We start from the raw sequence: 67,166 nt of genomic DNA, 5'->3' as shown, positions 1-67,166 counted from the left end.
ATATATATATATATATATGCAAGTTGCTCCTCAACAAGAATGATAGAAAACGAATATAAGAAAACGGTGCCATTTCTAATCATATACTTATGAAATTGAGAATGGTTAATCATACCAGGTAAACTTTTCCGTACGAACCGCTGCCAATTACCCGGTCCTGAGAGAAATTATCTGTCATAATTTCCAGTGAATGGAGTGGCACACGGCTTGGCCCATCAGCCATGTTATTGGTTCACCTGGATGTAAAAGCAGAAGAAGCAGGAGCATGTTTACACAGATATAATAAACGTTAGCTCAGATTTCTAAGCAATCTAACTTGTCGGCTCTTTCTTGGTTCTCCGACAGCAATCCAATCGAGCTTTGTACAACGCAGATCTACAGTCGAGCTTTGCACAAAGCAATTACAGCACGACTGCCATACACGCACAAGAGATCGGCGAGGATAAGTAGTAGAGTCAACGGAGAGCACTAACCTGCAGCTGCAGAGGAGGACTTGCAGCGGGGAAATATGAGAGGAGCGCTCAACAAAATGCAAGTGGAAGGAAGGAAGGAAGGGAAACGAGGCGTCTCTTCTCCGATCCATACCTGTATATCTGTATAATTTGCAAGTGTGGACGAACATGCGATGCGTGTGTTGACCCGTGCGGTAGGTAAAGACTCCGCGGTTCCACTTGCATAGCCCGCTCGTGGTTCGTGGAAGGAAGGCTCCGCGCCATGTAGCTGTACCGATTCGTTGCTCCGTCCCAATCAATCGGCGAGACGCCTGGTTTTCCTTCTCTCGCCCCGTCTCTGACTTCTCGCACTGCCGGTCGCCACTGCCTACTCCGCGGCCATGGGGAAGGGAGGCCGGCATGCTGCTGTTGCTGTGTGTGCGCGCAGCAGTTGTTGCTTGGATGGGCACTCCCATCCCTGATGGCCTTCACTGCTGCAAAACCTCCTGGGAAGCTCACCAATGCACCACCTCCCTCCCAGTTCATCGTAATGTTTTGCACGCTAGGTGCTTGACAAATTGTCCAGGTGTGCTAATGGTCTTTTTATGGTTGTGCTGCAGGCTACATTTGAGACCGAGAGGGCGAGACCTTGGAGCTAGCTTCGTTTCCTATCCTATTTGCTAAAGGATTTGGTGGGTCCTTGTTCTTCAGTTTTTCCCCTCCATTCCTCTTGAATCTGTAAAGAATAAATATCTGTTGTTGGTAGTCTAGGTATCACGACTGTACACAATTTTTGGGTGCATCAAAGTACAAATTGACATGCTACTTTGAGGTTGATAGATGATACTATTAGCTTTGTACTCTAAGGCTCGACCCTCTCTCGCGCCGCCACCGTCGAGGTGGCCGAGGAGGGCCTCTCGATCAAAACGCTGCCAGTCTACCTCCTCCTTCCTCGCCGCTGCCAGAGATTGCGGCCGGGCGAAGCCCGACCGGCGGCGGCGGCGGCGGGGCTAGATCTTCCTCTCGCGTGACAGGGCGGAGCGGGCCGCTCTCGTCGGGTCAAGGCGCAGCACGGGTGCGGGGCACCGCGGCGCTGGGGCGCGCCGGAGCAGCTGCTGCATGGGGGCGTTGCGGCGTGAAGGGATGCATGGTAGGAGGGGCGTGCCTCGAGGCGGCGGCCGGATCTGGCCGGTAGGTGGCGCGGGGCGGAGGTTACTGTTCCCCTTCCGGTGGCAGTGGCTGAGGCAGTGGTGAAGCTCTGCCTCGTTCACGTGTCTCGCATGCCGCGGTGGCGGCTGGCAGATCGGATCTCCGAGCGGCAGGTGGTGGCGGCGGCCACGCTGTAGACGCTCAACCTCGGGTTTGGCTTCGGATTGCGGTGGTGGTGGTCATCTCCTCCGTCGGAGGTGGCCGGCCTGAGGCTGGGTGGCCGGATCTCGAGATCCGTCATCTAGTCCCGGTGACGAGTTGGGGAGACATAGTTGCCGGTGAAAACCGAGCCGAAGGCGGCGTTCGGCGTCGTACACTGATGAAGGCATCATCCTGTAACTACTATCGACCCACTCGTACTGCTCCGGGGAAAACCCTAAGAGCTGGTCTTCCAGATCGGACGATGGCGTCACTGCGGCATCACTGCGATGTCGTTTCTCTCTTAGAAGCATCGTTTGTGGAGCAACATTGGATGATAGAGGCAGGAGGTGGAGCGGCTTCATCTTGCACGGAGGTTCGGTGGAGATGTCAAGTCATGCCTAGCCGACAGCTGCTACGCTTTGTCATGCCTGTTCGGCAGGTGCTACGCATGACAGATCTTCCAGGGACTTCAAGCTGTGTCGGCTGGTGGTACTTTGCGGCATGGTGCTTCGGTGTACCGTTAGCGGCGGCGATGTGCTCAACAGTTTGCGCGTAGGGAGGTGGTGCCGTTGGGTGTCATGGTGGCGTCGACGGAGGACCGGACTGGCAAGGATGATGTGGATCTCTTTCCTGAAGATGGGTTAACGGTTTGATGATGATGGCGGCCTATAGAACGTGTGCATGCGGTGCACGCTTTAGGTTTGCTGCACTAGTTGTAGGTTCCGATACGTTATTGGATGGATCAGCGACGACACCGGTTTTAGATATGGGGAGTGAGAGCACTTCACATTATTAAGTTTGTAGGTGTGAGTAGTGGCTTCGGGTGGCTTGATGTATGTTCTGGTCAGATCTTTGTTGAATAATTAATAAAGATGGATGTATACATCGATTGATGCAGAGGCCGTTGTCTTAACCTCCTTTTCCAAAAAAGAATAGCTTTGTACTCTAATTATTTCTCACTTTATTGCGGGCAGTCAGCGCAAGTGACATTTTGTTACAGTTTCCCCTTTCTTGATGCCTTTGCAACATCATTCCAGATTGGAGAAATTCTTATTATGAAGTAAATCAATTGACTCCCTTTGAACTACTACTAAAACTGAAAACGCACAACTTCTAGTTGGCTTCAACAGAATAGCAGCCGATCCAACCATGACTAGCTGGAATTGGTTCACTTACCAAAAGAAAACAATGTTCTTCTTTGTCAATTGGGCCAAAGAGACAATCTTGGTTCGTCAGACAGATATCATAAGAATTTCCTAGTATTAATATGCATTTCTCATCATTGTGTTTAGCTTCTTGCACATACATCATTTGTAGGTCATCTTGATTTTTTTTCCAGTTGTTTAAATGTCACCTCTTTGTTCATTGTTGCTGTTGGATACCCAGGCCATTAGAAAAGAGTGATGCCAAGGAGGCACGAGGCATCAACTTAATCCAGGTAGAGCTGAGGATAGAACCCCTGGGTGACTAGCCTGGATGATGGCTACCATCGATGGTGCTAGCCAGCAAAGCTCCTGGGTGACTTCTCGATGTTGACCATTGCTAATGGAAAATGGTCCTTCATATATCTGCATTCAGGGTTAAACTAGATTCTCATCGGAATTGGATAACTCACCGCGCCTTGCATGACACAGCACTGTGGCTATGAAGAGGAGCATGTGTTGAAGAAGAACCATCGGGGTCAGCATGGAGAAGACGCCAGTCCCAAGTAGTCTCTGCGCCACCTCCAGGTGTACCAAATGCTCCTACTTCTCTTCCTGCATCCCTGCCTCTTTCTCCATGGTGGATTGTTCGCTAGGCGGACCCATGGGAGCACCACGACTCAGGCCAGTTGTTTACAAAGTGAAGATTTGTTCATGATGTGGTTATGCTATGTTGTTAGCGGATACAAATATTTTGTAAGATTTTAGTTTAGGAAATCGAGTGATATAGGTTCCTTATCCCCCTGTGTTACTCTGTCGTACTTTTGATGTCTTAGATCTTTATGCTTCGTACTGACTTGATGCGGGCTGGTTGTCCTGGGCATCCGTTGTGCCTTGCTTTGCTACAAATTGAATCTTTTGTGCTTTGTTGTAAACTTGCAGATCAATTATCCTGTGCATTGGCTATACCTTGCTTTTGGTATATCTTTATTGTTTGTGATCTATACTGAACTCATTTATCCTGGGCGGTTACTCTAATTTCCCTGGGATGTTTGAATGTACTAAACACTGTGTTATATTGTAGTTTTAGATGTTGGGTGACCTCGTTGAGCCAGGCAGCGTGCCAAGCCGCACTCTCGGTCTAGTTCAAACGAGTAAGAAAACAGTGGGTGCAACATTGACAAGTCTTATTTTGAAAACTATTTGGCTGTTCATGTGGGTATCTTATCTTCTACGAGGAGCATTCCTGTTGGAACCAAAGCCCTCTAGCTACCTCTCCTGTCACTCGAGCTGAGGTGGAAGAAGAAGGAGGAAGAACACGGTGGACACGGTGGTTTCCGGCGCCACGGTGGTATCTTATCTTCTACGCGGCGACGAGGACTTGCCGGGCCACGATGGCCTGCCCGGGCCCACTGGACCCGGACAGTCCTGTCACCACGCTGCAGCACGCCGACCAACGGAGTCCTCACCGCCCGAGACCGCCGCCACCACGCCACCACCAGGGAACGTCGCCGCCGAACGCCAAGTCACCGGCCCGCCCCAACCCAGATGGGGCCCAAATGGGCCCAGATCTGGGCTGGGCGGGGGCCGCCAGCCACAGTGCCACCACGCCGCCCCACCGCCAACGGCCGCACCACCGCATAGAGAGCCATTGGGCCCACGGCACCTCCACCAACCGTCCGAGCAGGGTAGTGCTGCGCGCGGGGAAAGGCAGGCCCGCCGCCGCCAGCTCACCGCGGCCGAGGACCGGCGCGCTCGCGGGCGGCGGCGGGAGGAGGCAGGGCGAGGGCGGCGAGCTGGAGAGGAGCCCCGAGGAAGCCCCCGGTCACCTTGCTCGGGAAGGCAATGCGGGGGTACGGGGAAGGGAGGAAAGGGGGGAAGTGGTAGGTGAGCGGGGGAGAGCGCGCGGCGACGGCGGGCACCGGCCGCTGTGGCGGCTCCGCGGGGGGGGGAGCCTACGGCAGCGCCGCAGGAACCCTAGGAGGGGGTCGCGGGAGCCGGTCGCGGGAGCGGGTCGCAGGCACATTGCATATATTTAAACATATCATACTCTCTCTCTCTCTCTCTCTCTCTCTCTCTCTCTCTTTAAGCACTGGTGCATAAGCACCCATCGCTGTACATGGCCTAAACAGCCTCTCGGTGTTCCTCAATTTAATTTATTGTTCTGGATGGTAATCATGTCGCTTGGTTTTGTCTAGTCTTGCATAAGACCTGACATCTATTTTTGTAAGCAACTGGTCCTATAACTGTAACGTTTTACTGACTCTGGGACCAGTGTTTTATGTTCAAGTACAATTGACCCGTATTGGCATGCTGCTGTTACGCCTGGTTGTATTGTGGTGAACATCAGATTGCATTTGTCCAGTAGATGCAGCTGTAGGATACCATGGGTTTCAACCATCTGTTGATAAATGACACGATACGGTCAAGTATAATATGGGTACCATTGTGGACAAACTCATAGTGTATTCAACATTACACCCCTTATTATGTATACATGCTGGTACTTTAAAACATCACATTGGACAATTCATTTTTATTTTGTGAGCTTCCGTTATTCATTGTTGAACTGAATGAATGTAGCGGATCCTTTTGTATTGGTGATCTGCTGATAAAGCGGGAGAAAGCTTGATTACTATGGAGCCCTGCAAATTAAAGTCTTGTGCTTCCATGTATTTCCCTCTTATTGGGGTTTCTCTCTTAAGGTTATGCCTCATGCATTCTTTATGTACTACTTGTAGCAATGTACTATGTAGTGGTAATCATAGAAATGAATTATACTCTGCTCTAGATTATTATCAATAGCCTAAGACAGAAATGCACTCTACACTAACAGAGTGACTGACAGAAGATGGATGGTTGCATATGTGCATTTCAGCAGCTAAAGGTATCTCGGATATATCTGGTGATTTGAATGGCGGAGAGGTCAGACAGAACGATGCCGCCCAAATATCTCTCGTCTAACTTTGTCGCTTAAAAATTGGATCATCGATCAGTATGTACTTGCAGTCTTGCTTGGAAGTTTTTATGACACCGTTGTAGAGTGAGCAATGGCTCCTCAGTTTTTGGATATATTAACTGAATGTCCTTGCAATTCTATGGAGCGATAGTGGTGGTAGCTTAGCGATGCTAACCCGAGCAACTTTGGATTGAAATCGAGGCAATTGTTTGCCATCAATCAAGCAACAACAGCAACACTGGGACTAGTGAGAATGCAAAACTGAAAGAAAACCATGTTCCTCAAATATTCCTGCACCAAGCCTATTCACTCCTGAACGAGCGCCACTCACTCCCGTCGACCTTAAATAATGCTCTGCTTTCACACCATTCACTCCAAAATATCTACAGAGAGGTGACAGGGGGTCCGCGTTTCGTACAAATTCCATGCGTTATGCGGGGAAAAGGATCCACAGGAAAGCGCAAAGTTCATAACAAATTAAAAATAAGAAACTCATGAAGAAATGTGCAAGGTTCATACCAATTTTAAAATCAGAAACTCATGAAGAAATGTAAATTTTGAGGGAACCCACGTTTCTCTGATCGGAACATACTGCAATGTACATAGGAAAAATATGTACTACTTCTACAATATGATAAAGAATGCTAATCACATAACTGAATAACACCACTGAGAACAATCTCTACACCAATTTTGCATTGGCATAACTCAAACACGCAATTCATGCTCCATCTCGTTCAAGCTTTATGTTCCTCCATTCCTCAATTACCTTGCAGGAGGCAGGACGTTCTTAGAAAATTCATCGATTTCCACGATTGCAACACCGGAGATATGTCCAATGGCAAGGCTACACTATGGTCAGAACTATGAACTGTGAAATAACGTTGTGAAGAAAAATCCCCATGCCGAATTAAAAAACCTTCCTACTATGCTATCCCACGCTTGAGTGGTTGTTAGGATATCTGCTATATGGAACAAGTTTACAAAATCAGTTTTCAGTTGTTGTTTTGTAAAACTCGTTTATGGAATACTATTTTTGGACTTAATAACTTCAAATAGGAGACATATGTATCAGACGCAAGATCGCAACCAAGCTTTGAGGCTACCACTACACTGCTGGGAAAGGGCTTATAGCTGAACCCCAGTGAGTGGCGGGCAGTGTAGGTCACCCGCCACATTTATTTTTTTAAATAAGCAATGACGAGTACCAAACAGTGCCCGCCAGAGCTAACAACGTAACTGTGGTGGACAAAATTCAACCCCCGCCACAGGTACAATCTCCCGGACGAGGATTGCTTGCGTAACTCAGCTGTGACGGGCCCTAGCTGCTGCCCGCCACAGGTAAATGACCAAGCAGTGGCAAGCAGTAACTAGCATCCGCCACTAGCTATCATCGTTTGAAACCCAATTTTAGCAGAACATAGCTGTGGCTGGTCCTCTACATCGCCCGCTAGTGGTAGGTTGAATAAATGTGGCGGGCCCTAATTGGTGCCCGCCACAAAAAATTCTCGCGCGAGGATGTTTTCCACGTCACTTAGCAGTGGTGGGCAATTCCTGCCGCCCGCCAGTGATAAAATCGTGTGTAATGTTTGCTTCCTAGTTCAGTGGCTTCCACTCCCTAGTTTCTTCCTCTTCCTGCTACTCCTCTCACCATTGATCATACACCACAGCTCTCAGTTCTTGATTTCTTCTGATCGATCTGACACGCTACATCGGAGAGACGAGGAGACACGTTTTAGGTGAGAATTCTTTTCTAAATTCAACATCGTGTGTATGTATGAGCATGCATGCGTACTTGATTGTTGGTGTGTGGTGCGGTGGACGTGTTCGGCGATTCAACATTCGGTTGATCGGATGCTTTTGTTGAAAATTTTCAGGGAATACAAATGAAAGTGCCAAATCACATCGAAATGTTGATTAATTTTTGTTTCGTCGGGTTGATGTCACTCAATATCTCCCATTTTTAGCAAAGGTCGTGCCGAATTTTCTAATTTTCCATATTCTTAGATCGAATAATAATTTATTATGTTATATATGTATATATGTTGCAGGTTTTGGCGTGGAATGTTGGAACATAGTTGGATGTACTCTATACCATGTGTGTCCAATGATAATTTTAATGTTTTGATAGAGTTCTTACATTTTGCGGAGGAATATGTAAAAAAAAGAGTTCCAAGAAAATATGTTGTCTGTGTGTTGTTTGCGAGAATGATGTTATGTACTCAAGTGAACCAGGAGAGTTGCATAAGAACTTGTTGCCTAGTTGTTTTATGCCCGGTTATACGACATGGGCAAGTCATGGTGAGGATGGGATGTCATGTGAAGGAACGGACAATGACGAGGAACAAGAATGAATGATGGATGGACGTGTCGAAACTGCAAGAAGAGATTGTTGTCATACTATGTGAGCTTGAGGTGTACTTCACACCCTCATTTTTTGACATCATGGTGCATCTGCTTGTCCACATTATCGGAAACATCATAGACCTAGAACCAGTATTCATCCACAACATGTTCCCCTTCTAAAGGTCAAATGGGATACTCAAACGATATGTTCATAACAGGTCACATCAAGACGGAAGCATCGTCCAGTGATTTCTATCTATAGAGGTTATTTTGTTTTGCATAGACTACCTTGAAGTCGACAAACCTTTGGGCATGCCCAAGAATAAGCACATTGGCCGGCTAAAGGGCGTAGGTCACAAGAAAAGGAGAAAGAATTTGCATGTGACCTTTGACGATCCCAACCGAGAGCCCGACTTCATAAGAGCTCACACTGTGGTGTTACAACACATTAAGTGTGTCAACCCATATGCTAGGAAGCACATGTTGCGGTTGAAAACTGAATACAGGAAACGCGGGATAAACCGCTCCGATGTGCAACTAACAACTGAGCACGACAAAAAGTTTGCAGGTTTGTTCAAGACATACGTGCGGGAAAATCCATTGTGAGAAGATGATGAAAGAGCTACTGAGCTGTTCTCCTTGGCATCGGGATCCGCATTGAATGTGACCACATACCAAGCCTATGACATCAACGGATACATATTCTATACGGAGGCCAGAGACAAGGTAAAAGGTGTGTACCAGAATTTAGGGGTGACACTACATGCATACACCGCTAATGAAAAGAAGGAACACTACAACAGAATCAAAGAGATTTGGGAACTAAGGTACGCGGATATGCCCCATGTTCCATGTTAGATGGGCGAACCAAGTACTTTAAGAAGACGATTATTTCACTACCATGGTTATACCACCACAAAATGAGTCCACGAACGTGCTTGCAATAAGATTGTCAATGCTTCTACATAAAAGACCCAATTAAGCCTAGCCGTGTGGTCTACTGAAGAGGAAAGAGGAGTATCGTCGGAATGGACGAAGTCAATGATGAGGAGGACTATGACCAATTAGACGACTACCCCGCGGAAGAACAACGAGGCATCAAACATGTACCGAGAAGAAAAAGATCAACATTGCCTAGTGATGACATTGCACCATGGTCAAGACTGAGTCAGAACAGGACAATAGTTCATACCAGGAAGAGGATAACCAAAATTCATGTGAAGACCGTCAGTAGAATCCATTAACAACTTAATTCTAATGTCTTTATATGAATGTTATTTTGTACTATATAGACATATATAATGTGTGGATCGGATCGATAATCACTGCGTAGAAGCATTGTGACATTCAAAAAAAGTTGCTGTGGCGGGCGTGCTAGGTGGACCGCCATGTCAGATATTTGGGGTGGTGGGTGCGGTAGTGGGCCCGCTGCGCCAGGCATTTGCGGCTGTCCCGCCCGCCATGTAGGTCCGATCCCAAAATTACCGGCCCCCCATCTACCTTACCTTAGACGCCTTTTGTTCAAACCATGCCCCCGCTCAAATCGCCCATCGCCACCGTGCGCCGCGAGCCGTTAGACCTCACCGACCATGCGTGCTCGCCTCTTGCGCCGCCACCACCGCGTGCTCACCTGCCGTGCTTGCATGGCTTTCGAGAGGGCGCCACCGCGGGGTCACCGTCATGTTCCCACTCTATCCCGACAATTTTGTTGACCACTAGATCTCCACCAGCACAGGAATGACAATTGTGATAATTATCCAAAACTAAGAGTGGCAAAAGTGAAATGTCAAAATCTGAACTGGCATAAGAAAAATTGGCAAAATCGAGAGTGGCAAAAACAAAATTTTCCCTTTTATCAAGGGTCATGCCAAAATTTCCACTCAATAATAACTCTTTGTCAATTTTGCAGTTCGATGAATGGATCCCCACGCCAGAGCATCATCCGAAAAGGAACTCAACTACAACAACCCTGATGTTGAGAGTAGCCCCTGACGTCGAGATGGGCGACGACCAACATGAAGAACCACCCACTGGGCGAGGCGAAACGAGCCACACCGATGGGGCTTCATCTAGCACCGCCTCCAGCAACAAGAGCAGTCATAAGGCTAGGGAACCGAACAAGCTTCATGAAGGTATCATTATAATAACGTAAGTTGGCCCAAAAGGAGATCCCATCGCCCCAGATGGCGCGGCCAAGACATATAGCAAAATGCTAGGTTGCATCTTGAGAAATAACGCCCCGATCGGTTGCATGGATTTCGGCGCAGAAAAGCGGAAGCTACACGAAGTGTTAGACCGGAGTTATAAATTTCCGTCTAGCTCTAAAAAAATGACCGATGAGTATGCCCCATCCAAAGCTAGCCGCATACATCAGCCTCCATTTTTTTTGGAGTCTACAAGCTCAAAATAGCTGAATATCCAGTTCCAGTTTAACTAAAGCAAATGCTTAAATGCAATAGTAGTTCTAATTAAACATCACTATCCAACAAAGTATTAAGATTGTAATAGCACATTTGTATTACTTGTCCTATTTAACTGCACAGGGTTGCTCAATCAAATCTTAGTTCAGTTGCATATGAGTTGCTCGATGTTGAATGTGTTGATACATTTGAACAAACTCATCAAATTTGGCTAGATTTTGCTCTGGCAGTACGATAGGATTACCCATGTTATCAAATTGAAGAGCTACGATAACATCCTCACCCTAATCCACCACGATTATGTTGTGCATGATTACACAACATGTCATCACCTCCCAAAAGGTCTCCGGATCTCATTGTTTAGTAGGTCCACGAACAACTGCACAACATACTTGTAGAACTGCAAATGCCCTCTCAATATCCTTTCCAGCTGCTTCTTGTCTTTGGCCAAAGTGAGACTTTGGCCAAGTGGATCAGAGATGGTCTTGACAAAGGTAACTCATGGAGCATAGATACTATCAACCAAATAGTATCCCATGTTGTATTCATATCCATTGACAGAGTGGCAAGGAGGAGATTCGCCTTTAGTCAGCCTAGCAAACAATGGTGATTGTTGCAGCACATTGATTCAACTATGAGACCCGGGCATACCAAAGAAAGCGTGCCAAATCCAAAGATTTTGTAAGTGCAACTACTTCAATAATGATGGTAAGCTTCTTAAAATGATCTTGAAATTTGCCTTGTAGAGCTTCAAGAGAGTTGTTCCATCTCCGATGCATGAAGTCAAGAGATCCAAACACACCTGGACACCATCTAGCTTTAGACATTGCCAAGGTCCTGTCTGTGTCTACGACAGTTGGTTCTCTCAGGTACTGAGGTCCAAACACTGAGACCACGACAGTAGGAAATCTTACCATGTCATCTCCGCATTGCTCTTACACATCTATAGGTATTCATCCCATGAATTAGCGGCAGTGCCATAAGCAAGCATCTATAGTGCAGTCGTGCACTTCTGGTAACTAGAGAACCATATCCTTCCCACGACATCCTTCTTTAAGATGAAGTAATCATCAAAGGGCCGGACGCCATAGAGCCGATCGAAGACATTATTCACATCCAAAAGAGCCAACCAAAAATATCGGCGAATAGGTATCGAGGGCAAGGTAGTGGTCCATCAGCATCAAATGGCCGCACGCCCTGTTGCGGTTGAGCACTTGATGACCCTTGGTCGATCCATATAATTTGACAACATGCTCTTCCGCACGCTTCGCGTCTGACCGCCTGCATCATCGGTGTCTCATCTGTGGAGTCGTCTTTTGTCGGACAAGCCATCCAACGACTCAACATAGTGCTCATATATGTACTTCATATCTAAACAGTTTTAAAGAAGAAGGGATAAAACAAATTAGCACATGCGTTTCAATGAACACTTGTCAGGCTTAGTACGTAGTACCGTAGGGTCAGATGGTACCTGTGCGGCGGATGGAGGGGAGGTGTGGAAAACCGGCATGAAGCCTGGGTGTAGTGTTGGAGGATACGGAGTCGTCCAGTTTAGGGAAGGGTGTGGCGGGCTGGTGGAACAGCAGAGGAAGCAAGTGAGAAAGTGGATGCAGAGAAAGATGGGAGGATGGGGATGTGGGATCTAGGAGGGGCTTTGTGTGGGCCAATGGTGTCAGAGTCCTACGTGGTTGCTGTCTAGACTCGTGTAAAGCCCCGTAGTTTGTTTCGTCTTTCTGGAAAAAAGTGCGTCCGAACAGGTCGGCGGACCGATGCGGACCCGCTTTGAATGGCTAAACACGTCCTAACGGCGTAGTCCGGACGGTTGCGGGCAGTTTGAGGGTCCGAAGATGCCCTTAGCACTTCTTTCCCTCAAGGGGCTTATTGAGCTTGGATGTTCACACATTTGGCTAGGAGTACTAGGATCATCCCCATGGACAAGATGGCTTTAGTTTGTTAGGACGTTATCTACTCCTGTGGCGATGCTATTCTCACGTAGGATTATCCCACTTTGTTCCCACTAAAAGGTTGAAAAGAAGATGTGTGGTACTCCATCCATTTTTATATACAAGGCCACTATGAAATATACATTTTGCATCTATATAAGGCCACCAACAGTAATCGAGGCTAAATTAATGGTAGTTTCTCATACTAACAACCTGTTTAATACTTGCATGCATGCAGTCATAATGACAGTCATCTACTTCCACCATTCAGTTTCTTTGCATGCATGCGAAGTATTAATGATCCCAGTAAATAAGAAAAAAAGTTGACTTATAAAGCATGCATTAAATTTTACATTGGTACCTGTAATCCGAGTTTGTGGCCTTGTATACAAAAATGAAGGGAGTAGTAAAATACAGGGCGTTTAAAAAACATCGTTACCTTCTTGTGCCCTTGATGTATGCAAAACATAAAACACTGCCAAGACCAAAATGAAGCGTTCTTTGGCACCTACAAAATTATGAATCCTACTATTAATTCCAACATGCATACATAATTTAGCCATGTATACTCTACATCATAAAACAAAACAAAAAACAAAAGAAGAGAGGGGAATGGTGGAGCCATGCTCGGATCCTCTGGTTTTATATAAGGATTTCAACTGAAAAGCAAGCTGGTAGTTAGAGTGTTACTTTTGCATTCCCTGCTTTCTGCCAGGTTGATTCGGATCCAAATTGAAACTTTCCTCATGCACATGTGATCAGAAGAGATTCGACAAGCACATTTATTTAGAGTATGGTTAATAGTATAGCCAGCAACCGGCTACATAAAGTTGCCATGTCATATATAGTCAACTTAATAGCCAAGTATAGTAGCTAGTTACTTAATAGTACTACTTTACTAGTACATGGCCCACCATACATTTTGGCAATAATTCTTGGAGCCGGTGTTGCAGCTGGTTTTTAATGTACAACCCGCTTCGCTTCTCGCTCCTCTTCTCTCTCATCTAACTCAGCAAGAATACAACATTTTAATCCTCACAACGTGTTGATTGTATCGTATTAGACTTGCTCTTACTATGGTCATCACTCGTGTTTCTTTAGTACTATGGCCATCACTTGTGTGTCTTTAGTACAGGGACCCGACAAAAAAACTATGCCTGAGGAGGCACGAAGTCACAATATATTGTAGCGGGTGCTGTAATACCTGTAGGTAGTGAGGTCGTGGAGAGAAACACCTGTGGCACCTGACGCGGTAGCCAACACTGGACGATCTGGGAGGTAATCCATCACACCAGCATTTTGTTCACTGTATCGGTTGAGCCCCTTGATTTCACGGATACATGTCTGTGTTTGCAAATCCCAGATCTGATATTAGAAAATGAAGGAGAGACGTTAATTTGAGATGTGCGGCATGCAACCACGCGATACATCTGATATCATATTTTTTTGTTGAATTAAGAAAATGATCTAGTATTTATACGCGTGCCGTCCCATGTTCTGATCCTGTAACAATGTAGTGCCGCTGATCACCACCCGTGGGATAGTAATCAACACATGCTTGTCCCTCTTCGCACTTGAGGCTGATGACATGAATGGGAAATAAAATTCTCCAGACCTGTGAATGAGAAATAAATAAATTATATTATACGGACAAACAACATTATAGGCCTCCCTTCAAAGAAAAAGAAAACATTATAGGCACGAGCACGAAAGAAAAAGGACTAATAATTAACCTTCATTGTGCCATCTTTGGAAACACTGGCAAACGTGTTGACATCATGCGGATTAAACATGACTTGGTTTACCCGGTCCGAGTGCCCAGTGAATATCCGAATGCAAACCCAGCTCTCCTTCCAGTTCCAAAGCTTAATCAGCTGGTCATCAGATGCTGATAACAGAAATGGTTCAGTCGGGTGAACGGTGAATGAGGTGACCGCACGACCGTGAGCTTTGAATTCCTTGACTCTCTTCATTGACATGCATTCATACACGTGGATGTACCCATGCCCATCACCCACCACGAACAATTGCTCCGTCGACTGTGCGATGAACCTAACGGAAGCGATGAACCCACCGTAGTCGGAGCTAAGCGCTCTGATGGCATGAGTCAAACCAGGGTAGAATCCATGCTCCCTAATTCTTGTCTGCATCGCACAAAATATCGATACAATTGAAACTCTTGAACATCTTACTTTTCAATGCGTAATATATGATGTGAGGGCCAGCCCATCAATGCATCCCAAGAAGAATACGGCTCCATCCTACGTATATACCTGGGTCTTGTAGTTCCAAATGACAAGCCATTTGTAATAGGCTGCCAAAATCCTGCATCACATGAGGAAACATGGTAGGGCAATAAGGAAAAATACAAAGGTGAACATGGTTCCACGCGCACCCACGTGAATAGTAAATTCAAAAATATACTAGGAAAACTGAAAAATATCTAAAATTTTCGGATAACAAACTCGGTCGACCATTCTACTCACGTGTGAATTTTCAGAAAAATATTGACACCAGTAGTATTCTTAGTGAAGAAACTACAATTGGGACCTTACTGTACATTAAATAGTGTTTCTTAATATAGCTTCTTTTTTTCATTTTTGCCCAGAATAATAACGATGTAATTGCTTTGTGAAACTTCAAACACGGGTATATCGGTTGACTAAGTATGTTAGAAAAAATATTCAGATTTTTTTAATTTTTCTAGTATTTTTGAATTTACTATTCATAAGGGGTGCGCGTGGAACCATGTTCACCAAATCCGCATCCAATAAGAAAAATACAAAGGTGAACATTGTTCCACGCGCAATAGCTGGATGACACGTTATGCACTTATTTTTTTTATTTACAGTTCTCATGACCGATCATTGTTCTAGTTGTCCATTGTAGTTAGCCTCCGGGGAGGAAGAAAGGCAGACCCCTGGGCGCTTCTTCTTTTAGAAACAATGGCTCCTCCAGCCTGGTTTTGTGGAGAGGGTCACTGACATTTGGTGGCAGGCAATGGAGAGGCCACCCCACTGTTATGGGCCGTTATGGCACAAGATCAATGGTTGGCAACATAGCATTCGACGCCTACGTGGCCGAAGTCCCAACATGGACCTTAAAGCCGGTGTTGTTGGTGTCTCGATGAATGGATGGGCATGGAGATATGAGATCGAAGACGATCTAACCTTCCCAGCTTACTGCAAGGAGTTGTACGGGTAGCAGAGGGGAACATAACAATGGATTCTGGAGGGTGATGCCAGCACCGCATTCTTTCATGCGCTCGCTAACGGGAGAAGGAGAAGATGTTTGATTTGGTACCTTAGGAGTGGGAACAGAATCATTTCCCATGACCGGGAGCTCTGGAACCAGATTTATGAATTCTACCGCGAGCCTCTCGGGACTGCAGAACCTGGATGGGCACATATCTCGGCAACAACGTGGAAGATTAAGGGAAGGGTATCAGAGATGGATAATAGGAGTTTGGTGGCTCCATTTTCCCTACAAGAAAATACATGTCTCTAGACGAGATTAAGACGGACATGGCTCCCTGTCAAAATGGACTTCCGGTGATTTTTTTATAGGAAATTCTGGGCGCTGGTAGGCCCTCAGAAGTTTAGCTTGCTGGATGATTTCACACGGGGCCTAATTGATATTAAGAGACTTAAATAAGGGGTGTTAACCTTTTTGCCGAAGTTGAATGGAGCGGATGGCATTCGGCAATACAGACCGATTACATTGATCAATGTCAGCTTTAAGTTACTGGTAAAGAGTTTTGCCTCCAGATTGGTGCGGGTGGCCCACAAGATGATCCACCCTAACCGGACAGTGTTTATCTGTGGTAAGAGTATCCTCCATGGGAATGTGGTTTTGCATGAAAGTGCTACGTGAGACCAAATGCTCTCGAGGGGAGACATTAATTTTCGCTTGACTACGTTAGATTGGAATTTATCGATGAGGTACCAGATGGACTAGTTGTATGATGTAACTAGTAAACGGAGGTAACATTAACAGTGAGATAGGAGTACTCTTTAGAAATGTGAGGGGGGGGGGGGGTCGATCCGTTGGATGATCCGCTATTCCCCCTCTTATTTAATACTGTGGCCGATGCTCTGACAGCAAAGCTCCAAGGCAGCAAGCCATATTTTGGTAGTGGAGGCCAGGGTGGTACTTGGAGGGCTCTCTCATCTACAATGTGTGGATGATACACTCATTCTCAAAAATGTTTCAAAAGAGTGTTTTGTGTAATGCAGATGTACTATACAAAGCACTTTTCTTTCAAGAGAGTGTTTGTGTAGTCCGGCAGAAATATGACGCTGGTGACGTTGCTCAAATTTTGTTGCACTGCACAAAAATACCCAATGGCAGCGCCTTTAGCTGGTACCATTGCACCAGCTATCGACTCAAAATTGCACTAGATTGGGGCCTATGATATAAAGTCATGGCGATTGCAAACTAGCTATCTCCATTTCATTTATGTACATCCAAGTTAATATACTTATTCAAACATATTTGTAGCAAGCCAGATAGTCATGGTCAACTAGATATCTGAAAATGATCTATGGTCTAGACATGAAGAGATGAGATGGGTACGTTGTATCTACTTTACGATGGCAATGATGTACATGTACACAAGTTAAAAATGTTGAAATGAAATATTGATGATATACATGCAATAATGATACTATTTGTATGTAAGGCTATGAAATGCAAATGTATGTGTGTATGGGATGATATGCAATGTTCATACTGTTTTGTATGTGATGCTATGAAATGCAATGTTGGTGATGTAATCTATCTCTGGATGAGGCAGTGTAATCGGGGCTGCACTACTAGAATAGTGTGCTAGCAGTGCAGCCCTAGTTACCAAGGTCACCACAAGTACACCAACCGCCCAGAGTGTACCGTCGGTCAGTACTAGCTTGTTTCGTGTTGCCCCATCAACAATCACCATTGACCAAATGGCCGACCGGTCAGTGATGACTAGTCATCACTCACAGGTGAGGTAGTCCGCTAGTGATGAGGTAGTCATCACTGACGGGTCGCCAAATGGTGAGTGATGATAACTTTTTGTCATTGGTGTTGATGGACCTATAGTAGCATGAGTCCCTCATTCCAGAAGCGTGGGCCATCCAGGAGCACACATATGCCTTTAATAAGGTGTTTTTTGAGGCGGCTCCTAGTAGGGGGTGCCCTTGCCCCTAATTTCTTGCCCATGGAGTTGAGGGTCTTAGTGATATTTCCCAAACGTATGTACTTTTTCAGAAACTTTTGCTTCCGTTTTCTACTCTAATTTATGCGATTTGAATGAATCTAACCCGGACTGGCGCTATTTTCATCAGAATTGCTATGGTCTTATTTTTGTGTAGAAATAAAAGTTCTCATATTGAGCTAAAAATTTACGAAGAATATTTACAGAATATGTAAAAAATATTGGCGAAGAGAACTACTGGAGGGGGGGCACCCAGGAGCCACGAGCTCAGGGGGCGCGCCGTGTGAGCTTGTGGGTCCACATTCCTCCGTTAGCCCTAACTCCAACTCCATAAGTACCGTCTCGCGGAGAAAAAAAATCAGAGATAAGGAATCATTAAGTTTTACGATACGGAGCCACCGCCACCTCCTGTTCTTCATCGGGAGGGCTAATCTGGAGCCCGTTCGGGGCTCAGAAGGGTGGATACGTGTTATGATCTACATACCCTAAGGTGACAATAATTGGATTATTTTCGGTGAGGACCATAGTATGAGGAGTTCATGTGTTCACTATGTCTTAATCCTTTATTCCGGTTCGCTATTAAAAAGACGCCTTAATATCCATTAGATTTCCTTATGGACCCACTGCCGTGGGAGGGTAGGACAAAAGATGTCATGCTAGTTCTTATTATAAGCACGCATGGGTATATACGGAACACATGCCTACATTACATTGATGAATTGGAGCTATTGTGTGACTGATATATGACTGTTATATGATGAATATCATCCAACATCCAACATAAATATCCATCGCTCGTTCAATGCCTGCGCTTTTGTCATATTGATCTTCGCTAAGTTACTTTTGTTGTGGCTGCCGTTACAATCACTACAAAACTTCTACTGTTACTATTACTATTGCTATTTTTATTACTGCAATCAAACTATCATACTACCGCGCTAATAGACACTTTGCCGCACATATTTAGTTCTCCGGGTGTGGTTGAATTGACAACTCAATTGCAAATAGTCAAAATATTATTTGGCTCCCTTTGTGTCGAATCAATAAATTTGGGTGAAATACTACCCTCGAAGACTGTCGCAGTCCCCTATACTTGTGGGTTATCATTTACGCCCTCGAGAATGAGGCCCTCGCCCTTCCTCTTTTTAAGTGGAAATTTGGGCAGCCTTGGCATACTGGAGAACAGGCTCAACCCTTGGCCAAGATGGCCAGGACTTCTTTGTTGGGATGCTTGATATGTCTTGAAATAATTTTGGGGTCATCTCCCTTATTCCCAATGTTGTTGGGGCCACCGACATTATGCATTTTAGGCCTGTTACTGTGATCAACACCCTTCAGCGCGTATTTACGAAGGTGTGCACAATGCACCTGGCTCCGATCACTGGTAGGGTGATCCACACCCAGCCAGTCAACCTTTCTCTGAGGTCAGGATATCTTCGATAGGGTGCTCGTGCTTCACGAGCTTGTCCCCAAAGTCAAGTCAACGAAACGAAGGGGGGGGGGGGGATCTTCCTTAAACTTGTCTTCTAGAAAGCATATAACCACCTGGAGCTCTTATTCCTTCGTCAGGTCCTAAAGCGGAGGGCCTTTGATGACTACTGAATCATCTGGGTGATGCAACTTAGATCCAGTGGTAGTACGACCATTAACATAAATGGTGTTCTAAGCCCTTGCTGTTGGAAAGATGCCCTAGAGGCAATAATAAAAATGTTATTATCATATTTCCCCATTCATGATTAATGTTTATTATCAATACATTCTATAATTGTATTGACCAGAAACTCAGATACATATGTGGGTAGATAAACAGACACCCTGTCCCTAGTGAGCCTCTACTAGACTAGGCCGTTGATCAAAGATGGTTAAGATTTCCTAATCATAGACATGAGCTGTCATTTGATAATGGCATCACATCATTAGAAGAATTCTGTGATGGATAGACCCAACTGTAAGCTTCGCATCAGATCGTGTCACTTAGTGTATTTGCTACAACTTGCTTTATGTCAAGTGTCTGTTCCTTAGACCATGAGATCATACCACTCCCGATTGCTGGAAGAATACTTTGTGGATATCAAGCGTCACTTCGTAACTGGGTGATCATAAAGTTTCTCCACAGATATATCGGAAAGTGTTTGTTCGGTTGCATGAATCGAGACTAGGATTCGTCCCTCTGTGTGACGTTGAGATATCTCTAGGCCCTCTCGGTAATACAACATCATGAATGGCTTTCACGGATTTGACTCATGAGTTTGATAACAGCGATATTGTATTACGAAATGAGTAAAGAGACTTGACGGTAACAAAATTGAACTAGGTATGGCCGTTTCTTGTTTCTAGAAGATCTAGGACGGTTTCTGAAGCTTCCATGATCTTGTAAAAGAAAGAAACCCTTTCTATAAGTCATGAAGACGTGGACCAGAAGACTAAGAAACTACACAATCTATTGATTGACTGAAAAACCCAAGCTGAGTAATGATGAATGATATTTTTACACTCATTTCAAGCTCGTTTAAACCGGCATATTTCATTAAAAGAGAGATATTTGCTCCGATGTTGCCATTAATGACTAATGAATGCAAAGGATTCCACAAATCCTCTCTTTACTGTTTTTTTCATAGGAAATGGGCTGAAAAGGGAAGATATCACGTGGGAGAAAGGAAAGGAAGGGAAATAGAGAAGAAACAAATCACCAGGAGGCGTCAGAAGGCCACCAGGGAGAAAGACGACATTCCATGCGACCGCACGCGCTCGTATGAGCGGTCGTTTGGCGTGGAAACCAAGGCAGGTCGTGCACCTGAACAAATTTTATTAAGGGGACCCCGTCAAAATGTCAAGAGAACGAGCAAAGGAGGAGCGTGGATCACAACCACAACCCATTCATCACCATCTTCATCCACAAACCCTAGCCGCCGCCATCTTCACCTCCATAGCCATCTCAGAAATCATAGCCCTCTCTCATCTAGTTCATACTTGTAATCGTGCATCACACAAGGCATCTATTGTAAGACATATTGCAATCAATCAATCTCAAGATGTGTTCTTCAGTGATCTTTTCTCGCGATCTGATCTCCATGTGTGAGTAGTCCGGTAAGGTATGTGGTGAGGCATGAGACTTGCAGGCCCAGGAATTTGGTGAAGGGGTCGATGGAAGTCTTTGACACAACGTCTTGTATGTGTAAAATAAAATTGCATCGTGAAGTATCTCTTGTCTTGTCCGCGATCTTCATCCCTGTAGGTACACAGAATCATGGAGATTGAGCACCGGTGAGGTCAGGAGCAAGGGGACCATGAAGTTTTATATCAAACACCGGTGACAGTAAGGTTTAGTTGGGTAACATGGATGATATCCTTGGGGATTCATGAGGTGTAGTCATTGAACGCCCAAAGCTTTTGTCAGATATTATTATCTTAATTATGGGGGCAACCCCGCGAGATAGATAGGGCCTTCGGTAGGACAACTGATTCTTGATGCAGGACTCATGTCGGTCAAGGTGTAATTTGGACACATCCCCATCCCAAACGAAGCAAGCACCTCTTGATGGGTGACTTCCTAAGCACAAACTAATATCATTTTTTATCCCAACACCAATACATGGTTGTGAGCATTAAGACCTCATCACTGTACCTTCTTTTTAATATATGTGTTTGAATCACAATTTGCTTGTTGATCTGGTCAAAAGTTGGATTTGACACTTTGACAAAAGCTTGCTAGAGACCATCGCTTCAAGGGAATCTTCCACTCGTGGGTTCGATACCCAGGATCACCTCTAGAGAAATAGGTGTGGGATACCCTTTCTTGTTCGAATACCAGATTAATAAAAAGGAGATATCAAGTAACTTGTTGGAATGACCGCTCCAGCTCTGGGCAGTCTAATCCTACATATCGCCGGACAAAAGGAATTGCATACGGGATTAATTGAATCCTCAACATCGTGATTCAACCGATGAAGATCTTCATTGAATATGCTAAAATCAATATGGGCATCTAGGTCCCACTAGTGATTATTTATCGGAGAGGTGTCTCGCTCATGTGTGTATGATTTACGAACCCGTAGGGTCACACACTTAATGTTCGGTAATGCTAGGGTAGTATTGGGATATTCATACGGTGAAGTACAAAAGTAGTTTGCAGTCCCGGATGGGATCCGGGAAATCACAAGGAGCTCCAGAATCTTCCAGGGGCAAATATTAATAAATGGGAAGCTATATTTGGAGTCGGAAAAGTTCGGAGGTATGCCAGGAGTGTACTAGAGGTACCGAAGGGTTCCGGAGGTCCACTTGCCTTGGGGGCCAACATGGGCTGTAGGAGGGAACCCTGGTCTGCATGGCCAGGTGCACCAGCCCCTACAAGGTCTATGCGGCTGGGCTAGGGCAAACCCTAGGTGATGCGGAGCATCCTACGGACATCACCATGTCAAGAGTCCATTCGGCAAGTGACACGTGCGACATCTACTTCACATACATAAAGGTTAATCATCTCCTTTACACGTTTTCACTTGCCCCTTCGAGGATGGTATACTACTTGGCATTCCTCTCGTGTGCATGCATAGCTATTACCGAAGCTTCATCGACGACGAGGAGGAGTTCAAGCACAAGAGAACATCTACACCATCCAAGAAGGGAGAAGGAGGAGGAAGAGGGACCCCAAGACGCAAAGCACCGGAGACCTTGGACCACCCCGGCTGCACGGCCTCCTATGCCCCGGGTGCTCGGACCCCCGGCCCCCAAAGGGTGCGGCCCCTGACCACCCCGGGTGCTCGGGCTTTCACCACCGGGTGCCCGCACTCCTACCCTCGGGTGCCCGCACCCTCAAGTGGCGCTACCCCGGGTGCCCGGACTTCACCCCTGGGTGCCCGGCTTCGTCATCCCAGCGGCCCCCGGGTGCCTGGACCCCTTTACCCCGGGTGCACGGACCCCTCCCACGATGCCTGCGTGCATATTGGGTTAAAATGACCCTTGTACCCCTTTTCTCCATTATTTCGTCCCTAGACTATAAGTACCCCTCCACTAGCTCATTTAGAGGGATAGCAAAGTATATGTGAGATATTGAGAGAGTTTTTCTCATCTTCCTGCCCTTGGAGATCATGTCCTCCTAAGGGAGAAGATCCTCTTGTGGATATCAAGACCCCATCTAGGGAAGAATCCCCATCATTGGATCATCAAGACCTCTCTCCTCATAGGATTGGGATGAACTAGTTACCTCTTGTATCTTCTTGTGTTGGATTTGGACCCTTGTATCTCTCTTTGTGTGATTGGATCTAGTCAATTTGAGTGTTTCCCCTCTCTTGTGTTCTTCGTGTTCTTGGGGATTTCCCCTCCAATTCGTGAAAGATCTCCATCGAGGGTTCCACCCTACAACATCTTGGTATCATGAGCCATGGTATCTCACGAAATTGGAGCCCCCCTCGTTCTCTAGCCTAATTTTGTTGTGTTTCTCACGAAAATTTCCCACCAAAAATAGCCCCAATTTTTTTTGTGATTTGTTGGTTTGATGAGGTTTTGTTGGATTTGATCCATGGATTTGCTTGGTTTCAAGTGGATCTCGCCTTCCCCCATCCATCTCCATCTTTCCCTCCACGAAATCCACGAATTTCTCCCATTTTCCCATAAATGTCCGCCCAAATCCGTGACTCCCGGGCACCCGGACCACCCCGTCCAACCCCTCTGACCACCCCGGGTGCCCGCTCCCTCGACCCCTGGGCACCCGCACCCCCTCGAATCAGCCCACCAACAAAAACCGTTTCGGCCATAATTTTCACCCCCGGAGTCCGATTTTGACGTTCTTTGGCTCGTTGAGTAGCTATTGACATCCCCCATCCATCTGGATAGGTTCCAACACCATTTGACTTCATCAAAATTTTGGCATTTTGGCTTCTTTGCCTCGGCCATCCACTATATCATCCGCAAAACCACCATAGCTTTCCGCAACCTAACCCTTTTAGTTCCATATAGCATTTGTGGTTGCTTGAGGGGTTACTTGAGTCTCCTAAGGTGTTTTGGCTACTTAGTGATTGTCGCTTCGTCATCAACCACCACCACCACTCCCGCATTGCTAACTCCGGAACCACCTACGCTTTCCGCTACCACCATTTGAAATTCTCCTTTGAGATTTTGAGTTTGCAGTTTTTCCCGTTTCCTAGGTTGTTTCGGCTACCTAGGAACAGTTCGACATCGACAACACCGCCGCTCACCTTCGACAAGGACTCGACATCGACCACTTCACCAATTTGACACCCTAACCGTAAGCAAGAACAATAACCTCTATATCATCTTGGTATCGTGGTATCCCATCATTGTACATTCTTGCCTTTACATTGTTAACCCCTTAGCCCATTTTGTGTCACTTGCCTATCGAGACTAGCCATTTAAGTATTGTTGGCAACGTTACATGTGCACATTAGTGATCCGATCATCTTGGTATCATCATATTGAAGGAAATATGCCCTAGAGGCAATAATAATGTTATTATTTTTATTTCCTTATATCATGATAAATGTTTATTATTCATGCTAGAATTGTATTATCCGAAAACATAATACTTGTGTGAATACATAGACAAACCAAACGTCACTAGTATGCCTCTACTTGACTAGCTCATTAATCAAAGATGGTTATGTTTCCTAACCATAGACATGTGTTGTCATTTGATTAACGGGATCACATTATTAGGAGAATGATGTGATTGACATGACCCATTCCATTAGCTTAGCACCCGATCGTTTAGTATGTTGCTATTGCTTTCTTCATGACTTATACATGTTCCTATGACTATGAGATTATGCAACTCCCGTTTGCCGGAGGAACACTTTGTGTGCTACCAAACGTCACAACGTAACTGGGTGATTATAAAGGAGCTCTACAGGTGTCTCCAAAGGTACATGTTGGGTTGGCGTATTTCGAGATTAGGATTTGTCACTCCGATTGTCGGAGAGGTATCTCTGGGCCCTCTCGGTAATGCACATCACATAAGCCTTGCAAGCATTGCAACTAATGAGTTAGTTGCGAGATGATGTATCACGAAACGAGTAAAGAGACTTGCCGGTAACGAGATTGAACTACGTATTGAGATACCGACGATCGAATCTTGGGCAAGTAACTTACCGATGACAAAGGGAACAACGTATGTTGTTATGCGGTTTGACCGATAAAGATCTTTGTAGAATATGTAGGAGCCAAATATGAGCATCCAGGTTCCGCTATTGGTTATTGACTGGAGACGTGTCTCGGTCATGTCTACATTGTTCTCGAACCCATAGGGTCCGCACGCTTAAGGTTTCGATGACAGTTATATTATGAGTTTATGAGTTTTGATGTACCGAAGTTAGTTCGGAGTCCCGGATGTGATCAATGACATAACGAGGAGTCTCGAAATGGTCGAGACATAAAGATTGATATATTGGACGGCTATATTCGGACACCGGAAGTGTTCCGGGTGATTTCGGAGAAAACCGGAGAGCCGGAGGGTTACCGGAACCCTACCGGGAGAAGTAATGGGCCATACGGGCCTTAGTGGAGAGACAGAGGGGCAGCAAGGGTGGGCCGCGCGCCTCCTCCCCCCCTATTCCGAATTGGACAAGGAGAGGGGGGGCGGCGCCCCCCTTTCCTTCTCCTTCCCCACTTCCTTCCCCCTCCTCCTCCTTGGCGCGCCTATAGGGCCGGCCGGCCTCCTCCCCTTGCTCCTTTATATACGGGGGCAGGGGGCACCCCTAGAGACAAGTTGATCCACGTGATCATATTCTTAGCCGTGTGCGGTGCCCCCTTCCACCATAATCCTCGATAATATTGTAGCGGTGCCTAGGCGAAGCCCTACGATGGTAGTACATCAAGATCGTCACGACGCCGTCGTGCTGATGGAACTCTTCCCCGACACTTTGCTGGATCGAAGTCCGGGGATCGTCATCAAGCTGAACATGTGCTAAAACTCGGAGGTGTCGTAGTTTCGGTGCTTGATCGGTCGGGCCGTGAAGACGTACGACTACGTCAACCACGTTGTGCTAACACTTCCGCTGTCGGTCTACAAGGGTACGTAGATCACACTCTCTCCTCTCGTTGCTATGCATCACCATGATCTTGCGTGTGCGTAGGAATTTTTTTGAAATTACTACGTTCCCCAACACATATCATTCCTTGTGTCACAAGATTGTTCCCGCATATACACAATTGCTATCTTGGTTTGTGCATTTCGCATAAGTGGCCATACAAAAAAAACAAAAGAGTAAGCTTTTAAGCAAAAAGAGAGCAAAGAAGCTTGTGAGCAAGAGCCATAGCATCATACCAAATTCCACATAAGATTGTCATATCCGATCATCTTGGATCACCTTGAGAAGAACATTGGGAACATGATACACATAGCATACTTGGGATAGAAGGCTCATACCATTTGCATCTTATAGGTTGTGCACAAGTGTCGTATCCGCCTATTGAGCAATCGTGCTAGCGTCTCTTTTGAGTTGTGCAACATGAGCGTTTTCCGTGGATTCCACATTTTGTGCTCATTCCTTGGTTGCACGACCCCATAATATCTATCCGTGTGTGTGTTTCCGTGTGCCACATATTGCTATTGGTCTACTTGTTTCACTTGCGAATTTGTGAATCTTTTCCAACATTATTGACTCTTGCTAATATTTCTCATAAAAAATTTGTGCCAGTATCCTCACCGAGCTCCACCATAAGCCGTACTTGTTTAGGTGTGAGAATTGACAAGATCCGGTACCAATTGTGCTATTTCCTTGATACATTATTAAGTGATCATTGATCCATCTTCAACATTCGAAAGGTACATTTGGTCTAGTTCTTTCCTTTCTTCCATTCAGATTTGCTCGAGTCTTGTGATGGATAGGCAGGGAATTTCATCTCCGGTCTTCCACGACAATGACGGCGCTAACAACTACATCACCAAAATGTCCACCTTAGGACTACAACGAGCAATGCAAGGCATTGAGTGACTCGCCATCAACATTCGCCAAACGAAGCACGTAAAAGGGACTACATAGACACCAAGTTGGCCGAACAAATGCATCAAGTATGAGACTTGGTGGCCAAATGCAAGTCTTCTTCCCCTTCGTCATCTTCTCGGCGGAGACGCTCAAGTCGCACACCTTCAGAGCAGCTACAAGATGCAAGTACCACACGGCACCATCAAGAAAACCTTCATGAACACAAGAGAAGACCGCGACACGAGCACCAACAAGACTGAGCTACGACTACTACCGCCACTTCGGCATCTTCGCCTAGTGTTATCAAGGCATCTTCGCCTTTGGACGTACGACATCTTCGCCTACCTCTGACGAGTACGGCTACATTGGCCTTCATCCACGGTGACGGTGATGAGATGATCGAGCATGTGATTTTCCCGTCGGTCATGGAGGAGAGCGATGAGGGGCCATCTTCGGCCTTCATCCACGGCGACGACGACGAGATGGTTGAGCATGAGATTTTCCCTTCGACCACGGTGACGTATGATGAGTTGAGTGACTTGTGCCACCATATTGAGAGTGAGAGTGACTTCACCACTAGCTCCATATATGATGAGCTGCCCCAATTCACATGCGAGGCGAGCCACCAACACCACCACTTGAGTGATTTGAGTGACTCCACCATATGTGACATTGAGTGCACCTACCTTGAGGTAGTGATTGAGCCACCACCACATAGAGAGAGTGAGGAAGTTGATAGGGCACGTGAGGCCATTTTGATTTCTAACAACTTAACCTCTACCTCTATTGTGTCTTCTCATTTGGTGATAGGTCCCATATATGATGATGCGCCGATTCGGGACGACTTCGTCCTTCTTTTGGACAAGACGATGGCCATGGTGGATTACGATACACCCCCCACATGGTTCCATCAAGTTGAGGATGATGACCACCATTTGGTCTTTGCCACCTCAAGTACACCACTTGAGTGGAATGAAAAGGTAACATGGGTGAAGGTGATGCTCTAGTCCCACTAGTGGACATTCTTGACATTGATTGCTTGCATGATGTTGATCCGCCTACTGGCATGCTTCATGCTAGTTCGACTTCCACATGCGTTGATTTACCCATTTATGATGAGTTTGATGGTTGCCATGTGGACTCTATTAGTTGTGATGCCATGTTACATAGGATTTCTTGTGACAATTCTCTAGGTCACATCATGTTTGACAATCCATTGAACTTGTCATATGCTATGAGTGAGATCTCCCATATTGCATCATTTCAATCTCAACATAGTAACTATGCTTCCGCCATTAAAATAAAACTCATTTGCACTTATGGCATAGATGACGAGATGATGGTCATTGGCTTTTGTTTTTCATGCGATGACATTGCCATGCTTCCTTTACATGATTTGCGCAATTCATCTACTATGCCATGCCATGATCACATTGTTCCAAATATGCATTTTTTTGGATGTTGTCAATATTCTCCATGTGTTGTTTCCACTAATGCTCATGAGGAGACCCCCATAGTTTCCTCATACATGTTAGGAGATTTTGATCCATCCTATTCATTGCATGATCTCACTACTTGTGTGCACCATATGCTCCCCATGAATAAACATCCTAGTGATGTGCCATATACTTGCACTCTCAACTTGTGTCCCCATCGTGTCATACATAACAACTATTCTTTCATGATGGATGACATGTTCATATACCAGGTTTCCAATTTCTTTGACAGATGCTTATTTTGTGCTAACTCACACATGCACATACACATCATGATGGATGATGTATACATTTACCACACACACAAGTTCTTTGGTTTGTGTCTCTTTTGTGTAGGTACACATTCTACATCGTCAACCCCGCAATCCCACGAGTTGACGAAACGAGCTTAGAGAGCAATGATGATTTGGGATACCGTGGATTGTTCTTACCACCGCTCTCTTCGCACAAAGACTTCGCGCATTTGTTCTACATGGCCCTCACTTGGTTATGGGTTATATACCACTTCTCACTTTATGCCCATATTGCCATGTTCACTTTGCATGATATGCTCATTTCTTTACATTTGCCATGCATTTGTGACCCATGCTTTGCATTACGCATGATGATTGATTCTACTACTTGTATGTGTATTTGCAAGCTTGGTGGAGATATTGCTTGTTCTTGCCATGTTTCCTTTGTGATCCATTCCTATGATGATATATTGCTTTGTACTCGTGCTTGTGATATGCCATGTGCATTGCCTATGCCTAGTATTTGCTCACATGACATGATTGCCATTATTTCCTCTAGTGTGTTGCATCTTCGCTCCACTAGTTTGCACGACTTGATTTCTATGCTTTCTCATGTTGCATCCAATTCTTGGATTACTTACTGCTATCATATGTTTGGTTGCAACAATGTCATTACTTCACATATGCCATGTCCCATTGCTTGTCACTTGCTTGACTTGATTGCCTCACACATGATGAACAATTGCTCTTTCCATTGTGTTGAGTGCCACACTATTTTCACTATACCATGTGCACATTATGCTCGGATTGTCTTGCACTTACCCCATGTGTTTAGACATTGCAGTTCATTTGGTGTTGTGAATGACTCTTATGCCTACCATAGACCGTTCATTGAGAGTCTCATGCATGCTTGCTATGACATTGAGGTAGATGCTCGTTTACTTGTCCCGCATATTAACACCTTTACCTCACCTTTGCATGCTTGCTTCCATGATGTCCTTGATTTTGCTCAATTTATGTGCTTACATGACATGTCACAATCCCTTGTCACACCACTTGATATGCATGATGACAACACTTGTTCGGTGAATCACCACTTGAATGCTTGGTTTTGCACTAACGCTAACCACATTTGTTTTTCCAAGTGTTAGTTGTTCTTGCTCATTTTGAAGGAATCACGAGCCGGTGCGACATTGGAGAGTGCCAACTTTGAGTTTCAAGACAATGAGTACTTGGTGAACGTTCACTCCTACAAGGCGACGCCATCTCTTTCCCATGGTGATTTGGTTTTCGATCCGAGGTCGGATCTTTCCCAAGGGGGAGGGGATGATGCAGAGCATCCTACGAACATCACCATGTCAAGAGTCCGTTCGGCAAGTGACACGTGCGACATCTACTGCACATACATAAAGGTTAATCATCTCCTTTACACGTGTTCACTTGACCCCTTCGAGGATGGTATACTACTTGACATTCCTCTCGTGTGCATGCATAGGTATTACCGAAGCTTCATCGTCGATGAGGAGGAGTTCAAGCGCAAGAGAACATGTACACCATCCAATAAGGGAGAAGGAGGAGGAAGAGGGACCCCAAGACGCGAAGCACCGGAGACCTCGGACCACCCCGGGTGCCCGGTCTCCTATGCCCCGGGTGCCCGGACCCCCGGCCCCCAAAGGGTGCGGCCCCTGAGCACCCCGGGTGCCCGGGCTTTCAACACCGGGTGCCCGCATCCCCGGGTGCCAGCACCCCGACCCCTCGGGTGCCCACACACTCACCTGGCGCTACCCCGGGTGCCCGGCCTCCTCATCCTAGGGACCACAGGGTGCCCGGACCCCTCCGACGATGCCTGCGTGCATATTGGGTTAAAATGACCCTTGTACCCCTTTTCTCCATTATTTCGTCCCTAGACTATAAGTACCCCTCCCCTAGTCATTTATAGGGATAGCAAAGTATATGTGAGATATTGAGAGAGTTTTTCTCATCTTCCTGCCCTTGGAGATCATGTCCTCCTAAGGGAGAAGATCCTCTTGTGGATATCAAGACCCCATCTAGGGAAGGATCCCCATCATTGGATCATCAAGACCTCTCTCCTCATAGGATTGGGATGAACTAGTTACCTCTTGTATCTTCTTGTGTTGGATTTGGACCCTTGTATCTCTCTTTGTGTGATTGGATCTAGTCAATTTGAGTGTTTCCCCGCTCTTGTATTCTTCATGTTATTCGTGTTCTTGGGGATTTCCCCTCCAATTCGTGAAAGATCTCCATCTAGGGTTCCACCCTACAACACAAGGGGTGGAGGTGCCCCACATGGCTTTGGAGGCAAGCCTCCCCTTATGGCTGCTGCCCCTTCCTTGGAGGATGGTCCATGGCTGGCCACCCCTCCCTCACCCTTATATATAGTGGGGAGGTACAAGGAGGGCTGCACCCTTCCACCCATGGCCGCCACCTCTCCCAACTCCTTCCATCTCCTTCATGCACACACTTGGCGAAGCCCTGCTGCTGTTCTGCTGACACCACTACCACCACGCCATTGTGCTGGCCTAGATCCCATCTACCTCTCCTCCTCCCTTGCTGGATCAAGGAGGCGGATACGTAAGAGAGCCATATTTGTGCACATCTCGGAGGTGCCACCCATTCGGCACTGGATCGGATCAGATCACCAAGGGAGTACGACTACGCCAACCACGATCTCTAGATCGTTAAAGCTTTCCGTCTAATAGGGTACGTAGACACACTCCCCTCTCGTTGCCAATATCTCTATAGAATAGATCTTGGGTGTTTCATAGAAAAACTTTTTGTTTTCCATGCAACGATCCCCATCACTTACTTCAAATCCTCACACTGTGTGCGCCAGGGAGATCCGCTCACTTTGCTCCTATTTAACCACATCATTGATGTCGCCGCATATATCTTTGATAAGGCCAAAGCGGCTGGCCACATCCATGGGCTGGTGGATCACTTGATCGTTGGAGGTGGTCTCACCCACCTCTAGTATGCAGATGACACAATGTTCACGATGTTCTGGGGTACTTGCGAGACGAGCAGTAGTGCATTGGGAACAACCTGCGTTGTCGGCTCCCCGACCTTCCCAATTACGTACCTAGGCTGTCCGGTGAGTGACTCGCAGATCCTAATTAGGGACTTAGGACTACTAGTAGAGCAGGTTATGTCCCATATGGAGCCCTGGCGGGCCAGTTCCAAAGGCGCTAATATCCTAATTATCTCTTGTCTCTCTAGCCTACCCATGTTACTTATGGGTTTGTACTTTTTCCTAGAAGCGATCCATGCGGAGATGGACAAGGAGGTTTATCGCTTATTCTGGCAGGGTATTGATGAGAAACAAAGGTACCGCATGGTTAAATAGGTGTAGTTTTGCCACCATACAGACGAAGGTATTTGTAGGGATTATTGGCATCGCCGGGCATCAATTTGGCTATACTCTGAAAATGGGTCTGGAGGATCCTTCGGGTGAGGTGGGCCTTTGCCTTGATCCAATCAAAGCAAAATACGTTCATGGTCATCTTCTTCTCGCGTGCTCTCTGAAGGAGGGGTCCCTATTCTAGCGGTCGATCCAAAGTATTAAGCACATCATTCGGGAGGAAGCCCGACATGAGGTTGGTCAGGGCACCGCGCCCCTCTTCTAGCTTGACAGCTGGTTTGGCCACACCATGCTGCAGGATTGTTCCCCGTCTGTCTTTGTCATTTTTTTTTGAGGGAACCGTCTGTCTTCGTCATTTGTAATGAGCCTGATGCTACCCTTGTCGAGGTCTGTTTGCTTGTGTCCCCAAACTTCCTTTATCTTTGTACTTCTTGTATGGATCTTTTGTTGGTTGCTTTATCTATAACTAAACGATGCCCCGCGTGTTGCTGCAGGAAACTTGTTAAAAATATATGAATAAATGGTAGCAAACAAATATTAATGCAAAAACAAATATAAAAATGTCTTATATGACTTAATTACCTAGAAAAAAAATTATGCATGAGAGTATGTTTTGCATGAAGAGATTAATGGAGAAAGTAACTTATGACTACATGCATGACTGACTTGGTGATGTGGCATTGTTGCATGGAGAGAAAAATTGGGTAGTGGGCTGTAGCTATTTAAGAATAGAAGATAGAAGATCCAGGGCAAAGGTTTGGTTTCTGAAGTGCTTAAGTGCACGTCAGTTTGTACCCAAAGCAAACAAACAATACCGCTGGAAGCTTGAACTCACCAAGGCTCCGTAGGGTGCACATCCATCGACTTTAGTACACCGTAATCGCCATCACGAAGTATGACCTGAAGTAAGCATAGTTGATCAAAACATGCGCCATATGAGGCTGAAAACAGAAGGTAAAATATACGTGAAAAAGTATCAGAGTATATCCTAGCTAGCGTCTACTTGATCACGTTCAAACTTCAAACCCTCCAAGACCAACAACTAACCTCAGATATCTTCGTCTCGCACGTTGTTGCACAGACGGCCATTAGGGTTACATCACGATGACATGCACGGCTGTTTTCTTTGCTTGCGTAAGTCTCTACGACTACGTCAAGCACATCCATGTTGGCCGGCGGCTGCTGTGCTTCTTTCATCGTTAAAATGAAGGTGTGTGTGGACCTTGGTGGCACAATACCGATGATGTCCGTCCGATTAGTATAATAACGGTTTGCCACCTTGTGTTTTGGGACACACTTAACGGACACAAGCCAATCATCCATGTTGTTAGTTACGTGAAATTGGCAGGAGATCAACTTGTTCGGTCGGAAAGAGAAGTCGAGCCGGAGGGGATGGACATCTATCAGGTCAGTGTCCTTGACCATGCAAGAGTTCATCTGCATGCAAGAAGAAAGCCACAAGGTTAAAACAATAGCAGGGCTTTGACCCAATGACTGACCGGGTGCATCATCCCACCCGTCTATACTAGGATCAAACTTAAGAAAATTAATATCCATTGCCATAATATTTTCAGGTCGTAAGAATCAGTAATATACGTACAAGCTTGGCCTTTTTTTGTAGAATAGGAAAACAAGAAAAAAAGACTAAGATCATACTAGAAAAATAGATTGTGGTATTGTTGATCACACCTGGTCAATTACTGCCTCTTGATCATTTTCTACTGTCTCTGTCTCATTTAGCATATTAACAATATCCCCTATAGTAGGCCTTTTCCGTCGATCGGCCTCCACACAACTTAAAGCAATTTCCATACATATCTTTACTTGTTCAGAATACGACTCCAACAAATCCTCTGACGCTGCTTGTATCCTAGTCCTCCAGTTCTTATGTACATGGATATTGAGAACAAAAAGTATGGTAGTGTAAAAACAGAGCACTATTAGTGAGAATGTTCAACTGATACCAATAAAAGGCACTTCTTACAATTTTAATAAATTGCTCGGACAGCATTTCAGCACTTTTGGTGTAGTCTTCGGGTCCTGCCATTATCTTTATGATCACAACACCTAAGCTGAATATATCCAGCTTATTTGAGATTATGTTCTCACTTATAAACTCTGGTGGTAAGTACCCACTGCAAGCACGACACAACGCATATGTCAGAGACATCATGTGCACATTGCAAATATGAGTTGTCTGGTTGAAAAAACAAACCATTTGACATGAAGAATAAGCTTACAGTGTTCCTATAGGGCTATTGGTGATGTGGGATTTTTTTCCTTGAAGAATCTGGACAATCCGAAATCTGCGATTTTCGGGATCATGTTCTTGTCCAGCTATGTTGGCTGGTTTTAGATCCAAATGAAAAATAGGAGGCTTTAGTTCCTCATGAAGGTACTTCAAACCATTGCAAATACCCTTGATTATACCGTAGCGCTGGCACCAACTATGTCCATTACATTCCTCTATAGAAATAAACACAATATTATAATTCTTGAAACACACACACATATATATAATGGCAACCTATAGAAAATGAAGCATCATCATAGATTTACCAAAAAGATAGCTGTTAAGGCTTCCATTTTACATAAACTCAAAGCAAAGCGCTTTTTTTGTGACATCAGCAAGAACCATTGTTTCGTTGTACGGCAAGAATTCTCGTCGGGTTTCATGGCAATAACCAATTAACCGCCCAATGTTCTGGTGTTGAAGATTTGCAAGATTGTAGAACTCCTTTTCAAATTTCTCATCGCCATGTTCTACCATGCCATGAAGAATCTTCACAGCAATTTTTTGCCCATCTTCCCGCTTCCCCTATTGGACACATACGGTTTAGTTTTCTGTTTGTAGGGATATAGTTGACATTTATAAAGCAGAAGATATTACTGAATATACTCATTCTTGAATAGGCATAGATATTTGGAAAATTATATGCAAGTTGTTCCTCAACAAGATTGATATAGAAAACTAAATAGCAGTGTGCTAGATCAAATATGAGAAAACGGTGCCATGGATCTTGGCGTACGCCTAAATCGAACCACAGTAATGAAATAAAGAGTGCAATGAATGACGATTTTTTTTTCACCATTTCAAAGCATATAATCCCTTGGCGACACTTATTTTCGGATGGAGGGAGTACGAAATTGTGAATGATTAATGATACCAGATAAACTTTTCCGTATGTACCGCTACCAAGTACACGGTCTTCAGAGAAATTGTTTGTCATACTTTCCCATGAATGGAGTGGCACACGGCTTGGTCCATCCGCCATGGTATTGCTTCCCCGGGATGTAAAACTAAAGAACCAGCTGCATGTTTATATAGATAAGATAATAAGCGTTAGTACAGATGAGCAGTTTAACTGGTCGGCTCTTTCATGGTTCTCCGCCAGTATACCAATCGAGCTTTGCACAAACAAGATCCATAAAAGAAAAAATATAAAGGGGAATAGTTTCTGACGAACCAGTATACCAATCGAGCCACTGACGCAGGGGAGGACATGCAGCGGGGAAGTATGAGCGCTCAACAATACAGAAGTGGAAGGAAGATAAAAAAAAACGAAGAGCAAAATGCAAGTGGAAGGAAGGAAGGAAGGAAAACGTTCCACTTTGCATACCCCGCACATGGTTTCCATACTCCGCCGAGGGCATTTGTGGGATTTCTCATAGCACCGAGCCACATAGCTTTCATGGTTGGTTGCTCCGTCCCCGATCGGTGAGACGCCTGGTTTTCTCTCGCCCGTCTCTGACTTCTCTCCATATCCTCTCCGCCGCCTGCTCTCTCCACCGACCCCCGCAAACTCCGGCTGTCTGCCCCCGTCGCCATCTACCGGTACAAGGCCGCCTCTGCCTCCTTCGTCTATGCATCGGCGCCGTTAGCCGATTCGGTCTTGCACGACCACCCGCCTTGAAGAGTCCTCGACGGCGAATCAGGAGCTGTGGTGTGGAAGAGGCGCGCAAGGGATGACTGTCTCCACTTTGTCGTTGCAAAACCCTAAACCCTAGCTCTACCTCTCTCTCTCTCGTTGCACCTCGCTCGCTCTCTGCGTTTGAACGACAGAAGGAGGAGGAAGAAGAGGATCGGAGGAGATGGGAAATTTCCGGCGCACGAACGCCCTCTTCCTTTCCCTCAAGCACGAACTAGACCTTGTCACTCTGTTACAACGTCACCGCGCGACTTTATACCCCGAGCCAGCACACCAGGCACGCACCCACGCCTCCACTCGCCCACCGATCGTGCCCGCGCGTGACTCGCTGTGAGCGCCAACGGATCGCACCTGATCGGGCCGCACGGCTCACCAACAGAACACCCACGCACACACACGCATGGTGTAGCCGCTCACAGACATCCCCATGCACCACACGCACGCACACAGGCACACCTACACCGCGGACCCGGCGCACCCGACACGATCAGCTCGCACCCATACACGCGCTGGTCGTGCCTGACACGTCGCCGCGGCTTATTTGCCCTACAGTTCACCCTCTAAGCCGCGGCTCAGAGCAGGCTGTCTTCCACGACGACGTCGTCCGCCAGCAGCGCACGCCCGGCCGCCGACTCCTTGCGCAGCAGTGGCCACTCCCTCTTGAAGTGGCCGTCCTCGCCGCATTTGTAGCAGTGCCCGCGCCTGTTTCTGCCATTGCCCGACGCCACGCTTCGCCCGTTGTCGTCGTCCCGAGCCCTGCCATGCTGCCGCTCCCGCCCCGGCCACTGTGCCGCCGTGTACATGAGCTGGCCCTCATCTCGCTCGCCGCCTGCCTACCCAGGTTGCCGTAGCCGCTTGTCGAAGGCCTTCAGGCGACCCAGGGCCTCCTCGAACGCCATGGTGCTCACGTCGAAGAACTGCTCAATCCCCACCGCCGCGTACATGCGGTCCGGCACGGAGTCACGCAGCTTCTTTACCAACGCCGCATCTTCCAGCATCGTTCCAAGCCTCGTGAAGCACGCCGTCATGCCACCGAGCTTGCCGGCGAACGCGTCCAGCGAGTCACCCTCTGCCATGCGCAGCAGCTCAAACTCGCCGCGGAGAGTGCCCAGTCGCGCCGCCCGAAACCGATCCGTGCCGACGAACCGCACCTTAAGGCTGGCCCAGACCTCCGCCTCCGTCTTCTTGGACGCCACCTACAGCAGCAGGTCCTCTGCGAGCGCCTCGAGCAGGTAAGCCCGCGCCGACTTGTCTTTCTTCACGAGCACCGCCGCCGCCGCGTCCTCCGGCACCACCACCGCCTCCCACAGCCCAGCCGCGTAGAGATTTGCCTCGACTTTGATTGCCCAGCGGTGTAGTTCTCACCGGTGAGCATCGACACTGGCTACAGTAGCGAGCTGCCTGATCCACCGGCATACGGGATCCACCGGCAGACATCGACGGCGAGCTCCTCCCTCCACGTGGCTCTGATACCAAATGTTGTTGCAAAACCCTAAACCCTAGCTCTACCTCCATCTTTCGTTGCACCTCACTCGCTCTCTGCGCTCGAATGCCCGAAGAAGGAGGAAAAAGAGGATCGAAAGAGACAGTGGACACAGGAGATTTCCGGCGCACGAACGCCCTCTTCCTTTCCCTCGAGTACGAACTTGACCTTGTCACTCTGTTATAACGCCACCGCACGGCTTTATACCCGAGCCAGCACACCGGGCACGCACCCACGCCTCCAGTCGCCCCCCGATCGTGCCCGCGCTCTCTTCGCTCTGACACGCCCGCGCTGCGCGGCTCACGGTGGATCGCGCCCGATCGGACCGCACGGCTCGCCAACAGAATGCCCATGCACACACACGCACGGTGTAGCCGCACACGGACACCCCCGTGCACCACATGCACGCGCGCGCGCACACACACAGCTACGCCGCGGACCCGGCGTGGCTGACACGATCAGCTCGCGCCCATACATGCGTTGGTCGTGCCCGACACGTCGCCGCGGCTTATTTGCCCTACACACTTCGGCGTTCGCTCTTCCCCACTAGTCCTTGCCATCTCCACACACCTACCTTGACCAATGCCTGTCGCCACTGCATCCTTCGCGTGTTCCGACCTTGAATCGACGGCCATGGGGCCGGGAAGGGAGGACGACGTTTTGCTTCTGTGTGTGAGCAGGAGTTTTAGCTTCGATATGCTTCCTTGATGGCTGATATGATTCTCCGCAGCAAAGTTTGGTTGCAGCCTCCTCTTAATGCGCCACCTCCCAGTTCATTGTAATGTTTTTGCACGCTTGGTACTTCACAAATTGTCCAGTGTGCTAATGGTTTTTTTAATGGTTGTGTTGCACGCTACATTTGAGATTCGGAAGGCGAGACCTTGGAGCTAGCCAAGGTTCCTAACTGCTGAGCAGCAAGACATCTCCACGAATCACCTGCCCATCCCATCCCAACCCTGCCCTAGTGCAGCCTCCTGGGGGGCGCACGGCACACCTCCCTCCGCCCCCCTCCTCCTCCCACCCCTAAACTCTAAACCCTAACCTGGGGGACAACTAGTACAAGCTATCCTAACAAAAGTAGTCTTCGTCTGCAAAAGGCTTTGGTGGAGACGCCGCGGTGGGCTCCGTGATGACCTCCATCCTGCCGTCCTGGCGGTCTTGCCTCCGTGATGACCTTTGCTTGATTCCATCGGACCCCGCTCCCCCCTCGCCCCTCGCCGCTGCCGGCGGGCACCGCCGGACCTCACCAGGGTGGCGTCGGCAGCGGCGGGGTCTTCTTTACCCGCGTGCGACCCTGCTTCTCGGGGCAGGAGGTCGGCGGCGGTGCGGCTCAGTAGGCTGTGGTCCAGTGACCTGTTGGCGGTGGCCGGCGGTCAGAGAGGTGGTGGTGCTTTTCCTTGGTGGCCGGGTGGCTTGGTGGCGCGGGGATTGCCGGCAGTGCACCCCGGCCCAGATCTAGGCCCTGAGTGGCCCATCTGGATCCTAGCGGCTGTCTCCGGTGCGGCCTCCCTGCTTATTGCATGGTGAAGAGGAGGGATTGCTCGGATGGGGGCGGAGATGCCATAGGCGTGCCTTCTACAGCACGACAGTGTGAGCTTTATGGGCATTTTAGGGCCCGGCCAGGCATGTGGGCTCACGGGCCTGGTATGCTCCTGCTGTTGCATCTGGTCTGTTACCGTCGTTGATGGTGGAGTTCGGGCTCTCCTGCATGACGAGGGTGCTGCTGGCTCACGTCCCGACTCTTCTTCTTTCCTGTGCAGGCCCCACTACTCGGTGCCGTGGTGAGACAGCATGGGTGGCTTGAAGATCGTGTTGGCACGGGGTGGTGGGCGGTATGGTGGAGTGCTCTAGAGTGCCTGGGTGATGGTTGGGATCGGTAGAAATCCCTGCCATCCTGTCTGACACCGACGTGGGAAAACCTTTCTCCTCGCCGCATACCGGGGGAAAACCTTGGTTGCTATCGTCACGTCCCTTCTTGGAGGTGTTGATTGGTACCGGCTTTATCATGAGTTTTGAACTTAAAATATATGACCATGTGTTGTTGTTTTGAGAAAATTTTGTTGAAGAATATGTTGTTGTTATGGTATGTTATTGTTTATAAGTATGCGCCGTTGTGATGATGTGTTGTTGTTTATAAACTATTACTATATGTTGTTGTTTATAAACTATTACTATATGTTATAAACATAGCAAGCCTTTTATGTTGTTTAAAATTCCACTATGCTGATTCTTTACATTGCTTTACCAGAGCTGAACCATGGCAAAGATCAAGCCAAAGCCATTGCTTGCACGGCACAAACAAAAGAAGGGCCCTACTCAAATCAGCCTGTTAGAATAAATCGTTGTAATCTCAAACTCTTTCCTTATCTCTTGTTCTATTCAAACTCTTGTGTCTCTCACCTTGTACGCCAAGGTAAGGCTTCGGCCAACATCAATATAAACCCAACGCGACTCCCCTAGAGGGAGTAGGAATGCTTACGATCTTACATGGTCATCAGAGCCACCTCTTCCCATGCATCTAGCCACAAACCAAAACCCTAGATCACACATCATCGTCTCCATGTCTTCCTTGGCCGGCGTCGCCCTCAACCTCGGTTCGTCGCCATCTGAGAAGCTTGCAAGAGGGAACTTCATCCTCTGGAAGATGCAGGTTTTCCCAGCCCTACGAGGTGAGCAGGTAACGGGGCTCCTATACAACTCTGACGCCGCTCCGCCCGGGATGGTGGAGATCACAAAGGCGGACAAGACCCCTGCGCTAGAGCCAAACCCTCTGTACGGGCCCTGGATCACCAAAGATCAGTAGGTCCTTTCATATCTCCTCAACTCCATGTCTCCAGAGATTCTTGCGCACGTCGTTGGGAAGGATTCCACCTTCAAGCTCTGGACAACAGTCACAGATCTCTTCGCCTCACAATCGCAGTCTCAGATTACCAATCTGAGAATTGCAATCACCAACACCAAGAAGGGCACCATGTCATGCTCGGCATACATGGTGAAGATGAAGAGTCTTGGGGATGAACTAGCTGATGCTGGTCGTCCGGTCTCTGATCTGGAGATGGTGGATTACATCCTTTGCAGGTCTGGACCGTGACTACAACTCTGTGGTGGCGGTGATCGGCACTGTCAAGAACACTATCACCACCGACGACCTCTTTGCTCAAAACTTTGCCTTCGATCAAATGATGGAGATGGTAGGCGACTTGTCTTCGGGCGGGTTTCATTCATCTGCAAACGCGGTCTACAGAGGCCGTGGCCAGTCCAGCGGCAGGTCTCGTGGGCGAGGAGGAAGGGGGCACGACCGTGGTGACTGTGGTGACCGCCAACCCTTTCCTGCCAATGGAGGCGGCGGCTTCAGAGGACGCCCTCGACAGCAACAGCAACAGCAACAGCAGGTGCGTGAGCATCAGCATGACTATCGTAGACATCAGATATGCTACAAGCATCATCCAGGAGGTGCATGTGTTTGTTGGTGGCGCTATGAATAATACGATCAAGAAGAGAAGGAGGCGTGTGTTGTGTCCTATGGCGTGGACACCAACTGGTACGCCGATAGTGCAGCAACAAATCACATCACAGGAGAACTTGGCAAGTTGACGATGCCGAGGAAATACAACGGAGGCGAACAAATTCGCATGGCAAGCGATTCTGGTATGAATATCACACACATTGGTAGTTCAATTGTTAAAAACCCCATGAAAAATTTGCACTTGAAAGATGTCTTGCATGTTCCTCAAACATCCAAAATCTTGTTTCCGTTCATCGATTCACTCTTGATAACAATGTTCTTATAGAATTCTACCCTTATTTTTTCTTGGTTAAGCACTTGAGAACAAGGAGAATCATTGTTAGAGGATGGTGCGTGGGAGGCCTCTACCCACTCATATCATCATCATCTTCCTGGTCCAATAAGCAAGCAAACGTTGTCACCAAGCCATCATCATCAAGGTGGCATAGTCGTTTAGGTCTTCCATCTTCAGTCATAGTTAAATATGTTCTTAGCAAAAATAAACTCTCTTATAATAATAGTATTGAGTCAGTTTCTGATCCATGTCAACGAGCAAAAAGTCATCAATTACCTTACCCCATCTCTACTAGTGTGTCTACTGCTCCTCTACAACTTATATTTTTAGATGTATGGGGGCCAGCTCCTACTTCAGTTGGTAGATTTTCCTATTATGTAAGTTCTATTGATTACTATAGTAAATTTACATGGATTTACTTATTGAAGAAACAGTCTGATGTATTCCAAGTCTTTATCAATTTCCAAAATCTTGTTGAATGCAAACTGAACTCCAAGATCATTGCTATGCAAACTAACTGGGGTGGTGAGTATGAAAAATTAAACTCTTTCTTCCAAAAGCTTGGTATATAACATCATGTCTCTTGCCCTCATGCTCACCAACAACATGATTCTGCTGAAAGAAAGCACTATCACATAGTTGATATGGGGCTAGCATTGCTAGCAAATGCATCCCTGCCACTTAAATTTTGCGATGAAGCGTTCTTAACTGCCACATATCTTATCAATTTGCTTCCAAGTAAATTTATCAAACTTGAAACACCCATTACACGACTCCTTGGTGTCACACCCAATTACACATATCTTCGTATTTTTGGCTCTGCATGTTGGCGCAACCTTAGAGACTACAACACACGCAAACTCGCTTTCCGCTCTAAAAAGTGTGTCTTTTTTAGGCTATAGCCCCATGCATAAAGGGGTCAAATGCCTTAATGTTCCTACTAGTAGGGTCTGCATATCCAGAGATGTTGTTTTTGATGAGTCTGTGTTTCCCTTTGCCTCTCTTCATCCCAATGCTGGTGCACTTCTCCACAAGGAAACTATTCTTCTTCCTCCACATCTTCGGTCTTTTGATCACGGGGGCGACGATTGTACTAAACTACTAACCAATGTGATGATATCTCTGCTGGTACTAGTTCTTCTCTATTGCCCATGCAGGTCCCTGGAGAAAACGGTGCTCAAAATGATCAAAATCTTGAAAATATAGCATACTGGAGAAGAAGACAAACCTGGCACAGCTAACGAAGGTGATCCGGCGGCGCGTGATACTCCTGTGCGCGTGCAGTCCACGGATCGCGTGAGCAGAACCTCCTCGGATCGCGCTCCCACCAGCTGCAGCCCCGACCCACGGTCGGGCCACTCCCGCACCACCACGTCAGCAACAGGCGGGACCAGCAGCGGGGTAGGATCCCCCTCGCCCAGCGTGCGCCTGCAGCCGCGGTTGGACAGCGGATCCGCTACGCCGGCTCGGTCGGTTGGCACCCGTGTGCGTACAGGGGAGGCAGCCACACCAGCGACCACATGATCTCTTCTGCATGAGGCGACATATTCGCCTGCTACGTCAGCACATGCAGATTCTCCCATATCTTCTGTGGCGAGTGATCCACCGGTTCAGCTAGCGACTTCTTCACGGATTATCACTCGGCTACAGAAAGGTATACGAAATCGTAAAATAAGAAAAGATGGGACTATACCATACGGAATGTTGTGTATTTCAGGAGAGACAACCACGTTGAGCAGTGCACTTGATGATCCTAAATGGAAAAAAGCGATGGATGATGAATATTCCGCACTTATGAGGAATAAAACCTAGCATCTTGTACCAAATCAGAAAGGTAAAAATATCATTGATTGTAAATGGGTGTACAGAATTAAAAAGAAGGCAGATGGCTCCATTGGCAGGTATAAGGCATGTCTAGTTGCAAAGGGCTTTTAACAATGTTATGGTATTAATTATGAGGATACCTCTAGTCCTGTTGTGAAAGTTGCAACTATCAGACTTGTGTTAGCCATTGCTGTAACCAGGGGATGGAGCCTAGGACAGCTAGATGTACAGAATGCATTTTTGCATGGCGTTCTGGAAGAGGAAATGTTTATGAGACAGCCACCTGGATATGAGAGTAAGAAGCTACCACATTATGTTTGCAAGCTTGACAAAAGCACTCTATGGTTTAAAACAAGCATCCAGAGCATGGTACTCCAGATTGAGCTTACATTTGAAATATCTTGGATTCATTGCTTCCAAGGCTGGTACATCTTTGTTTATTTATAACAAGGCAAGGGTAGTCATTTTTGTGCTTATATATGTTGATGACATCATAGTTGCAAGTCCTTCACAAAATGCTACTAATGCTCTCCTACATGATTTGAGCTCAGAGTTTGCCTTGAAGGACCTAGGTGATTTGCATTTCTTCCTAGGTATTGAAGTCAAGAAAACTCAAGATGGCATTGTGTTGAATCATGAAAAATACATTATTGAGCTTCTGTCTTGCATGGGAATGAAGAATTGCAAGCCAGTGCCTACACCTTTGTATTCCTCAGAAAAGCTCTCAGCATATGAAAGTGAGCCACTTCAAGAGGAGGAGAGCACAAGGTATAGGAGTACTGTGGGAGCATTACAATATCTAACTCTCATTTGTTGTCAACAAGGTTTATCAATATCCACATGCACCTACTTCTGCATATTGGTCAGCTGTCAAGGAATTGTAAGATATGTGAAGCATAATATGGTAACAGGACTTCATTTCAAACGGTCTAAGTCCTCTCTTGTGAGTGCATTCTCTGATAGTGACTGGGCAGGATGTAGTGATGATAGAAGATCAACTAGAGGTTTTGTAGTATTCTTTGGGTCTAATCTTGTTTCTTGGAGTGCTAGAAAGCAAGCAACTGTGTCACAGTCAAGCATAGAAGCTGAAAACAAGTCTTTGGCAAATGCAACTGCTGAAATCATTTGGGTTGAATCACTTCTTGAGGAATTGGGGATCAAGAAAAATCGTATCTCATGTTTATGGTGTGATAACTTGGGAGCAACATATTTGTTTGCAAATCCAGTGTTTCATGCAAGGACAAAGCACATAGAAATTGATTTTCACTTTGTGCGAGAAAGAGTTGCATCAAAGAAACTCGAGATATGGTTTATCCCCTCCAAGGATCAAGTGGCAGATGGCTTTACAAAGACATTACCAGCAAGACCATTTGAAGAGTTCAAGAGTAGTCTTAATTTAGGATAGTTGAGATTAAGGAAGGGTGTTAGAATATATCGTTGTAATCTCAACCTCTTGCCTTATCTCTTGTTCTATTCAAACTCTTGTATCTCTCACCTTGTACACAAAGGCAAGGCTTCGGCCAACATCAATATAAACCCAACGCGGCTCCCCTCGAGGGAGTAGAAATGCTTATGATCTTACACAGCCCAGTGAGCATCATCACCTACGTCGTACTCGGTGCCCTAGCCGTGTCCTCCTTTTACTATGCCTCTCTGTACTGGCAGAGCAAAGGGCCGGTGGTGGCAGCAGCGACAGCAGAAAAGCGTCTCAGGTGATATTTTCGGAAGACACTGTGGGAGGCACCCTCCTATGGTGTAATATCCCGCTCACGTCATGGGTCAGTCCCTGCCAGACATTTCATTCCGTAGGGACTTGTAAGCTATCAGCTTGTTTGTTGGAATTGACCAATGTTAAACTTGTAGTGCTAAACTCCTCTGAGTAGTGATATAAACGCTCTTACATTTCTTTATGAAGGAAGTATAACTTGTATTTTTCTTAGTTAAGATTATGGTCAAAATATAAACCTAAATACGAGAGGGGCTAATAAAGAGGATGGAGGTAATATAAGGTTTGCCTTGTAAATAAACACAGATGAGGAATAATTGCAGTTTAACTAATCAGCGTTTAGTTTCTCCGCTCGCTCGCTCTGTCCTTTTCTTCAAGAGAAAGGTTTTGCCAGGGTAGGAATTGTTCTGTTCTGGCCAGCGGCGGTCTTCGTAAACAGCCGGCAAAATAGGAATAGCCGGACGGGCGCCATTTCGTAATGGTACAAGCTAGGCTGCCGGTAACACTTGCCGACGGTCCGAACCGTCAACGTTTTTCCACTTGGAAGAGAACTCTTCGTTCAGAACCATTTTCCACGTCGTGTTTTCAAATTGACTCCATCTACGGCTGCTCTATTACCATGTCTCTGCTTCATCTGGATTTAGACTGCGGGCATTTTGGGCTTAAAATAACTAAGTATGGGCATTTTATAACTTTTTTGAAATTAATCATGGACATGTATGGTGTTTCATAAGACAGTTTTATTAAAACAAATCCGAGCCATGTAGTCGATCTACCGAGGACTAAGCAATCACACGAGACGCGACACCGAGATTTGCTAACGAAGTGCACCGATATGGCTACATCACGGAGGCCTGACTACGGGCGCTCCTCCCCGTTACACCATCACAAAACCGCACACCGGCCACCCGGGTGCCAGCACACGCAGCCAGCTTCCTTGCGCATCTATGCTATTATGTTGTCGTATGTTATATCGTGTGTCTACCCACAGTATATATGAGAGGCCTAAGATACGGGTGTCCTACTAGAACACGGCTACATACCCTGGAACACAATACAACTGGGAGTACAATTTTAACCTACCTTGTAGACAATATTTGACACAACTCCAACAAGTTTTATCTTAAGTTTACCAAGTTAGAGATAACAACAAAAATATGATGTATAATGAATTATCTCTTAGTCTTATCTCTAGCAATTAGATAAATTAAATATGTGGTGAGACATTATTTCTGAGAAATCGTCTCCTAATTAAACACAAAGCGGTTGTACCGGTTTAAACTATTCCATCTTCATTTTTGGTTACTTTATTCCTAGATAAAGTTGGTTGAATGGCGTTGATCAAATTAACTTAACTAGACTATCAGAAGGAAGAGAGAGATTTGGTGGAATAGTTATTGTATTGCTTGAGCCTCGTGGGCATATATATAGGAACACATGATCTACTTGGAGTACAAGGCAAGCTAGAATATTTCCTAGTCTAACCTATGTTTCCAATCTAATCAATATACTCAACATCCCCCCGCAGTCACAACGTTAGCGACGCAGACGGTGAAACTGGTAGAGAATCCGAAGGCACACCGACGGAGACCCCCCACAGTCGTAACGGTCGATGCATCGCGAAGTCGAGGCTAGAGTGGAAACCGACGAGGTTGCTCAAGCAAGGCGGTAGCCTTTTGTGCCGAGAGCCTATGGTGATGGATCCGTGGTCGAGGTAGCCATGCGAAAAATGTTCTGGTCGATGTGGAGTCGGGGTTGCCGGTGTCGAGGAAATCGTCATGGAGCCGCGGGCGCAAGATGGCGCCGTGTTAGTCATAGGCACAGTGGTGTGGAAGTAGTGGTGCGCCGGGAAGAAGTCGGTGTTGACGACGGGTCGCACAGGGCTTGCCAAGCCCAAGGACACATTGTAGACGAAGGCACGCGTCGGTGTTGCCAACACCGGACATGCTTAGACGGACGAATATTAAGTTGACGAAGCGCTGACCAGGCTTGCTAGGCCTGGAGACACGTCGCAGATGAAGGCACACATGGGTGTTGCCAGCACCGGGCATTGATACGTCTCCGTCGTATCTACTTTTCCCAACACTTTTGCCCTTGTTTTGGACTCTAACTTGCATGATTTGAATGGAACTAACCCGAACTGACGCTGTTTTCAGCAGAATTGCCATGATGTTGTTTTATGTGCAGAAAACAAAAGTTCCTGGAATTACCTGAAACTCCACGGGTTGTCTTATAAAAAATAATAAAAAATCCTCGCCAAAGATGAAAACCTGGGGGCCCACACCCTGTCCATGAGGGTGGCCCCCCCCCCACTTAGGGCGCGCCCCCCTACCTCGTGAGCCCCGTGGAGACCCTCCGACGCCAACTCCAACTGTATATATTTGCTTTCGGAGAGAAAAAAAATCAGAGAGAAGAAATCATCACGTTTTACGATACGGAGCTGCCGCCAAGCCCTAAACCTCTCGGGAGGGCTGATCTGGAGTCCGTTCGGGGCTCCGGAGAGGGGGATTCGTCGCCATCGTCATCATCAATCATCCTCCATCACCAGTTTCGTGATGCTCACCGCCGTGCGTGAGTAATTCCATCGTAGGCTTCCTGGACGGTGATGGGTTGGATGAGATTTATCATGTAATCGAGTTAGTTTTGTTAGGGTTTGATCCCTAGTATCCACTCTGTTCTGAGATTGATGTTGCTATGACTTTGCTATGCTTAATGCTTGTCACTAGGGCCCGAGTGCCATGATTTCAGATCTGAACCTATTATGTTTTCATGAATATATGTGAGTTCTTTATCCTATCTTGCAAGTCTATAGTCACCTACTATGTGTTATGATCCGGCAACCCTGAAGTGACAATAATCGGGACCACTCCCAGTGATGACCATAGTTTGAGGAGTTCATGTATTCACTATGTGCTAATGCTTTGTTGTGGTTCTCTATTAAAAGGAGGCCTTAATATCCCTTAGTTTCCAATAGGACCCCGCTGCCACGGGAGGGTAGGACAAAAGATGTCATGCAAGTTCTTTTCCATAAGCACGTATGACTATATACGGAATACATGCCTACATTACATTGATGAATTGGAGCTAGTTCTGTGTCACCCTATGTTATGACTGTTACATGATGAACCGCATCCGGCATAATTATCCATCACTGATCCAGTGCCTATGAGTTTTCCATATACTGGTTTACGCTTATTTACTTTCCCGTTGCTACTGTTACAATCACTACAAAATACAAAAAATATTACTTTGCTTTCATTACTCTTTTGTTACCGTTACCACCACTATCATATTACTTTGCTACTAAACACTTTGCTGCAGATACTAAGTTTCCAGGTGTGGTTGAATTGACAACTCAGCTGCTAATACTTGAGAATATTCTTTGGCTCCCCTTGTCTCGAATCAATAAATTTGGGTTGAATACTCTACCCTCGAAAGCTGTTGCGATCCCCTACACTTGTGGGTTATGAAGACTAATTTCTGGCGCCGTTGCCGGGGAGCATAGCTCTATTCTTTGAGTCACTTGGGATTTATATCTGCTGGACACTATGAAGAACTTGAAACACGCTAAGACAACAATTTATCCCTCAACTACGAGGGGAGGTAAGGAACTGCCATCTAGCTCTGCACTTGATTCACCTTCTGTTATGAGTAAGCTAGCGACACCTAAACCTGCTTCTGCTATTCATTCTGATATGTCGCATGTTATTGATGATGCCACTTCTGCTATGCATGATACTTATGATGAAACTGCTTCTATGCCTGATACTACTGTGCCCCTTAGTAAATTTCTTGATGAACAAATTGCTAGGGCTAGAGAAAAGGAAATTATTGAATCTGAAAGTGATGATGAAAATATGCCTGTTATTCCTGAGGGTTATGTTTTTGATATGGAATCTTCTGCTGTTATTTTAGCTTGCAAAGATAGATATGAGCTCAAGAGGATATTAGTTAAATGGAACAAAGAATCACTTAGAGATAAAATGAAACCCAACCCTGCTTTTGCAACTTCGCCTATCTATGTTCCTGATAAGGATTATGAATTTTCTGTTGATCCATATATAATTACTTTGGTTGAATCTGATCCTTTTTATGGCTATGAATCTGAAACTGTTGTGGCACATCTTACTAAGTTAAATGATATAGCCGCCCTGTTCACTAATGATGAGAGATCGCGTTACTTTTATATACTCAAAATATTTCCGTTCTCATTAAAGGGTGATGCTAAGATATTGTTTAATTCTCTTCATCCTGGTTGTGTGCATAGCCACTAGGATATGATTTATTACTTCTTTGCTAAATATTTCCCTGCTCATAAGAAACAAGCTGCTTTGAGGGAAATATACAACTTCGTGCAAATTAAAGAAGAGTCTCCCATAAGTTTGGGGGAGGCTTCTCAAGTTACTTAATGCTTTGTCTGATCATCCTCTTAAGAAACCTGAAATACTTGATATCTTTTATAATGGACTAACTGATGCTTCCAGAGATTACCTGGATAGTTGTGCTGGTTCTCTTTTCAGGGAAAGAACACCGGATGAGGCTGAAATTCTATTGAATAATATGTTGACAAATGAAAATAATTGGGCACCTCCTGAGCCAGCTCCTGCTCCAATTACTGAGCCTATTCCTAAACCAACACCGAAGAAGAGAGGTGTTCTATTTCTCAGTCCCGAAGATATGCAAGAGGCAAAGAAATCTATGAAAGAAAAAGGTACTAAAGCTGAAGATGTTAATAATTTACCTCCTATTAAAGAAATACATGGTCTTATTTTACCGCCTGCTGAAGAAACATATGATCTCAATTCTTTATTTACCGAAGAACCTCTAGAACCCGATATCCCGATACATGTAGTAAAGGTAAATTCTCTCTATAGATTTGATGAAGGTGATATCCCTCACTATAAGTATGCTAGGCAATGCTTTGATGAGTTTGATAATTTTATTGTCAAACAATAAAATTTCATTGCTTATTTTGGTAGACAATTAAAACAAAATTCCGATATGATTAAATACTTGGGTGATTATATGGCTAATATTAAAGGTGAACTTAAACTTGTTAGCAAACATGCTTCTATGGTTACCACTCAAGTAGAACAAGTACTTAAGGCTCAAAAAGAAGTTCTTGATGAAATGAATAGTAAGAAAAATGATTATGCTGTTAGAGTGGCTACTAGAACTGGTAGAATGACTCAGGAACCTTTGTATCCTGAAGGCCACCCTAAGAGAATCGAGCAAGATTCTCAGAGAAATAATACTGATGCACCTAGTTCTTCTAAAAATAAGAAAAAGAAAAATGATAGAACTGTGCAAACTTCTAGAGAACCTATTACTGAACCACCTGATAATCCAAATGATATATCTATGTCCGATGCTCAAACACAATCTGGTAATGAACATGAACCTAATGAAAATATTAATGATGATGTTCATGATGATGCTCAACCTAGTAATGATAATAATGTAGAAATTGAACTTGCTATTGATCTTGATAACCCACAATCAAAGAATCAATGTTATGATAAAAGAGACTTTGTTGCTAGGAAACATGGTAAAGAAAGGGAACCATGGGTTCAGAAACCCATGCCTTTTCCTCCGAAACCATCCAATAAAAAGGACGATGAGGATTTTGAGCGCTTTGCTGAAATGATTAGACCTATCTTTTTGCGTATGCGATTGACTGATGTGCTCAAAACAAATCCTTATGCTAAATATATGAAGGATATCATTACTAATAAAATAAAGATACCGGAAGCTGAAATTTCCACCATGCTTGCTAATTATACTTTTAAGGGTGGAATACCAAAGAAACTTGGAGATCCCGGGGTACCTACTATACATTGCTTCATTAAAAGAAATTATATTAAAACTGCTTTATGTGATTTTGGAACCGGTGTTGTTAGTGTTATGCCTCTCTCTTTATATCGTAGACATGACATGAATAAGCTGACTCCTACTGAAATATCTTTGCAAATGGCTGATAAATCAACTGCTATACCTGTCGGTACTTGTGAGGATGTGCCTGTTGTGGTTGCAAACGTTACTATTTTAACGGACTTTGTTATTCTTGATATTCCCGAGGATGATAGTATTTCTATTATTCTTGGAAGACCGTTTCTTAATACTGCAAGGGCTATTATTGATTGCAACAAAGGCAATGTCACTTTTCATGTTAATGGTAATGAGCATACAATACACTTTCCGACGAAACAACCTCAAGTTCATAGTATCAACTCCATTGGAAAAATTCCATCGATTATAATTGGAGGTTTCGAATTTCCTCTTCCTACTATCAAAAAGAAATATGATATACTTATTATAGGGGATGTGCATATCCCCGTTGAGGTAACTTAGTGTTATTCGAAATTTCTCCGGTTTCATGATTATCGAAATGAGTTTGTTAACAAGACTTGATCAACCTTGTTAGTGGATTCTTTTTGATGAGCATGAGATCGATGAAACTAGAAGCACAAACTTTTGTACCCTCTCTATACTTTCTGTAATTTAGTAGAAATAAAGTAAAAATAGTATTTTTCTGTCTGTTTCCTGGCTTATCCGTGCAATATAAAAATATCCCGAAAATAAAAGTCCTTAGAATGCCATGCCAATTTAATATGATTTTTTCGGGAATATTTGAGGATTTACTGTGCAAAAATTACCGCAGGAGGAGTTGCCACCTGGCCACGAGGGTGGAGGGCGCCCCCCCCCTTAGGGCTTGCCCCCTGCCTCGTGGGCCCACGGTGGCCCTCCTCAACTTATCCCAGCACCCATCTTCTTCCTCTGCCTCACATAAACCCGAAAAACCAACTCAAGCACGAGTTCCAGCCACTTTTGCTGTGATTTTTGATCTCCTTGCTAAAAGCACCTCTCGCAAAACTGCTTGGGGAGATTATTCCTTGGTATGTGACTCCTCCATTGCTCCAATTAGTTTTTGTTCTAGTGCTTTATTCTTTTCAAATTTGTGCTGCATAGGTGACTATGTTCTTGAGCTTGCATGTCAAATTTATATGGTTCTAGGTAGTTCTAATGCTTGATATAGGCTCTAGGCACTTGTAGGAGTAGTTGCTATCAGTTTTATTGAAGTTGGTTCACTTTTGTTTGAAGTTACTAAAAATTTCAGAAATTTTTCAGAGAAAAACAATATGCTTAGGAAGATGTTCCAAGGTGGTTCTTCTAAGAAGTAAGGACCCAGGATTGCTATGCGGGATGCTGACAAGGATCCACCAAGAGACGCTCACAGTACAGCCTTGCGAATGGCCGTCGGAAAATTTTATGGACCGTGCAGGAATTAAATAAGAATTCAAAGCATATTTGCGCAATGCCGGTCCTGAGGATTTTGAGGCTGACAAATGCCCCCAGTATCATGATCTCACAAGCTCATTTGTGAGGAGGTTTGAGTATTCATCTTCGCGTAGTTCTCCTTTAGTCATGTTTGATCTTTATGACAAATCTTATAGAATGGACTTAGATGATTTCAGTTTTGCTTGCAAACTTCCATCATGGGGTAGTATTAGGGATCCCCTAAATCTGAATTTAGAAACTTTCTTGCTAGTATAACTGTAGGGGAATCTAGAGATATAACGCAGACTACCATAGGGAGCATTCACTTCCTTGCTATACATTATTTTGCTCTCTTCATTGGTAGATGCATAAATGCTAAGGATGAAGCATGTCACATGTGTGTCCCTGACCTTAGCATTCTCAGGAGTGCTGTGTTAGGAGACCAATCTTATCATATGGGAGCCATTGCAGCTCGTAGGCTCATCATAATAGACATAATGGAGATTTCTTTGGAGGAATTTATGCAACCCGCTTAGCTAATTTTCTTGAGATAGACATTCGTGAGGGTGATATGGAGTTGCCTCCTGCATATTTAGATTATAACTCTGGCTTCGCACCAGTTTTTCGAGAGGCCTGAATCACCTCTCTTATATCGTTTAATTTTTAACAAACAACATGTTGTCCGTATTACTCTCCCTGCTCCTACCTTCTTTGATTCTCAGGCAAAACGAAGATACACTATCACCAGAGAGGAGGCAGATGAGTACGAGAGGAGAGCGAAGGCAGCTCGACTCCACGCTGCAGCTCAACAGGCGATAACTGCTGCATCACAGTATGATCCCAGTTATTCTTCGTCGCAGTACGACCCCAGCTACACCTACGGGTATCCGCCAGGCTATCCCTGGCAATAGACCAACTTAGGCCAAAAGCCTAAGCTTGGGGGAGTACGTATTTCTCACCGACATTACATTTATGTTCACACACACTCATTCCTAGATGTCGGTGCTCATACTCTTTCACTGTAATATCCATGCTAGTTATTTTCTTTTTCCTGCTTTCTTCTTGTGTGTTTGTTAAACCTTAAGAAAACCAAAAAAAATAGTAGTAGTTTACTTTTCTGCTATAGTAGTAGTAATTAAAAAGAAAACCCAAAAATATTTCCCGTTCTTCTTTTGCTTGTTGGGAGCTTTCCCATGTAAATAGTTTTTATTTCTTTTCTTTTCTTTGGGGGTCGATAGGAGAAGACCGTAATTAATTGTTGAAGTGGCTCTTATATGCATTATTGTTGAATTAACTCATAGCAAATATTGCCTTGCCTTCTCCTGTTTATTGAATGCTCGCAGATTCCAGCTTAGTCCAATGCACGTGCACTTCTATTATTATTCACATCATTCGGTCATGCAAGTGAAAGGCAATTATGATGATATATGATGGGCTGACTGAGATGAGAAAAGCTGGTATGAACTCGACCTCTTTTGTTTTTGTAAATATGATGAGTCCCTCGTTCTTGATTCAGCTTATTATGAATAAACATGTTTGCAATGACAATTAGAGATCATAGTTTCTTGTGCCATGCTTGATTAGCTATGAGTTATAATGGTTTACCTTGTGTGCCAACATGCTATTGAGATGATTATGATGTGGTATGATGGGGTGGTATCCTTCTTTGAATGATTTAAGTGACTTGACTTGGCACATGTTCACGCATGTAGTTGAAACAAAATCAACATAGCCTTCATGATATTTATGTTCATGGTGGTGGATTATATCCTACTCATGCTTGCATCCAATGTTTATTAATTTTAATGCATGTACATGGCTGTTGTCGCTCTCTAGTTGGTCGCTTCCCAGTCTTTTGCTAGCCTTCACTTGTACTAAGCGGGAATACTGCTTGTGCATCCAATCTCTTAAACCCCAAAGTTATTCCAAATGAGTCCACTATATCTTCCTATATGCGGTATCTACCTACCGTTCCAAGTAAATTTGTATGTGCCAAACTCTAAACCTTTAAATAAACATTCTGTTTTGTATGCTCGAATAGCTCATGTATCAACCAAGGCTGTCCTCATCTTCCATGTTAGGTGGGTTATTCTCAGGAGGAGTGGACTCCGCTCCTCACTCACGAGAAAATGGCTGGTCACCGGGATGCCCAGTCCCATGCTTTATGCAAACTAAATCAAAATTAATTGCAAACAAAACTCCCCCTGGGACCTGATGTATGTTGGAGACACTCGTTGTTTCGAGCAAGTCATGGATTGATGCTTGTTGGTGGAGGGGGAGTATAAACTTTACCATTCTGTTTGGGAACCTCCTATAATGTGTTTAGCATGGAAGATATCGCCATCTCTTAGTTGTTACGTTGACAATGAAAGTATACCGCTCAAAATATAATTTATCTCTATTTCAAAACCGAGCTCTGGCACCTCTACAAATCCCTGCTTCCCTCTGCGAAGGGCCTATCCATTTACTTTTATGTTGAGTCAACACCCTCTTATTAAAAAACACTAGCTGGAGAGCACAGCTGTCATTTGCATTCATCACTATTAATCTATGTTGGGTGTGACTATGATTGGATCTCTTTTACCATGAATTACAATTTCTAGTCAGTCCTTGATCTTTAAAGGTGCTCTGCATTTATGTTTTGCGGTCTCACAAAGGGCTAGCGAGATACCATCTTGTTATATCGTATTATGATTGTTTTGAGAAAGTGTTGTCATCCGAGATTTATTATTATGGCTTGCTAGTTGATTATGAAGGAAATGAAGGAAATATGCCATAGAGTCAATTAATAAAGTTATTATTTATGTTCCTTATATCATGATAAATGTTTATTATTCATGCTAGAATTGTATTAACCGGAAACATAGTACATGTGTGAATACATAGACAAACAGAAAGTCACTAGTATGCCTCTACTTGACTAGCTCGTTAATCAAAGATGGTTAAGTTTCCTAACCATGAACAAAGAGTTGTTATTTGATTAACGAGGTCACATCATTAGTTGAATGATCTGATTGACATGACCCATTCCATTAGCTTAGCACCCGATCGTTTAGTATGTTGCTATTGCTTTCTTCATGACTTATACATGTTCCTATGACTATGAGATTATGCAACTCCCGCTTTGCCGGAGGAACACTTTGGTGCTACCAAACGTCACAACGTAACTGGGTGATTATAAAGGAGCATTAAAGGTGTCTCCAAAGGTACATGTTGGGTTTGCGTATTTTGAGATTAGGATTTGTCACTCCGATTGTCGGAGAGGTATCTCTGGGCCCTCTCGGTAATGCACATCACATAAGCCTTGCAAGCATTGTAACTAAGATGTTAGTTATGAGATGATGTATTAAGGAACGAGTAAAGAGACTTGCCGGTAACAAGATTGAACTAGGTATTGGATACCGACGATCGAATCTCGGGCAAGTAACATACCGATGACAAAGGGAACAACGTATGTTGTTATGCGGTCTGACCGATAAAGATCTTCGTAGAATATGTAGGAGCCAATATGGCATCCAGGTCGCTATTGGTTATTGACCGGAGACGGTGTCTCGTCATGTCTACATTGTTCTCGAACCGTAGGGTCCGCACGCTTAACGTTTCGATGACAGTTATTATGAGTTTATGCATTTTGATGTACCGAAGTTAGTTCGGAGTCCCGGATGTGATCACGGGAACATGACGAGGAGTCTCGAAATGGTCGAGACATAAAGATTGATATATTGGAAGCCTATATTTGGATATCGAAAGTGTTCCGGGAAATTCGGATTTTACGGAGTACCGGGAGGTTACCGGAACCCCCGGGAGCTAAATGGGCCTTAGTGGGCTTTAGTGGAAAGGAGAAGGGGCAGCCCAAGGTGGGCGCGCCTCCCCCCTCCCCTAGTCCTATTAGGACTAGGCGAGGTGGCCGGCCCCCCTCTCTCTCTTTCCCCCTCGGGGAATCCTAGTCCAACTAGGATTGGGGGGGGGGAGTCCTACTCCCGGTAGGAGTAGGACTCCTCCTGCGCCTCCATAGGGCTGGCCGCACCCCTCCCCCTTGGCTCCTTTATATACGGAGGCAGGGGGCACCTCTAGACACACAAGTTGATCCTTGAGATCGTTCCTTAGCCGTGTGCGGTGCCCCCTGCCACCATATTCCACCTCGATCATATTGTAGCGGTGCTTAGGCGAAGCCCTGCGACGGTAGAACATCAAGATCGTCATCACGCCGTCGTGCTGACAGAACTCTTCCCCGACGGTTTGCTGGATCAGAGCCCGGGGATCATCATCGAGCTGTACGTGTGCTAAGAACTCGGAGGTGCCGGAGTAACGGTGCTTGGATCGGTCGGATCGGGAAGACGTACGACTACTTCCTCTACGTTGTGTGATCGCTTCCGCAGTCGGTCTGCGTGGGTACGTAGACAACACTCTCCCCTCTCGTTGCTGTGCATCACCATGATCTTGCGTGTGCGTAGGAAAAATTTTGAAATTACTGCGTTCCCTAACAGTGGCATCTGAGCTTAGGTTTTATGGTTTGATGTTATATGCACGAGTAGAACACAAGTAAGTTGTGGGTGATATAAGTCATACTGCCTACTAGCATGTCATACTTTGGTTCGGCGGTATTGTTGGACGAGACGACCCGGACCAACATTACGCGTACGCTTACGCGAGACCGGTTCCCCCGACGTGCTTTGCACACAGGTGGCTTGCGGGCGACTGTCTCTCCAACTTTAGCTGAACCGAGTGTGGCTACGTCCGGTCCTTGCGAAGGTTAAAACGGAGTCTATTTGACAAACTATCGTTGTGGTTTTGATGCGTAGGTGAGATTGGTTCTTGCTTAAGCCCGTAGCAGCCACGTAAAATTTGCAACAACAAAGTAGAGGACGTCTAACTTGTTTTTGCAGGGCATGTTGTGATGTGATATGGTCAAGGCATGATGCTAAATTTTATTGTATAAGATGATCATGTTTTGTAACCAAGTTATCGGCAACTGGCAGGAGCCATATGGTTGTCGCTTTATTTTATGCAATACAATCGCGATGTAATGCTTTACTTTATCACTAAGCGGTAGCGATAGTCGTGGAAGCATGAGATTGGCGAGACGACAACGATGCTACGATGGAGATCAAGGTGTCGCGCCGGTGACGATGGTGATCATGATGGTGCTTCGGAGATGGAGATCACAAGCACAAGATGATGATGGCCATATCATATCACTTATATTGATTGCATGTGATGTTTATCCTTTTATGCATCTTATCTTGCTTTGATTGACGGTAGCATTATAAGATGAGCTCTCATTAAATTGTCAAGAAGTGTTCTCCCTGAGTATGCACCGTTGCCAAAGTTCGTCGTGCCCAGACACCACGTGATGATCGGGTGTGATAAGCTCTACGTCCATCTACAACAGGTGCAAGCCAGTTTTGCACACGCAGAATACTCAGGTTAAACTTGACGAGCCTAGCATATGCAGATATGGCCTCGGAACACGGAGACCGAAAGGTCGAACGTGAATCATATAGTAGATATGATCAACATAACGATGTTCACCATTGAAAACAACTCCATCTCACGTGATGATCGGTTATGGTTTAGTTGATTTGGATCACGTGATCACTTAGAGGATTAGAGGGATGTCTATCTAAGTAGGAGTTCTTAAGTAATTTGATTAATTGAACTTAAACTTATCATGAACTTAGTACCTGATAGAATCTTGCTTGTTTATGTTGATTGTAGATAGATGGCTCGTGCTGTTGTTCCGTTGAATTTTAATGCGTTCCTTGAGAAAGCAAAGTTGAAAGATGATGGTAGCAATTACACGGACTGGGTCCGTAACTTGAGGATTGTCCTCATTGCTTCTCAGAAAAATTACGTCCTGGAAGCACCGCTGGGTGCCAGGTCTGTTGCTGGACCAACACCAGATGTTATGAACGTCTGGCAGAGCAAAGCTGATGACTACTCGATAGTTCAGTGTGCCATGCTTTACGGCTTAGAATCGGGACTTCAACGACGTTTTGAACGTCATGGAGCATATGAGATGTTCCAGGAGTTGAAGTTAATATTTCAAGCAAATGCCCGGATTGAGAGATATGAAGTCTCCAATATGTTCTATAGCTGCAAGATGGAGGAGAACAGTTCTGTCAGTGAGCATATACTCAAAATGTCTGGGTATAATAATCACTTATTCAAATGGGAGTTAATCTTCCAGATGATTGCGTCATTGACAGAATTCTCCAATCACTGCCACCAAGCTACAAGAGCTTCGTGATGAACTATAATATGCAAGGGATGAACAAGACTATTCCCGAGCTCTTCGCAATGCTGAAAGCGCGGAGGTAGAAATCAAGAAGGAGCATCAAGTGTAACTTCAAAAAGAACAGCAAGCAAGTTGCTACCCAAGAGAAGAAACCCAAACCTGGACCTAAGCCTGAAACTGAGTGCTTCTACTGCAAGCAGACTGGTCACTGGAAGCGGAACTGCCCCAAGTATTTGGCGGATAAGAAGGATGGCAAGGTGAACAAAGGTATATGTGATATACATGTTGTTGATGTATACCTTACTAATGCTCGCAGTAGCACCTCGGTATTTGATACTGGTTCTGTTGCTAACATTTGCAACTCGAAACAGGGACTACGGATTAAGCGAAGATTGGCTAAGGACGAGGTGACGATGCGCGTGGGAAATGGTTCCAAAGTCGATGTGATCGCGGTCGGCACGCTACCTCTACATCTACCTTCGGGATTAGTATTAGACCTAAATAATTGTTATTTGGTGCCAACGTTAAGCATGAACATTATATCTGGATCTTGTTTGATGTGAGACGGTTATTCATTTAAATCAGAGAATAATGGTTGTTCTATTTATATGAATAATATCTTTTATGGTCATGCACCCTTAAAGAGTGGTCTATTCTTATTAAATCTCGATAGTAGTGACACACATATTCATAATGTTGAAGCCAAAAGATGCAGAGTTGATAATGATAGTGCAACTTATTTGTGGCACTGCCGTTTGGGTCATATCGGTGTAAAGAGCATGAAGAAACTCCATACTGATGGGCTTTTGGAACCACTTGATTATGAATCACTTGGTACTTGCGAACCGTGCCTTATGGGTAAGATGACAAAAACACCGTTCTCTGGTACTATGGAGAGAGCAACAGATTTGTTGGAAATCATACATACAGATGTATGTGGTCCGATGAATGTTGAGGCTCGTGGCGGATATCGTTATTTTCTCACCTTCACAGATGACTTAAGCAGATATGGGTATATCTACTTAGTGAAACATAAGTCTAAAACATTTGAAAAGTTCAAAGAATTTCAGAGTGAAGTTGAAAATCATCGTAACAAGAAAATAAAATTCCTACGATCTGATCGTGGAGGAGAATATTTGAGTTACGAGTTTGGTGTACATTTGAAACAATGCGGGATAGTTTCGCAACTCACGCCACCCGGAACACCACAACGTAATGGTTTGTCCGAACTTCGTAATCGTACTTTACTTGATATGGTGCGATCTATGATGTCTCTTACTGATTTACCGCTATCGTTTTGGGGTTATGCTCTAGAGACGGCCGCATTCACGTTAAATAGGGCACCATCAAAATCCGTTGAGACGACGCCTTATGAACTATGGTTTGGCAAGAAACCAAAGTTGTCGTTTCTGAAAGTTTGGGGTTGCGATGCTTATGTGAAAAAGCTTCAACCTGATAAGCTCGAACCCAAATCGGAGAAATGTGTCTTCATAGGATATCCAAAGGAAACTATTGGATACACCTTCTATCACAGATCCGAAGGCAAGACATTCGTTGCTAAGAATGGATCCTTTCTAGAGAAGGAGTTTCTCTCGAAAGAAGTGAGTGGGAGGAAAGTAGAACTTGACGAGGTAACTGTACCTGCTCCCTTATTGGAAAATAGTACATCACATAAAACTATTTCTGCGACATCTATACCAATTATTGAGGAAGCTAATGATGTTGATCATGAAACTTCAGGTCAAGATACTACTGAACCTCGTAGATCGACCAGAGCGAGATCCGCACCAGAGTGGTACGGTAATCCTGTTCTGGAAGTCATGCTACTAGATCATGATGAACCTATGAACTATGAAGAAGCGATGGTGAGCCCAGATTCCGCAAAGTGGCTTGAAGCCATGAAATCTGAGATGGGATCCATGTATGAGAACAAAGTATGGACTTTGGTTGACTTGCCCGATGATCGGCAAGCAATTGAGAATAAATGGATCTTCAAGAAGAAGACTGACGCTGATGGTAATGTTACCGTCTACAAATCTCGACTTGTCGCAAAAGGTTTTTGACAAGTTCAAAGGGTTGACTACGATGAGACCTTCTCACCCGTAGCGATGCTTAAGTTTGTCCGAATCACGTTAGCAATAGCCGCATTTTATGATTATGAAATTTGGCAGATGGATGTCAAAACTGCATTCCTGAATGGATTTCTGGAAGAAGAGTTGTATATGATGCAACCGGAAGGTTTTGTCGATCCAAAGGGAGCTAACAAAGTGTGCACACTCCAGCGATCCATTTATGGACTGGTGCAAGCCTCTCGGAGTTGGAATAAACGCTTTGATAGTGTGATCAAAGCATTTGGTTTTATACAGACTTTCGGAGAAGCCTGTATTTACAAGAAAGTGAGTGGGAGCTCTGTAGCATTTCTAATATTATATGTGAATGACATATTACTGATTGGAAATGATATAGAATTTCTGGATAGCATAAAGGGATACTTGAATAAGAGTTTTTCTAATGAAAGACCTCGGTGAAGCTGCTTACATATTAGGCATAAAAATCTATAGAGATAGATCAAGACGCTTAATTGGACTTTCACAAAGCACATACCTTGACAAGATTTTGAAGAAGTTCAAAATGGATCAAGCAAAGAAAGGGTTCTTGCCTGTGTTACAAGGTGTGAAGTTGAGTCAGACTCAATGCCCGACCACTGCAGAAGATAAAGAGAAAATGAAAGATGTTCCCTATGCTTCAGCCATAGGCTCTATCATGTATGCAATGCTGTGTACCAGACCTGATGTGTGCCTTGCTATAAGTTTAGCAGGGAGGTACCAAAGTAATCCAGGAGGGGATCACTGGACAGCGGTCAAGAACATCCTGAAATACCTGAAAAGGACTAAGGATATGTTTCTCGTATATGGAGGTGACAAAGAGCTCAACGTAAAAGGTTACGTTGATGCAAGCTTTGACATTGATCCGGACGATTCTAAATCGCAGACCGAATACGTGTTTACATTAAACGGTGGAGCTGTCAGTTGGTGCAGTTCTAAACAAAGCGTCGTAGCGGGATCTACATGTGAAGCGGAGTACATAGCTGCTTCGGAAGCAGCGAACGAAGGAGTCTGGATGAAGGAGTTCATATCCGATCTAGGTGTCATACCTAGTGCATCGGGTCCAATGAAAATCTTTTGTGACAATACTGGTGCAATTGCCTTGGCAAAGGAATCCAGATTTCACAAGAGGACCAAACACATCAAGAGACGCTTCAATTCCATCCGGGATCTAGTCCTGGTGGGAGACATAGAGATTTGCAAGATACATACGGATCTGAATGTTGCAGACCCGTTGACTAAGCCTCTTCCACGAGCAAAACATGATCAGCACCAAGACTCCATGGGTGTTAGGATCATTACAGTGTAATCTAGATTATTGACTCTAGTGCAAGTGGGAGACTGAAGGAAATATGCCCCAGAGGCAATAATAAAGTTATTATTTATTTCCTTATATCATGATAAATGTTTATTATTCATGCTAGAATTGTATTAACCAGAAACATAGTACATGTGTGAATACATAGACAAACAGAAAGTCACTAGTATGCCTCTACTTGACTAGCTCGTTAATCAAAGATGGTTAAGTTTCCTAACCATGAACAAAGAGTTGTTATTTGATTAACGAGGTCACATCATTAGTTGAATGATCTGATTGACATGACCCATTCCATTAGCTTAGCACCCGATCGTTTAGTATGTTGCTATTGCTTTTCTTCATGACTTATACATGTTCTATGACTATGAGATTATGCAACTCCCGTTTGCCGGAGGAACACTTTGGGTGCTACCAAACGTCACAACGTAACTGGGTGATTATAAAGGAGCATTACAGGTGTCTCCAAAGGTACATGTTGGGTTGGCGTATTTCGAGATTAGGATTTGTCACTCCGATTGTCGGAGAGGTATCTCTGGGCCCTCTCGGTAATGCACATCACATAAGCCTTGCAAGCATTGTAACTAAGATGTTAGTTGTGAGATGATGTATTACGGAACGAGTAAAGAGACTTGCTGGTAACAAGATTGAACTAGGTATTGGATACCGACGATCGAATCTCGGGCAAGTAACATACCGATGACAAAGGGAACAACGTATGTTGTTATGCGGTCTGACAGATAAAGATCTTCGTAGAATATGTAGGAGCCAATATGGGCATCCAGGTCCCGCTATTGGTTATTGACCGGAGACGTGTCTCGGTCATGTCTACATTGTTCTCGAACCGTAGGGTCCGCACGCTTAACGTTACGATGACAGTTATTATGAGTTTATGCATTTTGATGTACCGAAGGTTGTTCGGAGTCCCGGATGTGATCACGGACATGACGAGGAGTCTCGAAATGGTCGAGACATAAAGATTGATATATTGGAAGCCTATATTTGGATATCGGAAGTGTTCCGGGTGAAACCGGGATTTTACCGGAGTACCGGGAGGTTACCGGAACCCCCCGGGAGCTAAATGGGCCTTAGTGGGCTTTAGTGGAAAGGAGAAGGGGGCAGCCCAAGGTGGGCTGCGCACCTCCCCCCTCCCCTAGTCCTATTAGGACTAGGAGAGGTGGTCGGCCCCCCTCTCTCTCTTTCCCCCTCGGGGAATCCTAGTCCAACTAGGATTGGGGGGGGAGTGTCCTACTCCCGGTAGGAGTAGGACTCCTCCTGCGCCCTCCTCCTGGCCGCGGCACCCCTCCCCCTTGGCTCCTTTATATACGGAGGCAGGGGGCACCTCTAGACACACAAGTTGATCCTTGAGATCGTTCCTTAGCCGTGTGCGGTGCCCCCTGCCACCATATTCCACCTCGATCATATTGTAGCGGTGCTTAGGCGAAGCCCTGCGACGGTAGAACATCAAGATCGTCATCACGCCGTCGTGCTGACGGAACTCTTCCCCGACGCTTTGCTGGATCGGAGCCCGGGGATCGTCATCGAGCTGTACGTGTGCTAAGAACTCGGAGGTGCCGGAGTAACGGTGCTTGGATCGGTCGGATCGGGAAGACGTACGACTACTTCCTCTACGTTGTGTGATCGCTTCCGCAGTCGGTCTGCGTGGGTACGTAGAAAACACTCTCCCCTCTCGTTGCTGTGCATCACCATGATCTTGCGTGTGCGTAGAAATTTTTTGAAATTACTGCGTTCCCTAACAGAGATTATGCTATTGATATGAGTAATTATGAGACCTGAGAATTATTGCAAATGTGGTTAGTTATGATCTTTGCTGAAAACTCGAATGCTGGCTTGACATAATTACAACAACAAGAGCAAACAGAGTTTGTAAAAGTTTTTCTTTTTTTCTTTCAGTTTGTCAACTGAATTGCTTGAGGACAAGCAAGGGTTTAAGCTTGGGGGAGTTGATACGTCTCCGTCGTATCTACTTTTCCAAACACTTTTGCCCTTGTTTTGGACTCTAACTTGTATGGTTTGAATGGAACTAACCCGGACTGACGCTGTTTTCAACAGAATTGCCATGATGTTTTTTTTATGTGCAGAAAACAAAAGTTCTCGGAATTACCTGAAACCCCACGGGATGTCTTATAAAAAAATAATAAAAAATCCTCGCCAAAGATGAAGACCAGGGGGCCCACACCTTGTCAACGAGGGTGGCCCCCCCCTTAGGGCGCGCCCCCGTACCTCGTGGGCCCCCTGGAGACCCTCCGACGCCAACTCCAACTCTATATATTTGCTTACGGAGAGAAAAAATCAGAGAGAAGAAATCATCGCGTTTTACGATACGGAGCCGCCGCCAAGCCCTAAAACCTCTCGGGAGGGCTGATCTGGAGTCCGTTCGGGGCTCCGGAGAGGGGGATTCGTCGCCATCGTCATCATCAACCATCCTCCATCACCAATTTCATGATGCTCACCGTCGTGCGTGAGTAATTTCATCGTAGGCTTGCTGGACGGTGATGGGTTGGATGAGATTTATCATGTAATCGAGTTAGTTTTGTTAGGGTTTAATCCCTAGTATCCACTATGTTCTGAGATTGATGTTGCTATGACTTTGCTGTGCTTAATGGTTGTCACTAGGGCCCGAGTGCCATGATTTCAGATGTGAACCTATTATATTTTCATGAATATATGTGAGTTCTTTATCCTATCTTGCAAGTCTATAGTCACCTACTATGTGTTATGATCTGGCAAGCCCAAAGTGACAATAATCGGGACCACTTCCGGTAATGACCATAGTTTGAGGAGTTCATGTATTCACTATGTGCTAATGCTTTGTTCCGGTTCTCTATTAAAAGGAGGCCTTAATATCCCTTAGTTTCCAATAGGACCCCGCTGCCACGGGAGGGTAGGACAAAAGATGTCATGCAAGTTCTTTTCCATAAGCACGTATGACTATATACGAAATACATGCCTACATTGCATTGATGAATTGGAGCTAGTTCTGTGTCACCCTATGTTATGACTGTTACATGATGAACCGCATCCGGCATAATTATTCATCACTGATCCGGTGCCTAGGAGTTTTCCATATACTGGTTTACGCTTATTTACTTTCCCGTTGCTACTGTTACAATCACTACAAAATACCAAAAATATTACTTTGCTTTCATTACTCTTTTGTTACCATTACCACCACTATCATATTAGTTTGCTACTAAACACTTTGTTGCAGATACTAAGTTTCCAGGTGTGGTTGAATTGACAACTCAGCTGCTAATACTTGAGAATATTCTTTGGCTCCCCTTGTGTCGAATCAATAAATTTGGGTTGAATACTCTACCCTCGAAAGCTGTTGCGATCCCCTACACTTGTGGGTTATCAGGCATGCAGAGACGAGGGACCTGCACGAGTTGTACGTCATGTCGAGGAGTCGGAGGGTCGGCAGAGAAGAAGACTCGACAACGGCTATGGCGCCAATCGGCATGGGGGCAGATGTCACCAATGGTGGTCGGACTAGACGAAGTGGTCGGGGTAGATGATGGCGACACTGGTGATGGGCTAGTGCTGGACGAAGGGGGGGGGGGGGGGGGGGGGGCGGCGGTGGCTACAGGGGTAGTGGCGGCTACAGGGGTAGCGGTTGACGTTGAAGAAGAGCGGCATTGGCCTGACAGCGGCGGCTAGGTTAGTAGCGCGGCGACGGTGCTCGAAGTAGGCGAGGAACCTGACAGCATGAGAAGACCGGCGCGGATGATATCGTTCCTGCGCTAGGGGAGGTGGCGCGGCGCATACCATGAGAGGTTGATGTGCGGGGATGGCGGTGGACCATGAGCCGCGGCGCTACGGCCCAAAGGGGCGACGTAGCGGCAGAAGGCGGGACGGGGCGACAGCGGGAAGACCTCGGGGCGGCGGCGCGACGGCCCAAAGGGGCGACGTAGCGGCAGCAGGCGAGACGGGGCGATAGCGGGAAGACCTCGAGGCGGTGGCGGGGACCGCGGGCCGTGGCGTGGTGGCTTGAAGGGGCGACACAACGGCGAAACCCGGGTCGGTGCAACCGCAGGAATGGTCTCGGGACGGAGGCGTGGACCGCGTGCCACGCTCGCTACGGCCCGATGGGGTCACGCAGCGGCGGCGCGAAGGTCGGTGTAACCACGAGGACGACCTGAATCAGATGACCTCGGTGCGGCGGTGGACCGCGGGCCACGGCACTACGACCCGAAGGTGCGATGCAACGGAGACGCGGGTCGGTGTAGCCGAGAGAAGAACCACGGGGCGGCGGCGCTGCGGCCCGACAGGGCGACGCAGCGGCAGCCCGTTGCTCTGTCGGTAGAGGTGCGCGTTGAACTCGGGACATGCTTCACGGGGCCTACGAAGGCGCACGCAACCGACGGGCCAGGTCGGTCGCACTGCGTAGATGAGGCAGAACGCCGCGGCAGGCGGGTGATGCCGCGCAGTGAAGGCGGGGTGGCGGCGGAGTCCGAAATGAAGCCGACGACGACAGTCGGCAGGGCGGCCGTACAGACGCAGCGTAGATTGGAGGACGGGCCGACGCGTGAACGAAGGATATGATGGGACGCCACATGGTGCAAGGCCGCTGGGTGGGGGCGGTGTAGGTGTTCCGGTTAAAGAGGGCGATGATGGCTGGTGTAGATCGACGAGCGGGCTGGCTCGCGGAGGACGGCCATGACCTAACCTCCCTCCAAAAAAATTTAACTCCATTTAAGTATCTGACAGCAACTTCAGCAAAGCTCCAACTCGGGCAGCCAAATATATTCTTAGGGCCTTGTGCCAAAATACCACCTCCAACATTGGCATTTTTCGATCCAACAAGGCCCTAATAAGGCGTCCAAAACAGGGAGGCCCGAGAGTTAGAGAATATGCCTTCGTACCTACTCCTTCTGTCCGGTGAAAAGTGTATGTTTGGCTTTAGAATTTGTCCACAAAAGAGTATACATCTATCTTCTTAATGTATATTAAAGTAGAAAAAATGCTTCTCTCTCATCACACGGTAATCAAGATCAATAGTATTCTACACATGGTCTCTTTAATTTTTACATGCACTTTGGTCATTGGAGGTTGAATAATTAAAGTGAAGAGAGATGTTGGCTTCAGGGGCGGAGCCAGGATTTGATATAGGGGGGGGGGGGGGGGGGGAGGGGGGCAAGTCAATTTAGACCAAAAAATAACTATTATCATACTGCAACATGCGCTACACACTACAAAACATGGACATAATTGTATGACTTTAAATTACCTCTATAACTGCTATCAAGATGAAAAAATATTAATAATTTTACTGGAAGAGAACTTACCTGCTAATGTTTTTCAACGTATATGATCATGCAATACCAAAGTAAACCTCCCATTTGACGCTTAAAAGACAGATTGCTATTTAGAGTGTTTAGGAGCACTTCCAGCTGATGTAGTCCCTCAAATATATAAAAGTGGCGAGTGACATCTTGCTTGTCCGGTGGCAGCTCCCAATTGGACATGTTTTTGCTTGTTCTACAACATTTATCATGTCCAACATATCCTGATCACGTGTGTCAGTTGGACTGGGATTTGTAACTTGCACATTAGCCTCATTAATAATTTCACTAGCTAAGTTGAGAACTTGAAGCAACCGGCTTAAAAATGAATTA

The 67,166-nt window shown here is 45.7% G+C and overlaps 1 pseudogene; it reads right to left on the bottom strand.

Moving 5' to 3' along the window:
* Positions 1-6,647: 6,647 nt before the first annotated feature.
* On the bottom strand, positions 6,648-34,599 carry LOC125516554 (annotated as a pseudogene).
* Between the last annotated feature and the right edge of the window lie 32,567 nt (positions 34,600-67,166).

The sequence above is a fragment of the Triticum urartu genome, chromosome 6, assembly GCF_003073215.2.
Source record: "Triticum urartu cultivar G1812 chromosome 6, Tu2.1, whole genome shotgun sequence".
Classification (NCBI taxonomy): Eukaryota; Viridiplantae; Streptophyta; class Magnoliopsida; order Poales; family Poaceae; genus Triticum; species Triticum urartu.
Note: the sequence above shows the minus strand (reverse complement) of the source record. Positions and strands in the feature narration are given on the sequence as shown.